The sequence below is a fragment of the Nicotiana tabacum genome, chromosome 19, assembly GCF_000715075.1.
Source record: "Nicotiana tabacum cultivar K326 chromosome 19, ASM71507v2, whole genome shotgun sequence".
NCBI lineage: Eukaryota > Viridiplantae > Streptophyta > Magnoliopsida > Solanales > Solanaceae > Nicotiana > Nicotiana tabacum.
The window spans coordinates 91,835,875-91,907,963 of record NC_134098.1 but is presented as its reverse complement, the minus strand read 5'-3'; the positions used below and the strand labels follow the sequence as shown (position 1 = coordinate 91,907,963).

General features: G+C 35.8%; 3 protein-coding genes, 1 long non-coding RNA gene and 3 other non-coding genes across 18 annotated transcripts; 1 reads left to right on the top strand and 6 right to left on the bottom strand.

Moving 5' to 3' along the window:
- Window positions 1-25,137: 25,137 nt before the first annotated feature.
- On the bottom strand, window positions 25,138-25,209 carry TRNAP-UGG (transfer RNA proline (anticodon UGG)). Its single transcript has one exon. It is a non-coding gene; the product is annotated as a tRNA-Pro (tRNA).
- An 8,691-nt stretch (window positions 25,210-33,900) lies between these two features.
- Window positions 33,901-33,972, bottom strand: TRNAP-CGG (transfer RNA proline (anticodon CGG)). Its single transcript has one exon. It is a non-coding gene; the product is annotated as a tRNA-Pro (tRNA).
- A 271-nt stretch (window positions 33,973-34,243) lies between these two features.
- Window positions 34,244-34,315, bottom strand: TRNAP-UGG (transfer RNA proline (anticodon UGG)). The gene has a single exon. It is a non-coding gene; the product is annotated as a tRNA-Pro (tRNA).
- A 2,223-nt stretch (window positions 34,316-36,538) lies between these two features.
- On the bottom strand, window positions 36,539-48,360 carry LOC107797717 (uncharacterized). Of its 7 annotated transcripts, none has more exons than XM_075238203.1 (19): window positions 48,109-48,360; window positions 46,997-47,043; window positions 46,137-46,199; window positions 44,928-45,018; window positions 44,553-44,656; window positions 44,425-44,463; window positions 44,006-44,089; window positions 43,596-43,657; window positions 42,285-42,387; window positions 41,716-41,865; window positions 40,457-40,525; window positions 40,276-40,332; window positions 39,939-40,202; window positions 39,104-39,187; window positions 38,911-39,021; window positions 38,655-38,725; window positions 37,712-37,933; window positions 37,473-37,566; window positions 36,539-37,185 (listed from the first exon to the last, which is right to left on the bottom strand). In XM_075238203.1, the coding sequence occupies exons 3-19, from the start codon at window positions 46,173-46,175 to the stop codon at window positions 36,898-36,900; spliced, it is 1,932 nt and encodes a 643-aa protein (XP_075094304.1). In that variant the 5' UTR covers window positions 46,176-46,199; window positions 46,997-47,043; window positions 48,109-48,360; the 3' UTR covers window positions 36,539-36,897. The 7 variants fall into 7 exon arrangements, with proteins under 7 accessions (XP_075094304.1, XP_075094303.1, XP_075094301.1 ...); XM_075238202.1 differs by lacking the exon at window positions 46,997-47,043 and adding an exon at window positions 46,273-46,421; XM_075238200.1 differs by having other exon boundaries at window positions 44,553-44,661; window positions 48,109-48,359.
- Window positions 48,361-50,977: 2,617 nt separating this feature from the next.
- On the bottom strand, window positions 50,978-56,001 carry LOC107797718 (telomere repeat-binding factor 1). Of its 6 annotated transcripts, none has more exons than XM_016620635.2 (8): window positions 55,842-56,000; window positions 54,925-55,056; window positions 54,537-54,718; window positions 54,164-54,381; window positions 53,770-53,854; window positions 52,561-52,644; window positions 52,053-52,406; window positions 50,978-51,245 (listed from the first exon to the last, which is right to left on the bottom strand). In XM_016620635.2, the coding sequence occupies exons 3-8, from the start codon at window positions 54,684-54,686 to the stop codon at window positions 51,231-51,233; spliced, it is 906 nt and encodes a 301-aa protein (XP_016476121.2). In that variant the 5' UTR covers window positions 54,687-54,718; window positions 54,925-55,056; window positions 55,842-56,000; the 3' UTR covers window positions 50,978-51,230. The 6 variants fall into 6 exon arrangements, with proteins under 6 accessions (XP_016476121.2, XP_016476122.2, XP_016476125.2 ...); XM_016620636.2 differs by lacking the exon at window positions 55,842-56,000 and adding an exon at window positions 55,696-55,827; XM_016620639.2 differs by lacking the exon at window positions 54,925-55,056 and having other exon boundaries at window positions 55,842-56,001.
- A 6,519-nt stretch (window positions 56,002-62,520) lies between these two features.
- On the bottom strand, window positions 62,521-64,488 carry LOC107797711 (uncharacterized). Its single transcript, XR_012703192.1, has 3 exons — window positions 64,226-64,488; window positions 63,961-64,123; window positions 62,521-62,764 (listed from the first exon to the last, which is right to left on the bottom strand). It is a non-coding gene; the product is annotated as an uncharacterized LOC107797711 (long non-coding RNA).
- A 1,150-nt stretch (window positions 64,489-65,638) lies between these two features.
- On the top strand, window positions 65,639-70,831 carry LOC107797710 (nucleobase-ascorbate transporter 4-like). The gene is made up of 14 exons (XM_016620622.2): window positions 65,639-65,917; window positions 66,458-66,555; window positions 66,801-66,977; window positions 67,080-67,180; window positions 67,278-67,353; window positions 67,514-67,573; window positions 67,959-68,143; window positions 68,691-68,787; window positions 69,049-69,135; window positions 69,238-69,296; window positions 69,541-69,632; window positions 69,815-69,892; window positions 70,036-70,196; window positions 70,318-70,831. Exons 1-14 carry the CDS (start codon window positions 65,824-65,826, stop codon window positions 70,534-70,536), a joined length of 1,584 nt encoding a protein of 527 aa, XP_016476108.1. The 5' UTR covers window positions 65,639-65,823; the 3' UTR covers window positions 70,537-70,831.
- Window positions 70,832-72,089: the final 1,258 nt, after the last annotated feature.

The window sequence follows — 72,089 nt, the reverse complement described above, 5'->3', positions numbered from 1 at the left end:
TTTAAAATCTCTAAATAACTCCAATTAACTGTTCAAATATTCTCTGCCTCTGCTCCGAACATTCTCCGACTCCGAAATCCAATACATCTGTTCAATTCTCAGCGATTTTTCACTTTTCAGGTTTGTGCATCTTCTTCAATATCCCCAAGTCGTCTGTCAAATCCAAACTACTCCGGTATATCCATATTATTTGTTAATTTTACTTTTTATCTATATAAGTTCGAAATTGCAGCTACTTAGGACCCGTTTGGACATAAAATTTGGTTGAAGCTTTTTTCAAAAAAAAATCACTTTTCTTCGAAATCAGCGTTTGTTCATAAAATTTTCAATTTTCACTTCAATATGTATTTTGAAAATTTTCAAAAATTTAAAAAATTCCAAAAAACTGTTTTTCAAAATTTTTCACTCAAATCACTCACAAAATTTCAAAAACAACCCAAACTGAAATTTATGTCCAAACACAACTCTAAATTTCAAATACCATTTTCACTTGAAATTTGTTTTCACCATTTTTTCGAATTTTACAATTCTTATGTCCAAACGCCTATTTAGTCGTTGTTTACGGGGAAAATCAGATAAAGTTAAATTTGAATTTGGTCTAAAAGATATGTGATATAATTTGATACAAACCGTATAGAGAAATCGTAATATCTATGTTCTTGACTATGAGAATGAGAATAGTGAGCAAGAAAAAAGAGTAAGATAAAGTAAAATGAGCACAAGGGGATATCTTTCAATATAGGAAGTGATCTTTTGTTACCGTCTGTAAGATAGCCTTATGCTTACAAGGATTCCCCCTTTTATAGTAGAGAGATCCTACTTTATTCACAATAAAAAAATATATAGTGGAGAACCCATGATGAATTGTCTCTTCCTCGATTCCCGCCAAGATCCTCTCCCTTAGTGCGGTTGTAACGGCTCTTGTCTGCAAGCTCGATACTGGCTCGAACTCGTTATTGGGTCGAGCCCTCGGCTTTGGGTTGAGTTCGACCTTCGGGGTGGGTGTAGCGCATTTCCGACCACCCTCACGTTGCCTTGCGGATCGACTTGGTCGTGGGCTCGATAATAGTATCGAGCCGACTCCCCGATCAATCTTTGGAACTTGAGGCTCGTTTGTACTGTCTTCGGGACTCATCCCAAAATCCCACTCCGGTTGCTTACCATTCGGACTCGATCGAACGTAGAAAGGCGGAAATCTATTTTGACCGTATACAGATAGTCCCCTCGTTTCTCAAGAAGGATGTGGTGAGAATCGATATACTTTTCGACGGTTCGATCGGGTTATAAGCTGACGTTTTCACAGGGCTCGATCATGACGTATGTGATATTTATCCCATCGATTTAGTCTTTCAAGGTATTTAATGTATGTCAGATGGTGGTCGGCCACCGCTGATACTGAACCGTCACGATGTAAGCCTATAAATAACCTCTCCATCTAACATTTACCACTTTTACGCCTTCACTCTTCCAAATTTTCTTACCCTCTCTCTCTATTTCACCGCTTGCAGAGCCACCTACACCAGCGTTTGGTATCATCAACTTTACATCTTTCTTTGCCTTTCTTTCTCTCATATCAATGGCCAAAACTTCGAAAATTGTACCTCAGAATGAGAAAGCTTCTTCTTCACGGCCGTCCGGCGATAAGGCGCCGGTGGAGCCGCCTACCTATGAGTATGTTCCCGGCCCGTGTACTCTGAAGATCAATTTTAAGGTCGAGAATCCTTCATCTGTTCCGGGTCGATGTGAGCATGTGTCGATGTACATGTGCTCGATAACGGAGGGTCATCTCGAAGCTGTAAGGAAAGACTGCATCTGGGGTTCCAAGGTTGTGTTGCAGATTCCCTCTCCCGAAGAGAGCGTCATCACTCATGTAAGGGGGTTTTAAGTGTTTACACTTACCCCTTTAAGTTGGGTCCCGTCGACCTGGTGATCATTGATTTTTGCAAAAGATATTAGGTCACCCTTGGTAAAATTCATTCCTCTCTATGGCGTATAGTAACCTTACTTTGTTTCTTCTCCAACAAGGTCGGGGGGCTGGAATTTTCACTGAATCACCTCATACGATTGTATCGGCCTCAAATCTTTCGAGGACTAATCAAGCTTCATCGTCGGGCATCGAAGGCTTTGATGTCGAGCATCAATAAAGACAAGGATCGGGTTGGATGGGCCGTTACATCCGAGTGAGGACCCGTGACCTCATTTCGGAAGAGAAGATGTCGTTCCCCGAGGAATGAAATTTCGACCGTAAGTGATTTTCATAAGAGGTTGCTTTTCGTATCTTTTTTCGATTTTATCTGATGTCTTTCTCCGATATATAACTGCCCATTGGATGCCACAAGCGGTACCCGACCTCGAGGATTGTGTTCGGAAGTTAGCCTCGACTTCTTCTTATGCTGAACACGCTTGGCGTGATTTGGCGAAAGGTAGATGAGAGGCCAAGAATCATGGTAAGGGTTACTTCTTGTGTTCTTAGAAATGTTTTTTATGCTCCATTCGTTATCGATTTCCTTTTATGCAGGTGTAACCAAGAATGCCGTTTTAAGGCCTTTGAGTGATGAGGAAGGAACCAAGTCCCTGATCCCGGAACTGGGGAAAGATAAGAAGCGAAAAACTGTCTCTCGGTTAGAGGACCCCAAGCCCAAAACTCGAAGGGTGAGGAGGAAGGCAATCGCTCTTCCGATGGACTCGGTCCAACGACTCAGAGAAGAAGAAGAAGAAGAAAAAAATGACGTTTTGGCTTTGGTGATCCGATCTGCGAAAGCTATCGAGGTCGTGAGAGCTTCTTAGCCGATGGCGGCTATACCAGTCGGGGTCGGTTCCGGTACCCCGAGTCTCAATCAGAGCGTCCTGAACGATTCGCTTGGGAATATGACAGTGGGTCATTTGCCTTCTCTTCCAACCTTTTCAGAGGAGGCGTTAAAGAAAGCTCGAGAATTGAAGACCCCCGATATAGGCGCAGGCTCTAGTGTAGGGGACCCTTTTTGGGATTGCTTTACTGAAGTCGATAATGCCTCCGACATTGGTGACGCTTCTCTTCTCCTAGAAGAGGCCCAATGTTTCATTTCTTGGGTAATGATTTTACTGTACTTGGTTTATTCGTTCTTTTCCAAACTTGACTTGTGTGTTTTCCCTACTGTGCAGGCCATTAGCATGTTTCGAGTCGACCTCAGCCAGTGTGAGGTCGAGCTTCAGAAGGTCCCAGGGGAGAGAGATGCCCTGCGGCTTCTTTGCAGCCAAAAGGACGAGGCTATAAAGGACCTCCAAGCAGATTTGGCTAAGGCTCATGAAGAAGAGGCCGAACTAGATAAGCAGGTGAGCCTCGTTCTGTTAGAGTATGGGTTTGACTCAACTGTGGGAGTTAACCCTTCGTTATCTCAGTTGCAGCAAAAGGTTGAAAAGATCGAGTTACTTCGGGAAGAAGTCGATCAAATCAAGGCTGAATGTAACCGGTGGAAGGAGACTATCGACCGCCTGGCTGCGAAAAAAGAAACCATCTTGGCCAAATTATTATCGGTCGATGTTCAGCTTCGAAGCATCAAGAAAAAGGGTTCGGCTCAGGCTAAGATGATCGAAGAGCTTGAAACAGGCTTGCTGAGGCCAATGCGAAGGTGAGTCATCGAAAGTCATGGAGGACAAGTCTATTGCCGTGTATCGGGCTGATGCCGAGGCTACTCAGATAGAGGCAAGAGAGGTGGCGGATACTGCCGACACTCGAGCACATTGGATTGCCGAACTTGCTAAGTGTCGGTCTCGGAGGAAGACCTTCGAGGAGATACACGCTCGAGGTTTTGACCTTGCTGAAGAGATAAAAAAGGCTAAAGAGCTCGAAGCTGAAGCTGAAGCCTTAGCTTCTGATAGCGATGATGGTGATGATGATGGTAGCAAGAGCGGGTCCGAAGATGGGGGGGCTTGGTAGAGAAGAGACCGCTCTCGATGATAACCCAAAAGCTTAGCCCTTAGCTTCTTCTATGTTGCATCTATTTATGCAAACCACCTATGTATATATATCTATACAAATATCATTTTCTTTTACTGCCTTGCTTCGTGAAGATTTCATTTATGCCTTGTGAATGCTTTTATATGCGATTTCATCGAATTCAGTTTTTGTAGCTTTTATGGCCGAGTGAGAGATTGTTTCGAACTCGAACTCAAAATATCTTAGCCCGTAGACCTTTTATGATCGAGTGAGTGATTGTTCGAACTAGAAGTAAGATAGCCCTTAGGCTTTAATAATTGAGTGAGTGATTGTTTCGAACTCGAACTCAAAATATCTTAGCTCGTAGGCTTTTTATGATCAAGTGAATGATTGCTCGAACTCGAGGTAGGATAGCCCTTAGGATTTAATAATCGAGTGAGTGATTGTTTCGAACTCGAAATATCTTAGCCCGTAGGCTTTTTATGATCGAGTGAGTGGTTTCTCGAACTCGAAGCAAGATAGCCCTTAGGCTTTAATAATTGAGTGAGTGATTGTTTCGAACTCGAACTCAAAATATCTTAGCCCGTAGGATTTTTATGATCGAGTAAGTGATTGCTCGAACTCGAGGTAGGATAGCCCTTAGGCTTTAATAATTGAGTGAGTAATTGTTTCGAACTCGAACTCAAAATATCTTAGCCCGTAGGATTTTTAATCGGGAAAGGGTCTTATAAACTTGGGGTAATGGATGGAAAACCACTACCAAACAATTGGAACATATCACTTCTCAAATGATATTACTGTTAAGGTATACTTTTCTCCTCTCTATCATCTATATACGTTCATTGGACGCTAACTCATTGCAGGAATTCGACGAAAAACATCAAGACCTCCGGTTTCAAAGTGCACGTTGTACTCTCTTTCCCCTTAGTTCGGTTTTTATCCCAAATGGGTTTTTTCCGGCAAGGTTTTTAACGAGGCAATAATTATGTGCTACCCGAGGACAAAATCAGCAGTATCTGAGGCTCCTTCATAATCAACCTCAAATACTAGGGGGGCTGCCAATCGAGTAAATCAAGTTCGCCACTAGTAAGTTGTTTTCATAGCTAATTCTTGTCGAACAGGGTCTTGATAGAGAAAAGTGTAAGGGCCAAATGGTCAAAACGAATCATGCCCACGTAGTTTTGTTCGAACCCTAGTAAAAGATACAAATACATGTATAATGACATAAAGGAGAGCTTCTAATTTCAGATATCTCACACTTTGAAAAGATTTTCCAGCTTCATGATTCAAACAGGTTACAAAGCCTACGGGCTAAGATATTCTGAGTTCGAGTTCAAAACAATCACTCACTCAATTATTAAAGCCTAAGGGCTATCCTACCTCGAGTTCGAGCAATCACTCACTCGATCATAAAAAGCCTACGGGCTAAGATATTTTTAGTTCGAGTTCGAAACAATCACTCACTAAATTATTAAAGCCTAAGGGCTATCTTGCTTCGAGTTCGAGCAACCACTCACTCTATTATAAAAAGCCTACGGGCTAAGATATTTTAAGTTCGAGTTCGAAACAATTACTCACTCAATTATTAAAGCCTAAGGGCTATCCTACCTCGAGTTCGAGCAATCACTCACTCGATCATAAAAATCCTACGGGCTAAGATATTTTGAGTTCGAGTTCGAAACAATCACTCACTCAATTATTAAAGCCTAAGGGCTATCTTGCTTCGAGTTCGAGAAACCACTCACTCGATCATAAAAAGCCTACGGGCTAAGATATTTCGAGTTCGAAACAATCACTCACTCGATTATTAAATCCTAAGGGCTATCCTACCTCGAGTTCGAGCAATCATTCACTCGATCTTAAAAAGCCTACGAGCTAAGATATTTTGAGTTCGAGTTCGAAACAATCACTCACTCAATTATTAAAGCCTAAGGGCTATCTTACTTCTAGTTCGAACAATCACTCACTCGATCATAAAAGGTCTACGAGCTAAGATATTTTGAGTTCGAGTTCGAAACAATCTCTTACTCGGCCATAAATGCTACAAAGACCGAATTCGATGAAATCACATATAAAAGCATTCACAAGGCATAAATAAAATCTGCACGAAGCAAGGCAGTAAAAGAAAAAGATATTTGTATAGATATATATACAAAGGTGGTTTACATAAATAGACGCAACATTGAAGAAGCTAAGGGCTAAGCTTCTGGGTTATCATCGAGAGCGGTCTCTTCTCCACCAACCCCCTTCCCCATCTCAATTGTCTGCACCAAGCCCTATTGTCTGCATTCCTCATTCCTGTGGCCATGCGTACCATGATACTTTCATATCGAATTCGGGTTCCTTTAGGAAGGGTCGGTTTGCATGGGTCTGGGCCACCTAGTATCTTTGATTTTTTCGATCGCCGATACAATGCCTGATGCGTCGATGCTGAAATTGTACTCCGATAGCCGAGGTGCCTCCATAGTATTGGCATATTTATCAAAGCCACTCTTGCTCATAAGCCCCCGAGAATTTTGCCCTCGATCACTCCTTCGATTGTTCTGAGCGATATTGCGTGTTGAACAGTTGTTCATCCATTCCACGACGTACGGTTGATATCGGTCTTTGTTCGACCTTTGTTCTCTGTTGATCTCCCTTTGGTTTTTAATAGCTGTCCTGTTCTGATGCATGGATCCAGACGGAGCTCCCAACTAGTCATCTTCGACCCTAATTTTTGACTGATATCGGTTGTGTATATCCGCCCAAGTTATTGCTGGATACTCGATCAAATTTTACTTCAGCCGACTTGATGCTATTGAACTTTGCTCGTTCAACCCTTGGGTGAAAGCTTGCACGGCCCAATCGTCTGTGACCGGTGGCAGTTCCATGGGTTCCATCTGAAATCAGGATAAGAATTCCCTTAGCATTTCATTACCCCTTTGCTTTATTTTGAAGAGATCTGATTTCCTTGTTGCAACCTTTATGGCACTAGCATGTGCATTTACGAACGAATCTGCTAACATGGTAAAAGAATCAATGGAATTTGGTGGCAGATTGTGATACCAAATCATCGCTCCCTTCGAGAGGGTCTCTCCGAACTTTTTCAACAATACGGATTCGATCTCATCTTTCTCCAAATCTTTACCCTTGATGGCACATATGTAAGAGGTGACATGTTCGTTGGGATCGGTCGTACCGTTATATTTGAGAATTTCGGGCATACGAAATTTTTTGGGGATTGGTTTTGGGGCCGCACTCGAGGGAAAAGGCTTTTGTATGAATTTTTTCGAATCTAGCCCTTTTTATCATTGGTGGATCTCCCGGGATCTGATCGACCCTGTCATTGTATGTTTCCACTCTCTTATCATTGGCTTCAACTTATTTTGTAAGTTCCTCGAGCAATTTAGTAATTTCGGGAGTGGTCCCTGATTCTTGCTCATTTGACTTCACTATGGCGGGCTTCGTTCTGGGGGTGATTTCTTGAAGCGGATTTGGATCTGGCCTTCTTTGTATATGAGTTTGGCTCTGCAACTGAGCTATCGCTACTTGTTGGGCTTGTAACATCTCAAAGATCATACGTAAGGTGACTCCGATTTCCTCCACATTATGGGTGTCTCGAGCTACGGATTGAGTACCGCCTTGAATGCTTTTTTTCGGTTCGGAACGTTAGTTTGCCTCAAGAGCCACTTGCGAATTGACATCTAGCGGCACTTTGGTTTGAATTCCAGGTACTTCGATTCGAGCTTCAATGCCATAGACAAGTGGCCTTCCGGTCCCGAGTACCAAGTTGTTGGTTTCATCTTGAAGTCCGACTTCGTGGTCGATAGATAAAGCCATTGCTGATTCAAAGTTGTAAACTGGTGTGTATTGTAGATTTATATCAAACAATCACTATTATCCTTAGCCTCACGATTGGCGCCAAACTGTTTACCGGAAAAATCAGATAAAGTTAAATTTGAATATGGTTCTAAAGATATGTGATATAATTTGATACAAACCGTATAGAGAAATCGTAATATCTATGTTCTTGACTATGAGAATGAGAATAGTGAGCAAGAAAAATGAGTAAGATAAAGTAAAATGAGCACAAGGGGATATCTTTCAAAATAGGAAGTGATCTTTTGTTACCGTCTGTAAGATAGTCTTATGCTTACAGGGATTCCCCCTTTTATAGTAGAGGAAAATATATAGTGGAGAACCCATGATGAATTGTCTCTTCCTCGATTCCCGCCAAGATCCTCTCCCTTAGTGCGGTTGTAACGGCTCTTGTCTGCGAGCTCGATACTGGCTCGAACTCATTATTGGGTCAAGCCCTCGGTTTTGGCTTGAGTTCGACCTTCGGGGTGGGTGTAGCGCATTTCCGACCACCCTCACGTTGCCTTACGGATCGACTTGGTCGTGGGCTCGATAATAGTATTGAGCCGATTCCCCGATCAGTCTTTGGAACTTTAGGCTCGTTTGTACTGTCTTCGGGACTCATCCCAAAATCTCACTCTGGTTGCTTACCATTCGGACTCGATCGAACGTAGGAAGGCCGAAATCTATTTCGACCGTATACAGTCGTGCTTGAGTTTCTTAGCCGTAGCTATATTTTGCTTACAACTTTTTCCCCCGGGTAAATTAGTATTCCAGTACTTCCTTTGTCCCATTTTTTAGAGATGGAGTTGACCAGATATGGAGTTTAAGCTATTATTTTGATTTATCTGTTATAATAATATAGGTAGAAGAAAAAGCTGAGGGACTTGTGATTTAGGTCACAAGTTCGAGGCCCAGACCATGTGAACTAAGCCTGCTATTTAAGTGGAGAAGGGTAGAGAAGCAGGCTCATTATCGCTGAGCATTTAAGGCACCAGTTGGTCCTAAGGGTTGGCTCCACATATATTTCTTGGTTAAAAAAGAAAATTAGGTTGAAGAAAAGTACTAAAGCAATAGTTGAAAAACTTGCTTGGTAGAGAAAATCACTTTAAAGTTCAAATTTTAATAGATTAATGAATTTTAACTTTTTGAAAGATATAAGTTATATGGAGTGATTATTAGTGGTGGAATTGTGTCAAATATTCCTGGACGTCCCAAACAGAAAAGAGTGTTTATAAATTGGATCGGATGGAGTAGCATATATTGAGGTATAATTTCCAAATATTTCTATTCATTCTGTTTGGGTATAGCTCTTTGCATATTTGTGAAATTAAATTTGGCCTTTTCACCATCACAGGTCTGAGTTCCCCAAGGTATATCACTTTCTGTCAACTTGAGTTGAAAAGGTAGCTACATGCACATTACACATTTACTAGCTAGGTTTTGTATTATTTATATTGACACCTAAATATCCCAGTTGAGGGATTTGTAGTATTGCAATTACTAAGAGTTCTTCTAGCTATTATTGAATTTATTCACCGCTGGGACTTCTAAAAGTTTTGGTTAGATCAAAATCCAATATTTTCCTGGTCAGCTGCTTGTTAGATAGAATTTGTTTGGTTTGTGCTAAAGATATATGCCATTTGCCATGGGGGAAGAATAGTGTAGTTTTTTGCTAGATACATATGCCATTCCTTTAGGGGTGACAAATGGGCGGGTTGGGCTGAATTTGGACGGGTCAAAATGGATTGTATCAATAAATGAGTTAGTGTCCAATCCAGTCCAAAGTTAACTTGGGCTAAAATGAATTGGGTTAAGATGGGCTAAACAATAGGTCATAGCCCAACCCACCAAACTAAAGTTTGATAATAAATATTCATGCTAATCCTATTGAATGTCATCAGCCAAATCGAAGTGGTGTAAAACAGTTTGAATTTTGTTTGTCTAGTATTGTTCCCATTTTGTAGTTTAAAGAAAAATAATCATTTTTTTTTTGTTGTAAATCAAGACTGAACGTGCCCTATAGATTAATTAAGTTTTAGTTCCATGTATCTAAATTTCACATCAGTTTGTACTAACATTTTACGTACTTATTGTTTTATCAAACATAGTTATTGTTTATTTTTTAGTTTTATAAAATTGATCTTTTTCAAAGATATTACTCTACAATTAAGAATATAAGATCATGCACTTTTTTAGTATGTATTTCCTATTTAAGTGTCATGATCCAAAATTTCGCCACAGGCGTCGTGATGGCACTTAGTCTCTAAGACTAAGTAAATCGATTATTAATAACAATTCAAGCCATTATATATATATATATATATATATATATAGTATTACCAGTCTTGGGAGGTTGTTATATTTATAATTATTTCCATTGGTGTATATATATATATATATATATATATATATATATATATATAACAACCTCCCAATAATAGTAATAATATATATATATATATATATATATATATATATATATATATATATATATATATATATATATATATATATATATATACACACACACACACACAAAATATTTAAACAACCTCCCAAGACTGGTAATACTGAGTTACGAACTCTAACTGAATATATGAAATGATCTCAAGGATCGAATACTCAATATTGTTTGATTAATAATTAACAGTACAATAAAATGAAAAGACTTCAAGGGATTGCGTGGACCAAGCAGTCCTACCTTGAATCCATGCGATGACACTCTAATCTCTGTCCGAATTCGATATTTCCAATACCTGGCTCTGCACAAAAATATGCAGAATTATAGTATGAGTACACCACAGTCGGTACCCAGTAAGTATCAAGACTAACCTCAGTGGAGTAGTGACGAGGTATAGTCGAGACACTCACTAATCTAATAACCTGTGCAATATAGTATACAAAAATAATAGGAAACAAATAGCAATGCTGACAACAATAATCAACCAGTGATATACACATCAGGGCAACAAAACACCATAAATATTGCGTAACAAATAATGAATACAAGTACAACCAATTAATCAAGTCCTTCCAATATAAATCTTTCGCCTATATGTTTTTCAAATAGAAATCTTCAGGATATAATACTTTCAAATAAATCTCTTTCAAATATAATTCCTTCAAATAAATATCTTTCAAATAAAATTCTTTCAAATAAATCTCTTTCGAATAAAAGTCACCCTGTGACACAGCATTTCAAAATCATAAAATATGGGTCTCAGCCCATTTTCATATTTCCACGGCACCTCATGCCAATTTATCTATCAAAACCGCACAGACAACTCACGTGCCAAATATAATCATCATTTAACTACGGCACCTTGTGCCCACATTTCATATCACAACTGCACGGACAACTCACGTGCCAATATCATCATTATTTTCCCCGACACCTCGTGCCCACATTTTATATCTGTTGTGGCATGCAACCCGATCCCATATAACATTAATCATACCTATTGCGGCGTGCAACCCGATCCCATATAACATAATCCGCCTGTCAATAGCCACATGCTCTCAATTTCAACATAGATCAAACTATTATCAAGTTTACCGAAACAACAAGATAATTTTCACAAGATATAAAAATAAACACAAGGAAAATCATAACATCACATGAAAATTACCAACGCAATAACCCCACATCATCACACAAAAATTACCAACACAATAACTCCACATCATCACATATCATCCCTGACAATAGCCACCCTTATCTCTCATATAGCCACCCTTATCTCTCCTATAATAGCCTCCCTTGTCCCTCCACCCTGACAATATCAGTAGCCACCCTTATCGCTCTTATAGCCACCCTTATCGCTCCTATAGTCACTCTTATCTCTCCTATAGCTACCCTTATCGCTCCGCCCATACAATATCCCAATACACATAACAACAGTGAAATGCCACCCGTATACCCACATAATATCAACAGTGAAATGCCACCCTTATATCCTCAAATAAATAACTCAGATAACACAATAATTTACACGGAATATTATCACGACAACATACCAAAATCAATTTATATCACAATTTGCCAAATGGCCACAACCAATTCCAAAGATATAACAAAATCAATTAATTTCACAACTAATAGCCCAAGACTCCACACAATGTATATAACATCTCAAAATAACAACAAAGATGAAAAATACTCAGTATAGGGCAACACCTTCATTAATCCAAATTCTTAATAATTATATAACACCTCGGTTTAAACTTATTTCATTAATTATTTGCAGATAAAAAATTCATAATATAATTATTTTTAGGAAATATCAAATCACCAAACTCACGGAATTTACATAAATATTTAAATAACAATCACATCAAATTGTCATATAAAAATAAATTTAACAAATAAGGATTGAGGCATGGCAAATAGATGATTTAATAAATGCCAATAATTATTCAATTTACTACACAATAATGCCTAAGACTTTAACCCAATAAAATTTGCACATATAAGTCCGAGTACATACTCATCATCTTGCGTACACGGCTTTTCACATTTCACAAATGGCACATAAGACTCGATGCCTAAGGGATAATTCCCTCACTCAAGGTAAGGCAAGATACTTACTTTTTTTTGAAGTTAGGCTGCTTGAATTGACCTCCGTACAGCTACAATCTATCCAACTTAATTCAATACAGTCAATACTAATTATAGGAATTAATTCCATATGAAAATACTAATTTTCCAACAAAATCTGAAATTTAACTCAAAAATCGCTCGTTTGGCCTACGTCTCAAAATCTGACGAAACTTACAAAATCTGATAACTCATTCAATTACGAGTCCACCCATACTAATTTTATCAAATTCCGATAACAACTCGGCCTCCAAATCTAAAATTTTTATTTTTGAAAGATTTTGCAAAAATCCCAATTTCTTCTATTTAAATCCGAATTAAATGATGAATATAACCATGGATTTATGAAATATAATCACTTTTGGATATAGAACACTTATCCAAGTTGAAGTCTTGAAGAAATCCTCAAAATCGCCCAAGAACCGTGCTCCAAAAATTCAAAACGAAATGAAAGAAATGACCATTTTCGGTCCTCAAGTTTCTGCCCAAAAAACACTATTCTTGTCGCTACAAGTCCAATCCCGTCGCTAAAAGTGTCAAATCTGGTCGCTAAAGGTGCGCAACAGAACTGTTTACAGCAACAGTTTTGGTTTTACTAAAAAGGCTCTAACTCCATCATACGAACTCAGAATTCAACAATTCTTGTTCCTATGACTCACAAATAATAATACGAACCTACTCGTTCAATCGAAACTCAATTCGGAGCTCATTTTCTCAATGCGATACCAATTTTGCTCGTTAAGCAAGTAACTCATGTTTCGCGCTAAAATCCCAACCGCGACTTGATGGAATTAGACCAAACTTTTCAGATCACTCCTATAATTCATTATCAAAATCTTGAAAGTCTCAAAATCAAATTTCGATCTCTAAAACTAAAAATGAACCTTTGGATCATTACATGCTTATGCTGAAAATATCAAATTCTTCCAAAACTCTTCCTCGACAGTCTGTAGTATATCAATCATAACTTCTTGTACTCAACCCCAACTACCAAACGGTTTAAATTTCTGTAAACTAAATACAAAGGGCTACAACTTTCATGTTTTGCTCATCATCCAACTCATTATAGATTGCGAGATATAAGCTCCCAAAATCAGCAATGTGCAGCAGAAATTTCTAGCGATGCATACTATTGTAGCCAAAATCTGCAGTACTAGCTTCATTCAATCGATCATAACTTTTTGTACAAATGTCCGAATGATGAATGATTTATCATTCTGGAAACTAGAATTAAAGGGCTACAACTTTCATGTTTTGATAATTTCTAGATTCCTTATAGATTTCGATTTATAAGCTTCCAAATTCAGCTTTACGCATCAGAAATTTCGCACATTGCTGTAAAACAAATCAGCAGTTAAAATTGATCCGAAACCACTCCGAAACTCACCCGAGGCCCTCGGTGTTACACCCTATATTTTCGTACATAAACTGCGTCGTGAGCATACTAATGTAGAACCAAAAATGAGATCATCTTTGAAAATATATAAAGTAAGTTAATCATGTTACCTCAGAGGTTACAAATATTGAAGATCATGAACAATAAGTACAAAGAGGGTTGGAAGGTTCAGAAGCTAAAGGAATTGAAGAAAATAATATTTCGTTGAAAGTCGACAAATTGGGAATGTTATAGCATGTACTTTTGGGGTGAAACCAGGGTGTTTAACATGATAAGGAGGTTATGTTATGAGTTATATTAGTCGTATGGTAGTCGTGTGTTATGTTTTGAAGTCAAGCGAGTGGTGGAACAAAAGTCGATGAAAGTCATCCCAAGTTACGTTCATAAATTTTACTGAAACATTGGGTCAAATGTAACTGCGATTTTCTCCCAATATACTTAGAGTTATGGGGTGTTCCACCATCAAATTAAATATCTATGACTCTATGTTCTAACGTATTAAACCGTTTGTCAATACAATATCGGAGTAGAGAGATATAGGTATTTTTGCAAGACGGTGCAGACTATCACCTACTTGCTTAAACGAGAATCCAAAAATGGGCCAGTTCGGGTCGTCCAAAAATGGGCAAGTTCGGGTCGTCCAAAGAGGACTTTTTAAATGCCTATCCCCTTCATATATTATACTTATAATAGGGAAAAATAACCAGACATAAGCTCTGCAAAAATCCTCCCAAAAATTTCTCACAAACCCCAATTGATTTTCTCTCCCTTTAAAGTTCTAATTAGAGGTAAAAACTTAGAGTTTGAAGAACCAAGATAGGAGCTGAGTTATCCAACAAATAATGTAAGTTTACTGCTCTCTTTCATCCATTTTTTTCTGCTTTAAATGCATAGTAAGTCGTTCTATATTTGTAAGAACTCACAGGACGGTAATCGGAAGCCGTGAGTTCGAGTTATTCACTTGTAGCGGACTGTTTTGTGTTATTGTTGGGCTGCGTGTTTTACTACTATTTTGTGGAGTTTTGGAGGAAAAAGGGTGTGGAGAAACACCACATAAATTCAAGTTGGTGGGTTGGTCATTCGTCGTAATATTTTTGGGTTGTTTGACACTACTACGGTGGTCGTTTTGTGTATGAAGAGATTGGGGTGTGTTGAGTTATTTTGTAGTATTTTATGGTGTATATAAGGTTGGAAAATGTGTATATATGTTGTTATTGTTATTTTTTTGGTGTTTTTGGTGTTATCTTGAATTTGGAGGAAGTAAGGATTATAGGAGAGATACTGCCCGTTTTAATATAAAATAAGCTTGTCGTTCGTTGTGCGATAGTTGTACCTTTCGTAACTTAATGATAGTATTATTGTCGTTATTGTAGATTAAGGTGCGAAGAGGCGAGTTAAACTTGGTGATTGGAAATATTATGATAAGGTATGTTAAGGCTAAACCTTTCTGCATTTTGGCATGATCTCGTAACTACATGTGTTTGATAACGAAGCATAAAGAGAAGTTCATACTCCAGAATTTATATACATTATCCTAGTCTCATAAGTTACAATATTCTCCCTTATCGGGACTTTATATTCAATTGAGTACTGTCTTATTCCAGTCAAGATAGCAGAGGGTCTATATATATACAGTATTACAGTATTTTCACCACCATCGAGCTATAATCGGTGGGCAGGCCCCTATTGGGCAACCTCTGATCTGATGGTAAGTTATATACTGAGCCTACTATGGCCGAACGCCTATGAGCGAGCCCAGGATGGCCGAGATACAAATCCTAGTATGGCCGATTGCCTATGAGCGAGCCTACTACGGCCGAGCAGTTACATGTACTAAGCCTTACAGGGCCAGACATTTATTTTACTTACTATATTGAAGGAGTTGAGTCAGTATCAGCAGGTAAGTATATCTCCAGATCATCTTTGACTTCCAGTTACTTTCAGTTATTATATTATCAATTCAGTTTCAGTTTTCAGTTATGTTATTGCCTTACATACTCGGTACATTATTTCGTACTGACGTCCCTTTTTTCTGGGGATGCTACATTTCATGTGTGCAGATGCAGATAGACAGACGGGTAGACCTCCTCAGTAGGTGTTTCCCGAGTTCAGCCTGATCGGTAAGCTCTACGTCCTTCGGAGTTATCGGGTCTAGGGTTTCGTGTACATCTTTTGTATGTATGTATATATATTATGGGTAGGTCGGGGCCCTGTTCCGATCATAAAACATCCATCAAGAGACTTGTAGACATATCCTGTCAGTTAGTGCAGTATGTTGGGCTTGTAGGCCTGGTATGTATATTTTGGTGGTTTGTCAGCTATAGTAGTTATATCGGCCTTGTCGGTCTAGCTTTATATTGATGTTTAGTCAGCGTTAGTTTCCATTCAGTTATATATTTTGCTTTGCAAATTGTCTTGCAATGTGGCCCCATGGCTAAATTATGACATTATATGTTTAGAGTCCCTTAGTCGCAATTTGGTACGCTAGGTTAGGTGAGGCACCGGGTGCCGGTCTCGCTCCCAAGTTCGGGGCGTGACACTTGGGACCTCAACTAAATACACCAATAAGTCCTCAAACATCATACGAACTTAGTTGAAACCTCAAATCATATAAAACAATGCTAAAACCACGAATTCCAATTCAAGCTTAAGGAACTTAAGAATTTCCAACTTCTACATTCGATGCCGGGACCTATCAATTCAATTTCGATTGACCTCAAATTTTTCACACAAGTCATAAATAACATAACAGATCTATGAAAATTTTCAGAACTGAATTCCGAATCCGATATCAAAAAGTCAACTCCCTGGTCAAACTTACCAAAAAATCAACTTTCGCTGTTTCAATCAAAATTTCACTACGGACTAAAAAAAATTCCGGACACGCTCCTAAGTCCAAAATCACCATACGAAGTTATTGAAATCATCAAAACTTTATTTCGGGGTCGTTTACATATAATTCACCATCCGGTCAATTATTTTAACTTAAGCTTCCAAAACAAGAATTGTTCTTTCAATTAAATCCTGAATCATCCGAAAATCAAACTTGACCACCCTCGCAAGTCATAATACACATTTCAAAGCAGCTTGAGGCCTTAAGCCACCGAACGGAACGTAAATTCTTAAAACGACAAGTCGGGTCGTTACATCCTCCCCCTCTTAAAATATACATTTGTCCTCGAACATGCCAAGAATTATTCTGACATTAAATTTCTGAGTGTATTATTACACACATACTCGAGGGTGATTCTACATAACCACAATTTAGCATGGGTCCGACAATACCATCTCAATTGAGATTATTTCTTTTATCCTCATTAATAAACTTTAAAGCCAACTTCTTACACTCCAATTAATTTCAAAAGGCCTTATTATCACATCAACACACGGTATTAGTTTCAACCAACTATAGTAACTCGTGCCTACGCACACATTCATAATAGCTGTTTATAATTAATTCTAGCATCCTCAATTAATCTCATATTAACTAAAATCTTATTTCAAAATTTCGCAATACAGACAACAACACGCGAGGCAGGAAGACCTCATAATTATTTATCCGAATCAACGAGTCGCATTTAACACCACCTAGGCACTCACCATATAGGCTAAAATGCAATGTTTACAGCACAAATATGGCTAAATATGCACATAAACATATAAAAGAATTATCAAATAAGCCTAACAGGCATGACTCCCCATTAATACTATAGTTCAAATTTAATTTCACAAAGGAAGAATTTAAACTCATAAATTTTTTACCACTACGACCTCGTCTTTATATAACTTTTACTGTGGCTTGTAGCCCAGTTTAAATATTTCACATCATATAAAAATGTGAGGATCTCGTCCTTAACTCTGAATTACAAGTATTTTGCACATTGTGCCAGCTGAAATTTTTGCATTTCCTTTCTTTCTTCTTTTTAATCAATTCTGTAAATAATTTTCACAACACATAATGAACACCCATACCAATAGGGCATGTAATTCATAAAATTGAACTCAATTATTCCGAAATCACATCAAACCCCACTATAGTGAGTAATAGAAAGTCATTTTTGGACTCATAGCTCTCAGTAGTGTACAAAACAAAATGATAGATACGGGCTAACACCATCAAATCTCCCAACAGGGATAAACATATTTATAGGTTTCGGAATTACGAAGCCCACCCATAAGAGGAGCATAATATGAGGACTTGCCTCGATACTCAAAACCAAATCAAACTAAGGAAAATATTCCTTTATAACAAATCGGTATCGTACTTGTAACGACACCATGTAGTGTAGAAGCCTGAGCCATATCATATTAATTATATCAACGGGTCGAGCCTCCTCATCTAGGGTTCCCTCTACCCGCCTGTCCTCTACCCCTAACTGACTGTGCATGTGGGGTAATAACTGGAATAGAGCTTTAGCCTGAGTATTCTGATGAAATCTGCCTCTCCCAAGTCTGGGACAATCTCTCATGATGTGCCTAGTATCACCATACTGATAACAACCCCTATGCATATTTGGCTGCTCATACTGAGTCTATGCCAGATAACTAGAATAACCATAATAGGAACCGTGTGTCGGTGGTTCATTAAAAGAACTTACTGGAGCACTCCGAGTATTCTGAAATTGTTTCCATGACCCCGCTGATACTGAAATGTAGAATTATTAAGGATGCAGGAATACCGCAAGTCCCAGCATTATCCCATATAAATCTCAACTCTTAATCATATACAAGTTTCGAAGAACCTTTCAATACCACATAAATACATCTCAGGCCAAAATTGATATAACACATGACCCCGCAATCTAATCGTTGATAGTTGACTCCCCTCATTTGGCGCAAAGCCATAGGACACATTCCGATGATCCATAATACTAACCTTGATCGCTCGTACGACATTGGTCATAAGGCACCTCAAGCCATTTATTTGGCGCATCTCATCCTCGTGACAGTTAAACTCGCTTCCTCCAGTGGCTTGGCTACTAGTATGTACCCTTCGCTAAATAGAAATCCCATACAAACCACATAGTCTCTAATACCACCAACTATCTTCAGATATACATTCACCTCGTGACCCTACCACGATTGTGATGATTAGGCAACTAATTAAACCTTTTTAAGATCGTACTTATCAACCAGATGTCAGAACCTACTTCACCCCCATGTGAACAACTGAATGATCTCACAATACTTCTGCATCCTCGATCTGGACGACATGTGGTAACAATGGTTGAGCAACCCTGGCTCCCTTATAACCCCTATGTAGTATCACGAACCGTTGGCGCATAGTTGATATCGAGTGCGCAATTTCATACACGAGTGGATGCAAAAGAACATAAGATATATGCTTCAAGCTGAATAAATGCCGCACGATAAGGAATGAAAGAAGTAAAAAATTTCCTACTAGCTTTGTAGCCTCTCAAAGATAAGTACAGACGTCTCTGTACCGATCCGCAATACTCGACTAAACTCATTCATGAATCGTAGAACCTATGACCCTAGAGCTTTGAGACTACTTGTCACGACCCAAGATCCCGCCACAGGCGTAGTGATGACACTTAGTCTCTAAGACTAGGTAAGCCGATTTTATAACAATCCAAGCCATTTTTTTTATATATAAACTAACAGCGGAAATAATTACAAATATAACAACCTCCCAAGACTGGTAATACTGAGTCACGAACTCTAACTGAATATATGAAATGATCTCAAGGATCGAATACTCAATACTGTTTGATTAATAATTAACAGTACAATAAAATGAAAAGACTTCAAGGGACTGCGACGACCAAGCAGCTCTACCTTGAATCCTTGCGATCACACTTTAACTTTGTCTGAGTCTGATAGCTCCAATACCTGGCTCTGCACAAAAATATGCAGAAGTGTAGTATGAGTACACCACGGTCGGTACCCAGTAAGTATCAAGACTAACTTCAGTGGAGTAGTGACGAGGTACAGTCGAGACACTCACTAGTCTAACAACATGTGCAATATAGTATACAAAAATAATAGAAAATAAATAACAATGATGGCAACAATAATCAACCAGTGATATACACAGCAGGGCGACAAAACGCCATAAATATTGCGCAATAAATAATGAATACAAGTACAACCAATTAATCAAGTCCTTCCAATATAAATCTTTCGCTTATATGTTTTTCAAATAGAAATCTTCAGGATATAATACTTTCAAATAAATCTCTTTCAAATATAATTCCTTCAAATAAAATTCTTTCAAATAAATCTCTTTCGAATAAAAGTCACCATGTGACACAGCATTTCAAAATCATAAAATACGGATCTCAGCCCACTTTCATATTTCTACGGCACCTCATGCCAATTTCTCTATCAAAACTGCACGGACAACTCACGTGCCAATATCATCATTATTTTCCCTGGCACCTCGTACCCACATTTCATATCTGTTGCGGCGTGCAACCCGATCCCATATAACATTAATCATACCTGTTGCGGCGTGCAACCCAATCCCATATAACATAATCAGCCTTGCAATAACCACATGCTTTTAATTTCAACATAGATCAGACTATTATCAAGTTTACCGAAACAACAAGATAAGTTGCACAAGATATAAAAATAAACACAAGGAAAATCACAACATCATATGAAAATTACCAACACAATAACCCCACATCATCACATAAAAATTACTAACACAATAACTCCACATCATCACATATGATCCCTGATAATAGCCACCCTTATCTCTCCTATAGTCACCCTTATCACTCCTATAATAGCCTCACTTATCCCTCCGCCCTGACAATATCAATAGCCACCCTTATCGCTCCAATAGCCATCCTTATCTCTCATATAGCCACCCTTATCGTTCCGCCTATACAATATCCCAACACACATAACAACAGTGAAATGCCACCCTTATACCCACATGATATCAACAGTGAAATGCCAGCCTTATATCCTCAAAATAATAACTCAAATAACATAACAATTTACACGGAATATTATCACGGCAACATAACAAAATCAATTCATGTCACAATTTGCCCAATGGCCACAACCAATTCCAAAGATATAACAAAATCAATTAATTTCACAACAAATGGCCCAAGACTCCACACAATGTGTATAATATCTCAAAATAACAATAGAGATGGAAATTACTCAGTATAGGGCAACACCTTCATTAATCCAAATTTTTTATAATTATATAACGCCTCGGTTTAAACTTATTTCATTAATTATTTGCATATGAAAAATCAATAATATAATTATTTTCAAGAAATATCAAATCACCAAACTCACGAAATTTACATAAATATTTAAGTAACAATCACATCAAATTGTCATATAAAAATAAATTCAACAAACAAGGATTGAGGCATGGCAAATAGATGATTTAATAAATGCCAAAAATTATCCAATTTACTATACAATAATGCCTAAGACTTTAACCCAATAAAATTTGGACATATAAGCCCGAGTACGTACTCGTCACCTTGCGTACACGGCTTTTCACATTTCACAAATGGCACATAAGACTAGATGCCTAAGGGGTAATTCCCTCACTCAAGGTTAGGCAAGATACTTACTTTTTTTTTAAGTTAGGTCGATATTCCAAAATTTCCTTCTTGCTTGAATTGACCTCCGGACAGATCAAATCTATCCAAATTAATTCAATTCAGTCAATACTAATCATAGGAATTAATTTTATATGAAAATACTAATTTTCCAACAAAATCCGAAATTTAACTCAAAAATTGCCTGTGGGGCCCACATCTAGGAATTCGATGAAACTCACAAAATCCGATAACCCATTCAATTACGAGTCCACCCGTACCAATTTTATCAAATTCCGATAACAACTCGGCCTCCAAATCCAAAATTTTTATTTTTGAAAGATTTTGCAAAAATCTCAATTTCTTCCATTTAAATCTGAATTAAATGATGAATATAACCATGGATTTGTGAAATATAATCACTTTTGGATATAGGACAGTTACTCAAGTTGAAGTCTTGAAAAAATCCTCAAAATCGCCCAAGAACCGTACTCCAAAAATCCAAAACGAAATGAAGGAAATGACCATTTTCGGTCCTCAAGTTTCTGCCCAAAAACACTATTCTGGTCGCTACAAGTCTAATCCCGTCGCTAAAAGTGTCAAATCTGGTCGCTAAAGATGCGCACCAGAACTGTTTATACCAGCAGTTTTGTTTTTACTAAAAAGGCTCTAACTCCATCATACGAACTCGGAATTCGACGATTCTTATTCATATGACTCACAAATAATAATACGAACCTACTTATTCAATCGAAACTTAATTCGGAGCTCATTTGCTCAATGCGATATCAATTTCGCTCGTTAAGCAATTAACTCATGTTTCGCGCTACAAACCCAACCGCGACTTGATGGAATTAGACCAAACTTTCTAGATCACTCCTATAATTCATTATCCAAATCTCGGAAGTCTCAAAATCAAATTTCGATCTCTAGAACTAAAAATGGACCTTTGGATCATTATATGCTTATGCTGAAAACATCAAACTCTTCCAAAACTCTTCCCCGACAGTTTGTAGTATATCAACCATAAGTTCTTGTACTCAACCCCAACTACCAAACAGTTTAAATTTCTAAAAACTAGATACAAAGAGATACAACTTTCATGTTTTGGTCATCGCCCAACTCCTTATAGATTGCGTGATATAAGCTCCCAAAGTCAGCCCTGTGCAACAGATATTTCTGGCGATGCACACTACTATAGCCAAAATCTGCAGTACTAGCTTCATCCAATCGATTGTAACTTTTTGTATAAAGGTCTGAATGATAAATGGTTTATCATTCTGGAAACTAGAATCAAAGGGCTACAACTTTCATGTTTTGATAATTTTCAGATTCTGTATAGATTTTGATATATAAGCTTCCAAATTTAGCTTTACGCATCAGAATTTTGCACATTGCTGTAAAACAAATCAGCAGTTAAAATTGATCCGAAATCACTCTGAAACTCACCCGATGCCCTCGGGACCTCAACTCAATACACCAACAAGTCCTCAATTATCATACGAACTTAATTGAAACCTCAAATCACATAAAACAATGCTAAAATCACGAATCATACCCCAATTCAAGCTTAAGGAACTTAAGAATTTCCAACTTCTACATTCGATGCTGAAACCTATCAATTCAATTCTGATTGACCTCAAATTTTGCACACAAGTCATAAATAACATAACAGATCTATGAAAATTTTCAGAATTGGATTCCGACTCCGATATCAAAAAGTCAACTCCTCGGTCAAACTTCCCAAAAAATCAACTTTCGCTATTTCAAGCAAAATTTTACTACGGACTTCCAAAAAGTTTTTCGGACACGCTCCTAAGTCCAAAATCACCATACAGAGCTATTGGAATCATCAAAACTCCATTTCAGGGTCATTTACACATAATTCACTATCCGGTCAATTATTTCAACTTAAGCTTTCAAAACAAGAATTGTTCTTTCAATTAAATCCTGAATCATCCGAAAACCAAACTTGACCATCCTCGCAAGTCATAATATACATTTTAAAACTGCTCGAGACCTTAAGTCACCTAACAGAACGTAAATTCTTAAAACGACAAGTCGAGTCGTTACATTAAGTCACATTTACCTCCTATAAATAATATTGAAAGTATGAAAATCATGACCATAATGAGTCTTAATGTGCTATATCATATCAATTTCAATGCATTATTATATATCAAAAATCAAAAGTAGAAAATAAAAAATTATTACTGTTTAAAAATTAAGGGTTTTAACGTGAATGGACATTTGATCATTCATTATGGCTATATAACTAATGAACTGTGACGTGAGAGTTAGTGGGTCAATGGTTTGGAATCTCACGGGTCAGAGATGGGCACTTACATGGGTCAATATGGGCTGACATTTTTTTATGGGTCACTTTGGGCATAGCCCAAATCAGCCCAACCAGCAAAATACATGTTGCCCAACCCATTAAGACTTGGACGGGTTGGGCGGGTCAATAGAAGCAACATGGTTGGTGGTGGACAAGGTGGAGGATTGTTTTTGAGGAATCAAATGGACGAGTTAGGACCTGCCTCATGGCATTAGTATGCTGTCAAAATTGTCGAAATGGGAGCAGGTGCATAAGGAATTAAAGTTGCAACCTCTGGATAATTTTTTTGGAAAGTATTTGATTTTATCCCAAAGCGAGAATCATACCACTAAACCAAATGCCCTCTTTGATGTTGATTGCAACACTTTTTTCTTCTGATAAGTATTAAAGCTCATGGATATAATTTGGAGAATGTGTTGTTGCATGAGTTTCAGGTAGATGATTTGCACTTACTTGTATCTACCAATCTTACTCATAATTTTACCAAATCCTCTTGATTTATTTAATCATATGAAGTAAAAATGACAAAAATAAACACGAGGAAAATCGAACAATAATTATCAATAATAATAACTAACATAGTAATAATGGAAAATGAACCAGATGGAAAACTCTGAAAGATTGACCTTTGAGCACTTATGTTCTTGTACATGTGTTCTGGGTAATGTTGTGCATTGAGCTTGTACTTCCTTGCAGTCAACCAGTTGTTTGCATTTGAAAGTTCTTTCCTGCTTCCGTATTTTCTTGTGCATATGTAAGTATTTGAAGTTTGGTGTTTCGTATATCTTAAGTGGTACAAATGCTTATGAGCAGCTGAATTTGTCTTTACTGACATGGTACTGTATTCATCTGTTATGAGGTTTTTCTTATATCAATCCAGACTAAAAGGGTATGTTTTCACCCTAAAAGGTTCAGTCCTCAACGAATGTTACAGTGCGAAACAGTTACGGTTTGCTGGCTTTGTCAATATATATACTGCCACTTCGTACCCCTAGTATTTTGTGATTGTGTTACTATCTGCTCTGAAAGTTCTAGTCTCATAACTAATTTGGTTGATTGATTTGCATATGCGGACTTTGGATGACATCCATTGCCATTACTGGCTTACAGTCATCAGCATGGTTCTGGAATTAAAATGAGTTGATGTATACTTTTGTGTATCATGCTAATATTAGTACCAGAGTATCTTAGATAAATTTTGGATCAGATTTTTTATACTATCTATTCAAGTAGTCTTACTTAGCCTCTCCAGTACCGTAAACCATATATAAAAGTGTACTCAAACATTTTATGTGGCTTCTGTACCTTTAGAAGCAATAATGCATGTTAGGAAGACTACACAACAAGTTTAAGGCATTGAGTAGGAATTTCTTTCTTTAAGATAAATGGTATCTTACCTTGTATCTGCATGTGCTGAAATAAGGAAGAGTCATATTCTAATATTAAATTATCTACTAAAGAAAACATTAAATACTTGATCTTGTCTGTATTTTGAATTGAAAAAAAGATGGGGCATTCCGAGAATCGAACTCGGGACCTCTCGCACCCAAAGCGAGAATCATACTACTAGACCAAATGCCCAGTTGTGGATTATTGTCATTTTTGGCTCTAGATCAATGTCCTTTCCTTATTGTCTGCAAAATCAATCATAAAAGGTTTGCGTAGTTGCAAATTTAGAATCTTTAGACATCTTAATTCAGCCCCGTTGATATTTTTTGTACTTCTGCTGTATCCTAAGTTACTGGAAAAAGACAAGTGCTTTATTGCTTCTGCTTTGGCAGCCTCTCTTCTGATCTTCACTTTTCCTGACTTCTACAGATGCTACAAGCCTTTTTTGTACTGGTCCAATTCTCTTTGAAATCCTCTTACTAGATTCAACCCAGTGGTTGTATGTTATCCAAGAACATGAAATTTGACTTTACATGAAGCTAGATCTCTGGTATAAACCGGTTTGCTTCATGTTCTAGCACCGCTGTTTTGAGGTGAATTCACTGCATAAATTGAGGCACCAAATCTAGGAATAACATATACTGAAGAAACATGGCTTTCCTGCTAATTTTATGTTGCTCCCAGATTTTTTTGTTACTTGAATAATATAGGATGATATTCTTGTTTATTGTTGGTGTTATTTATACTTTATAATTCAAAGTCAAAGATTTTTTTATAATCCCTTTTTTCCTTCTTTACTTTTTTGAAGTGTACCTCATTGTTGGTGGAAAGTCTTTTTCTTCATTTTATAATGAATTACTTTTTGTTGGGCTTGTAAAGAGCTAGTAAAAGAGAGTGGTCTCGCGTACATGACATGAGAAGTTGGTCCTGAAGGCAAAACGGGTCGATTTAGCCATGATTTAACTCTTGTAACGGCTCCATTTTAATTTCTGTAACATCTACAGATTAATTTCTTCATCTATAACTGTTCATCAGCTTTGCCTACAAAAGCCAGTCTTCTTTGTGAATAATCTAACATAGAAAAACACATTCATCTTCTTTTCTACTTCAAGCGAATTCTGGGCAATTGTTTTGTGGCAGTTTTCTTTGTGAATAATCTAACATAGAAAAAGCCCTTCATCTTCTTTTCTACTTTAACTGAATTCTGGACAATTATTTTGTGCAAATTTCAAACTTCCAGCCACAAGTGCACGTGTTTGGAGGTGTTGTGGAACCTTGGGGAGCGACCGGTCTTAACGATTTGCACCCAGTCTGGCCGAAATCGCTTTTAAGGCATTGGCTTGCCACGACACAGTATTTTTCGACAACTTGTTCTTGTTTCCGTTTTGCTCTTAGTCAATACTATTTTTTGATTTTTCTAACAATTTAAAAGCGATTTTTCATATAATATTGACTAATGGCTACCACTTTGAACAAAACACTTCCTGATTTGTCAAAGCTTGAACCTTTAGACGGAAACAATTATAAGTGTTGGTCCCAGAAACTTTTAATTTTCTTAGAACAGTTAGAAGTTGATTATGTTTTGTTTAATAAACCACATGCTGATGTTGTTGCTGGTAGTTCTAATGCTGCTATTACTGTTATTGCTGATGATGCTGCTAAGAAGAAATTTGAAAAGGATAATAAAATTGCTCGACGGTATCTGCTTAACCATATGACTAACCCTCGCTTTGATTTGTTTATAAATTATAAATCTGCTAAAGTCATATGGGACAATTTAGAGAAGAAATATGGTGCAGATGACGCGAAAAAAGAAGAAGTATATGGTTGGAAAGTGGATCAAGTTTTAGATGGTTGATGATAAGCCAATCATGGAGCAGGTTCATGAGTATGAGAACTTGGCTGCTGATGTTTTGAACGAAGGTATGGAGATGTGTGAGATTCTTCATGCTAATGTCCAGCTTGAAAAGTTTTCACCTTCCTGGAGTATTTACAGGAATCAACTGAAACACAAGAAGAAAAACTTAACTCTTCAAGAACTAATCAGTCACATGAGGACTGAGGAAGCAAACCGTCTCAAGGATGAGGAGTCTGAACGGCTTAAGGATAAGATGAAATCTCTCTCTCTTAATTCTTCTAAAGCTAACCTTGTGGAATCTTCTAGTACTTTTGTGAAAGGCAGGTTTAAAGGAAAACAGAAGAAAGGTCAGAAAAAAGGACGTGTGAAGAAGCAAAATTACTTCAATAAGCCGGAGGACCATATACAAAAGTCGAAAGGACCTTGCTATGTCTGCGGCAAAATTGGTCACAAGGCCTTTCAGTGCAACCAGAGACAAGGACAAAGCTCTAAGCAGGGAGGAAAAGCTCCAGTCCAAGCTAACCTTACTGAGGGTGATGATATCATTGCTGTTGTGGTCGTTCAGGCGAACATGGTGGCTAACAAGACTGACTGGATACTGGACGTGGGCGCTTTAAGGCACATTTGCGCCAACAAGGAGTTGTTTCACGACTTTGAGTAATCTGCTGATGGCGAGTGTGTCTATATGGGTAACTCCACTACAGTTGGAGGTATGGGTAAAGGAAAAATTCTCCTTAAGTTAACTTCTGAAAAAACCTTAGCTTTGAACAATGTTCTGTATGTACCCTCCCTTCGTAGAAACTTAGTTTCTGGTGCGCTTCTCAACAAAGCAGGTCTTAAACTTATTTTTGAATATGATAAAGTTGTTATTTCTCGTGGGAGACTTTGTTGGGAAGGGTTACCTTAGTGGGGGTTTATTTGTACTGAACATCGCTCAAGAGATTACTAATAATGCTAGTATTTTTAATTCTGCTTATATTACTGAGTCTAATAATTTGTGGCATAGTAGACTAGGTTATATTAATATTGCTTCTATTAAAAGACTTAGAAAAATAGAATTAATTCATGCATTTAATGTTGATAATTTTTCTAAGTGTCCTGTTTGTATAGAAGCAAAACATACCAAAAATGCTTTTAAGAATGTAACTAGTAGAAAGACAAAATTGATTGAACTAGTATATTCAGACTTAGCAGATTTCAAGAACACTGTTAGTAAGGGTGAATAAATACTACATCACCTTTGTAGATGACTTTTCTAGATACACTAAGGTATATCTTCTTAAGTTAAAAGATGAGGATGAAAGCATGTTTTTGAAATACAAGGCAGAAGTAAAGAATCAATTAAACAGAAAAATCAAGAGACTTAGGTCTGACAGTGGTGGTGAATATAGTACTAATACTCTAGAAGCATTTTGTGAGAAAAATGGTATTATACATGAGGTTAGTGCTCCCTATACTCCCCAACAAAATGGTGTAGCCGATCGGAAAAATAGAACCCTTAAGGAAATGATAAATTCTATACTTTTGAGTTCGGGTTTATCTGATAATATGTGGGGGGAAGTTATTTTATCTGCATGCTATGTTCTTAATAAAGTCCCTCATAAGAAGTTAGATAAAACTCTGTATGAGTTATAGAAAGGGTTTGTCCCTAACTTGAAAATTCTGAAAGAGTGGGGGTGTTTGGGTTTAGCTAAGGTTGATCTACCTGAGTTTAAACAAGTAACTGTTGGACCCAAGACTTTTGATGCTATTTTTATTGGTTATGCTCAAAATAGTGTTGCGTATAGATTTATGTCTTTGAATGATAGTTCTATTTGTGAATCTAGAGATGCAGAATATTTTGAGCATGTTTTTCCATTGAAAAATAATGTGCCTAGTGATGTGCTTAATAATGCTTCTACATCTATGCCTGTTAATTCTCATATTGTACCTTCTTCTCGTATTACTGCTAATGAGCATGAAAATAAACTTAAAAGGAGTAAGAGGCGTAGAATTGAAGCTAGCTTTGGTCCTGACTTTATCACTACTTTCTTGACTAAAAATATTGATCTTGATGTTTTGAGTGATGAATTAGTGTCAATCTTTTTAATAGAAGAAGACCCTAAGACTTATAATGAAACAATGAGGTCAATAGATGCTAGTTTTTGGAAAGAGGCCATTAAAAGTGAATTAAACTCTATAGTTTCTAATCATACTTAAGACTTGTCTGATTTTTCTAAAGGTTGTAAATCCATACGTAGCAAGTGGATATTTAAGAAGAAATTGAGACTTGATGGTACAATTGAGAAATATAAGGCTAGACTTGTTATTAGGGGTTTTAACCAAAAGAAAGACATTGATTACTTTGACACGTATTCTCATGTGACTAAGATAGCGACTATTAGAACTCTTGTTGCTTTAGCCGCTATTCATAATTTAGTGATACATCAAATGGGTGTTAAAACGACTTTCCTAAATGGTGATTTAGAGGAAGAGATCTATATGTCTCAACTTGAGGGATTTGTGATCCAAGGACAAGAGAATAAAGTATGCAAATTGAGAAAGTCTCTATATGGTCTAAAGCAGGAACCTAAGCAATGGTATGAAAAGTTTAATAGCACATTAGTGGGTAATGATTTTGTTGTCAATGCATCTGATACTTGTGCTTATTCCAAGATGATAGGATCAGATTGTGTTATTATATGTCTGTATGAGGATGACATGTTAATCTTTGGCCTTAATGTGAAATGTTGTTAATGAGACTAAGAATTTTTTATCTTCTAAATTTGAAATGAAAGATCTTGGAGAAGCGTATGTGATTTTAGGGATTAAAATCAAAAGAACTTCTAATGGTTTTTCATTATCTCAGTCTCATTATATTGAGAAAATATTGAAAAGGTTTAATTGTTTTGATGTAGCACCTGTGAGAACTCCTTGTGATCCTAGAATACACTTAAAAAAGAATAAGGAATCTAGTATTTCTCAAACTGAGTATGCTAAGATAATTAGTAGTGTAATGTTTATCATGAATTATATACGACCTGGCATTGCTTATGTTGTTAGTAGATTGAGTAGATATACTCACAACCCTAGTAGTGAATACTGGAATGCCCTTCATCATTTGCTAAGGTATTTGAGAGGTACTATGGATTGGTGTTTGCATTTTAATAAATTTTCTACTGTTTTAGAAGGTTTTTGTGATGCAAACTAGGTTACTGATAATGATTAAGTTAGCTCCACTAGTGGATATGTGTTTACTTTGGGTGCAGGTGCTATTTTATGGAAGTCTTCAAAACAGACTTACATAGCACGATATACTATGGAGTCTGAATTCATTGCTCTTGAGTTGGCAGGGCAAGAAGCCAAGTGGTTGAGAAACTTATTGGCAGATGTGCCTTTGTGGGAAAGACAAGCTTCACCAATTTCTCTACATTGGGACTCACATGCGGCACTGAAATTGCCAAAAATAGTGTGTACAATGGAAAAAGAAGACATATCCGCATTAGGCATGGTGCGGTAAAACAATTGTTGAAACATGGTGTTATTTTCTTAGAATATGTAAGATCCGAAAGAAATTTAGCGGATCCTTTAACCAAGGGTTTGGCGAGGAGAGTTATCCTTGAAACGTCGAGGGGGATGGGGCTAAAGCCCATGGATTGAGGAAGTATGGTGGATACCCGTTTATGGTCAAACGAAGCCATATAAGACCTCAATATGCACTACATTTCCTATCCCTAAGGCATGTGGTAGTGCTTTAAAGGGTTGAGCTCATTTTGCTCTTAACGATTCCATAGCCTTAAGGTGGTCTATGTGTAGATAGACTTGATGGAATAACCTACGTGAGTGTAAAGGTGCGGTCACCTTTTATGAAAGACTTGGGATGTCTTTCTAGATCACTCATGAGACCCAAGGTATATGCATGACCATAAAAGCACTTTGTTAGTATTGCGGAGTTTGCTTAAAATTAAGGATATAATATGTGTTGTGGGGGTCTCAACTAATATCCATTCAGTTCAAGAGTACTTCACTTTGTGGATGTTAGTTGTTGCCTCATTTCACTACGTGTCAATTCAAATTGAAAGATATTGACACTTAAGTACACGTTCCTTCTTTTGCCCAGAATTGTTCTTATTTGATTTTTGTCTTTGCATTAGTGGGGGATTGTTGGTGTTATTTATACTTTATAATGCAAAGTCAAAGATTTCTTTGTAGTCCCTTTTTTCCTTCTTTACTTCTTTGTCTTTTGTGAAAGACAAAGTGTCCCTCATTGGTTGTGGAAAGTCTGTTTCTTTACTTTATAATGAATTACTCTTTGTTGGGCTTGTAAAGAGCTAGTAAAAGGGAGTGGTCTCGCGCACATAAGAAGTTGGTCCTGAAGGCAAAACGGGTCGATTTGCCCCCACCCCCTGCGCGCGAGATATACGTGAGGCCTAATCCAAATTTGGTTTTGCTAAAATTATGTCCAAATTCTTTCTCTTTGAATAGGATTTTGTAACGTATACATGCTTACCAGAATATGTCCAAATTCTTTCTCTTTGAATTGGATTTTGTAACGTCCAATTTAACTCTTGTAACAGCCATGATTTAACTCTTGTAACAATCATGATTTAATTCTTGTAATGGCTCCATTTTAATTTCTGTAACAGCTACAGATTAATTTCTTCATCTGTAACTGTTCAGCAGCTTTGCCTACAAAAGGCAGTCTTCTTTGTGAATAATCTAACATAGAAAAACAGCTTCATCTTCTTTTCTACTTCAACTGAATTCTGGGCTAACATAGAAAAACACCTTCATCTTCTTTTCTACTTCAACCGAATTCTGGGCAATTGCTTTGCGCAAATTTCAAACTTCCAGCCACGAGTGCACATGTTTGGAGGTGCTGTGGAACCTTGGGGAGCGACCGGTCTTCACAATTTGCACCCAGTCGGCCGAAATTACTTTCAAGGCAGTGGCTTGCCACGACACAGTATTTTTCGATAATTTGTTCTTGTTTCCGTCTTGCTCTTAGTCAATACTATCTTCTGATTGATCTAACATTTATATGTAACTCCATGTATTCAAGCTTGTTCGTATTGCGGGTCTCGTAGAACATGACTTTTGGCCGACTGTCTTGGTTGTCTTATGATCAGAATGTGCACAGAACAGGAGAACAAAAAGAGTGGTGAAAGTTAAACATTAAGTATGGTTTACAAAAATACACTAGAAAGAAGAATTTAATACAGTAAATACATTTTATTGTCCATGCATGACGTAAAGTGAATTCCGTTCATCATTGGAATCCCAACATCTTAAGAACAGGAATCTCAATGTTAATTGTTCAGCAAAGTGTTAAATAAAAATCCTATATTTTTTCTTCTGATCCTTTATAACCCACAGGTGTACTGTACAGGCTTGAAAAAGGGTGGTCAAAATTTTGCGGGGCATTCCGAGAATCGAACTCGGGACCTCTCGCACCCAAAGCGAGAATCATACCACTAGATTGACAATTGCCATCTTTGAGTTTTAATCAAATGTAGTTTCCCCTTTGTGAATTATTTGTTTGTGAATGTCCTTGCTTATCTGCAATTTAGACTTCAGATGCTCCATATTCCACACTCATTTGCTTACCAACTATTCTTTGGTACTTTTGCTGACTCCCATTTGGATATGGGAGATACTCAGAGGGAGTGCTTAGCTTCCTCTGATTTGCGCTGCTCTCGATCCTTAAAGATGTTATCAGCTTTAGTTGTTACTGGTGCTTGTCTATGTATCATCCTTTTCTATCATACTCAACCTTTTTGAGCATCTGGAATTAAAAAAAAGGCACTAAATTTGTCTAATGATCGAGAACTGTGTTAATATTGCATGTTTGAGCATCATAGTAAGGAAAACCTACTCAAGTATCACATTTATAGTTAAACATGGGCTTTCTGTTGGGTTCTGTTCTTACCAGTTCTCTTTTGGGCACCTTCTCTTTTAAGCTATATCGTTTTCACTTGTCTTCATGAAATTGTGCAGCTCACTCTATGTAAATTGGTATAGAACAACACGGTACAATGATGTTCATGCATTGTTTTGTTTACTAATGGAAATGAAAATTGCTCATGAACTATGAGTATACATTCAGCCCTCATTTTGATGTGAAATTCAGTTGTTACTGTTGACTTCCTTGACCCCTATATGAGTTTGTTTTTTTTTTCTTTGAGAAAGTAAATGACCTGATTAAACATTATGAATCTCTGATTTAGACAAACCCAGGTACTAACTTAACTTTTAAGAAACAGATGGTAAAACTGGAAAGCATGTGTGAAATGATGGCTTAAGATAGTTGAGATACTTGAGCTTACCCATTCAGTATTTATATATATATATATTCAGGATCTGTTTGGATATTGACATTGAACTTTGGAGTTTTAGATCTGCTTATCAGTAAACTGAACAGGTAGCCCCAACACTGCACTATTGCAGTAATAATTTTTAGTTCATAGTCTAGTTATACATACGTTATTCAGCTTCATCTAACTCATGCCATTTGGTTGCCCATTAATGAGAGTTCAAAGAATCTTTGCCTGCAAATTATGATGTATAAAGACATTTGGCTTGGTATTTTAGTTCTTGAGCCGAGTGTCTTTCGGAAACAACTTCTCTACTCCCTCGGGATTGGGGTAAGTCTGCTTGCGTAATCACTATCCTCCCCAGACCCCATTTATGAGATTACACTGTATTGTTGTTGGTTTGGTATCTTAGTTGACTTGGGATCAGAATGCTCACCGAAAGAGAAATAATAAAGAGCTCCTGAAGTTCAAAGAATCAGAATGCTCACGTTAGGTAAGGTTTAGCGCAGCATTATGTCTGGACTGTAGAAATGTTTTGGATTAATAGACTAGCTAAATTTTATTGTCCGTAAATGCCGATATTTTAAATGCTTGATGAGCTTACTGCAGTTTCCTGAACAGAATCTCACTGTAGATTGTCCAGCAAAGTAATAAAAGTAATTCCACATTTGCTTTCAAATCCTTTTGTAAAAAGCAGGAGACAGGCTTTAAAAAAGGGCACTAAATATTTTTGGGGCATTCCGAGAATCGAACTCGGGACCTCTCGCACCCGAAGCGAGAATCATACCACTAGACCAAATGCCCAGCTTTTCTTGGTCCCTCTGTCTAAACATTATGTCGAAGTTGAATGTACAGTTATCTGGAGCCTATACCATTTCTATGAAATGATTTTCTAGGAGTACCAGCATTCTCCAGTGTCTCAGGGATCTTCCATTGTTAAAATAATGTAAAAGTGTTTTAGTTGGCTGTATCTGGTTGTAATATCTGAACATATTCAACTGTAAAATCATTTAGAGATGAAGGAACACTTGGAGATTAAATTAACTTAGAGTAAATTAAACTTCTACAAAATGAAGGGGCATTCCGAGAATCGAACTCGGGACCTCTCGCACCCAAAGCGAGAATCATACCATTAGACCAAATGCCCATTCGTTGACACTAACTTTTAGTCAAATATATATTGCATCTTCTGAATTATTTGATCACAATATCATTGCTTATCTGCAACATAGAATTATACTCCTTATTGCCTGCTGATCTTCGTTTGCTTAAAAAAATGTTCTTCAGTACTTATGGTGACTCGCACATGGATTAGTGAGATGTAAAGAGGAGTTGATTAAAATATTATGCTTTTGCTCTCTGATTTGTGCTGACTATGGTAATTTCTGTCACTTGTACCTTGTAATCAACAAGTGTTGGATGCTATTGGTTCATACTCTAAGCTAAAAAAAACAATTCGGGTTATTAGTTCCAACTTGCATCCAAATTATTGTCTTCCTTTAAGAACCATTGTCCAAGGCCGACTCAATAAAATTAACGGTCAAAAACTAAATTTAAAGAGCCCTTTCTTTTTTCTTCATACTTTTTGTTTATAGTGTAATATTATTACAAGATTTTTAAGTTCACAATAAACATTTAATAGTAATATTAATTTTTTATATTGGCAAGGATTAGTTCAGTTTAATAAGATGTTAGCTATATGTTCGTAAATCGTAACATATTATTTTGGACATTGTTATAAAAAAACTCTGTTTAATAGTTTGAAGATTTGAGTAGTTTAATTCAAAACTCAAGTATTTCTACTATTAAAAAGTAGGTAATTTTTCTCCTTTTTTTTCATAAAGATTTTGTATTTTTTTTCTACAAATTTCAATATTGTCTGGGCAAAAATAACATCAAAATATCAACAATTCTAAAAAAAATCTAATAATTAAAAAATCTTTGGACCAAAAGCACAAGTTTTACTAACATCCGCTTGAGCAAGCCCTTGTCATTGTCCAGTGATGAGTAAGTAGTTTTGGCTCATTCTTTCCCTTCTTCTTACTACTTACAACTCAGAATGCTCTTTACTCGTTCCAAATTTAATCAAGAAAGATGCTTACTTTTCTTATATAAGAAGAATTTACATGGAATAAGATATAGGGAAAGGCCAACGCGTCAAAGTAAATTCAGGTTCAGCAATCGACGTAACTGGTTCAAATACCAGAAGCTAGGTCATAGAAGGTAGATTAGATTCGACAATCTTAAGTAGTGGAGTCGGCCCTTAGCCGAGATACGATACTGTCAGCTAATCACTAGCTTTTGCTAGCTTATCCAAACTCCCAGCATCAATGATTATCTTTGCACTGGCCAATTCCGACATAGATTTTGAATACAGCCTTCCGTCTTCTCCTCCTTTCTGCTAACGTTGCCACACAATCTAACGACAATGAAAATGTCTCCTCTGAAAATTACATATAATATAACTTATTTTAAAATCTTACCTTTTTAATTAAATTATACATAACTTTTCATCTCTAATATATACCAATTAAAGCATATCGCTACATTAAATTTAAAATTACATATTTTCTCTCTCATCAAAATAATGTCACAAGTCTCTCCAGTTTCTTCGGAAACGGAATTGAATTGGAATCATTCACAACTTGTCTTCTCCCCCACAATGTTATATACTGTATGTAGGATAATAATACTTATTTATGTGTATACACTAATAAATTAAAGGTAGATTATATTAAAATTGTTCTATGTATTTTTGCAAAGTGTTAATTAACTATATATATATTGTGTGTGTGTGTATATATATATATATATATATATATATATATATATATATATATATATATATATTGTATATTGTATACTAACATATAGTATTTGTATTATAGATGATAAGGATGAAAGAATGGAGAAATTTTCATCCGAAATTATGCAACTATTTTTATGAAGTCCCTATTTTTATGGAGGATGTAGTGTGTAAGAGATAGTGTTATAATGGTAACCTAATGTATTTACAGTATTAATCAATAATTAATAAATTGAAGAATTTTTATGAGCTAATTATGGGATATGTTTCAAAATAGAATTCCCTTTATTAGGAAATTTACCTTTTTTAGAGTATATGTTTTATACATTTGTTGTAGAATATGTTATTCTATTACAAGTTGTAGATGATTTACTTTATCATCAAAAAATAAAATTCGACGTTTTTTTTTTTTTCAAATCTAGATTCTAGACGAAGTATAACAAATAAATTTGCATTCCCGGAGCAAAATGTATCTCAATTACTAATTTACAATCTTTAACTACCCCCACCCCCCCCCCCCCCCACCCCCAAAAAAAAAAAAACAGTAAAAAAAACAAACGGAAGAGAAAGGAACAACCAACGAATATCCTTATGTGCAACGAGTAAGACTTGACAACAAACTGAGTTACAGTTAAAAGTTAACCAACGAAAACACATAGTATCTTGTAATTTTTCGTACGCCAATTCTTCTGGTTGCTTCTTCGATGTTACAGGAGCTTGGAGAACAACGGAACTTGCTGCAAAGTTTAAACTCATGGAATCCATTTCTGACCCGTTGGTTATCTTTTTTTTTATAATGGGTTATATGGATATGATCCATATTTGATCCGCTAAATGAGTCAATTATCCAACCCCTTTTTAATTGGGCGGGTTGGACGGATATGAGCCAGCACTACTCCAATTCAGCCAATACATCCTTGGCGTCAACTACACTTGTCCTCTTTCAATAGCTGCGCAATTAACACCAAAAGCTCAACCATCTCAAATCCAGCAGCAGAAACAAAGTCCATGTTTTCACCGGTAGAGTGTCCATTAACATCTATCTCCTCCTCAACACGTTCGCTGAGTGATCCTGAATCTGCCTCTGCTGACCAACTAAGAGGGAGGGAGCTTCCTAGTGCAGTTTTTAACTGATTTGCCTCATTAATGATGGTGTCCAACGACTCCGAGGAGCAGTACTCCGTTCCTTCAGATGCAGCTGACTCCTTAACCTATATCAAAGCAGCTTGCAAAGGTTAAAACGGGAGGAACTTCTTTACAGGACAGAGATTAAGCAAGACATAGTTTGTTCCTCTTCATCACCTCAACTTGACTAAAAAACCCATTAAGCTATGTAATGTAAACGATTAAGCCAGAACTTGCAATATCTTTTCTAATTGCTACTTTCAAGCGTTGTTTTTGTTATGTATTCATCTCTCCTATAGGCAGACCATATTAATGGTTGAATTATTGGCTTCTCTCTGAGTCCTCTGTGAAAACTAGGAGAAAAAAGTACTACCTTTAAAAGTGAAAGACGAAGCCTCCTAACTGCACGAATTAGATGATCCATACTTTCTAAGCTCTCTTTTAGAGTTGCATTCTCTATCTTCATCCTGGAAAAGGGTAACTCAGAAATGACGAGAAAATATGAGATACCAAAGAAGTATATTTCCTCAGTAGCAGTATTTCCTTTTAGGAGCACCAGTAGTCGAGCAGTTTTAAAATAAAACAGAAGCATCAGCAAAATTTCAACAATACCTAGCATAGTCCATGCTATTGGCAGGCCTCCTATCAGCATAAATCACCTCAGAATCTCGATGAATGTCAGCATCATTTCCATCTGCATCTTGTATGCCAGTCCAGCGTCTCAAATAAGAAGTTTTCAGCAGATTTTTCAATCTTCCATCTTTTTCCTGAACAGGCCTTTTTACTGTAATCTCACCAACAGATTTTCCTTGTCTAGAGACCTGATTAACTTTCCTACAACATTTAGCCATCTAGCAGTTACCATTTTGAACAAGCAACTTTAAATAAGTTGAGAAGTAGAGCAAGGAAGAAAGGACATAGCAGTCCAGATTTACATGCTGGTGGTGTTCATGAACTGAAGAACAGAGAAATGTAGGCCAACAACAACAACAACAAAAAACCCACTATATTCCCACAGGTGGGGTCTAGGGAGGGTAGTGTGTACGCAGACCTTACCCCTACCTATTGAAGGTAGAGAGGCGGTTTCCAATAGACCCTCGCTCAGAACAAAAGAATGTAGGCCAATGATATAGTCTGTTAGGTTAAAACTCTCATCACTGTTTCAAAACCATGTCTTATTGCTATCAATAGTGTCATCTCCATATACTCTCCCATGTTTTTCCTGTTCAAACCCATCACTATTGCTATAATGGATGTCATTCTATACCCTCCTGGCCTTCTTGTATTTTTCCCGTGCAAACCCATGCTTATTGCTATAGTAGATGTCATTTTACACCTGCCCAGCTTCATGTCAATCTTATGATTTCCATTCAGAAACTTAAAGATTGGTCAAGCCCACAAAGAATCTTTGAAGGAAAATTCCACAATAATACCTTTGTGAGAAGGCAGATTTTTAATATCCTCCTCTGACAGAGAAGTGTACCATGAAAAACAATGGAGACGAAAATGAAGTTCTTCCTAGCATACACAATGTTAACTGGAGATAGAAACATACTCTTGCAGTAATTGATGGTCCCGCTTCAACTGTGCCAACTCCATGAGAGCTTTGACCTTCTCATTTGTAACCTTAAAAAATTACGTACATATATCAGCCCAATTTACAGTTTGTCGCTCCAAGCCCCACAATATGATCACACATAGTGTATTAGCAGTGTTAGTGTGTTACTAAAAAAAAGTGATAAGAGTGATAGGTTAAAAGTGATAGATGGGGATTAAAGTAGATTAAAGGAAGCAAACACCCAGCAGAATACTTGTAGTAAGTTCCTCTGGAGCTCCTCAATTTTTTTCTGCATAGCTGCATTGACATTCCTCTCCAATAAGTGTCTTTCTTCTTGTTGTGAGAGAAGTAATAATGTTTCAACCTGAATTGGAAAGAAAAAGTGATTCAGTTATAACATATTTACAATTTGAAAGTGCTCAGTTTCACTGCACCAGTTATGAAACCTTCTCTTTTAGTGCCAGAGCAAGGGCTTTAGAAGCATCACTATTTCCAACAGTAGTGGTAGTTGTCAAGCAATGCTCGTTCCTCTGCAACAGGTAGAGATAGAGAAACTTCAGAAACATGTTGACAGCATATTTTATTCAGAAGCCTCTCACTTATATGGTTCATTCTCGCTAGATTAGATTGCAAAAGCAGATAAAGCTAATCCAAATAATAATAAACAAAGTAGCCCATCCTGCTCCAACGTGACTGCTGATATCAACAGAAGCATTTCATGATTGTAATATCGACTTTACAGAATCAAAAGGGAGAATCCACTAAGGGAACACGCTCTTAGTTTACACCATTTTAGGAAATAGAGAACCTACTCCAAGAAACACTTATAAAATCTCAGGAGACGAACTCAAAAATAATATTTATCCAATCTCTTTGACAGCAGAACACGCAAAATACCACACACTAAACATTTTCTTCAAACTACAAAAAACGAGTGGAAGTTTGTACAAGCCATCCCAATTATTAGTAGCGATACAAACTACTAACGCAAATACAGGTCTGAGAACACAAAATCTGTACAATCAACCGATACCATCTCAATGTCTAGTCCTTTTCTTTCTTTAATAGATATGTTATACATTTGTTATTATCACCATAACATTCTAAGAAAGACAATAGCTTTGGCTCCTTGAATCTTCATCATTATTATTGCATAACTGAGAAACTTGAGTGCAACAGAAACCTTCTTATGGAAGAAAACTCCTAGAAGAGAACACTACCAAAATAAAATGGAAGGGTGAAGATGTAGAAATGTCTAGAGCAAAAACAAGAACTAACTACCTTAAAGATCAAATCTGAACCATCATCATTGTTTATCCGAACATCTTGAAATTCAAGTTCATTGAACTTTAAATCATCTACTTGAGAAGAATTTAAGTCTCTCTCGCTCATGCTGCAGCCCTTGAGCTTTTCTTCCACCATGTTCATAGCTGATTTAATATGGGAAAATCCCTCATCAAGTAAGCTTGTAATATCAAGTCTATGCTGAGAATGATAATGGTGAAATGTCGATATTTGAGCCCTGAGCTTCTCTTCTGAAAGAATCTGCAGTCAGTCCTTTCAGTAATCTTAACAAAATTGGTACTTATATTCCATTTTAGAGTAACAATGTTCATACTTTCTGCTTTTCCAAGGCACGCACTTTCTTCTTCAAGTGATTTTCTATTTCAAGACCCTGAAAACACAAAAACAAGTAAAAATAAAAATAAACAGAGAAGAATACAATCAAATGATTAAGAAATGAGTAGAACCAGAAGTTTCGGCAAAATCGAACAAATCGAGGATGAGAAACTACATACCATTTGTAGCTTGTTCTGAAGATTATCCAAAGATTTTCGTAGTGTCTCCACTTGTTCTTCCAGAGCACTCTGTCTGAGGAACGTTAGTCAAGATCATATAATAAGTTTGAACATTTCTTTTTGACAAGTTTGAACAATTCTAAAGAAATAATCAGTCCAGTAGTCCACAATAAATTTTGTTAGTGACATGAAATTCCAAATTCCATGCATTTTATGATGCTTCCCACACTCAAATACGGGGTATTTCCATAGCCAGCCTTTGAAGTAATGCAAGTATTTGGCAAATATCTTTTTCAATACTCACACTTCTTCATCTCATGATTAAATGAAAGAGCAAGATACCCACCACAAGGAGTGTTACCTTCTTGGAAAAGAGCTCACGCTAATAATAAACATTTAATGGTAAGCTCCCAAGTAAAAATAGGGAAACAAAAGGAAAACTGACAAGGTAGACATCAGTGTTATCAAAGGCAAAAAGCGCAAAAAAGCTCTAAGGTCCGTTGGGGCTTTAAGCGCAAAGCGTAAATAATGTGTGGGCTATAATGAAAAAAGGCGCAACTGAAGAAAAAGTAAAAATATGTATATGTAGTCCAAGACTAATAATTATAAGCATGAATAGCAAATATATGGACAAAGAAATTGAAAAAACAAAATTACGATAAAGCGAAATATCAATTGTTTAATATCGTATTTTCAGGATTACACTCATTGGTAAGGAAAAGTACGCCTTAAAGCCTTGATGTGACACTAAAGTGCCCATAAAGCGAGGCGAAGCACTCAACATATTTTGAGCCTCGCTTTAGGGCTTAAGCGCGCTTTATGCGCCCCTTTGACAACACTGGTAGACATCAAACATAGAAGAATGCTCAGCGAACAGGTAACATCAAGTTAAATTAGACATCAAACGTAAAATGGATTCAGAATCAAAACAAACCCATTTTACGTAATCTCCTTAAGCAGAAAGTAATTGAGAGAGAAAGTTGAATGGAATATTAAAATTGGAGATAGTTAGAAATATGATTAACATAACAGTTGGATTTTGTGAACCGAGTAAGTCTGATGGAAATATGGCCTAAAAATAAGAAGGAGCATCAGTTTGTAGTTTGATTTTTGGCAGTGAAACTTTGTAATTACGGGGATGAATGAAGTAATTCGGGATAGACTAAAATGAAAGCGGCTCAAGTGATTTGAGATAAAGCAAGAATCAGTTATAATCAGTAACATCCAAGTTTTGAGACTGCTAACTTTCTGGAACTCACAATGTACTTCGAGGTGGATGTTTCCCCAGGATTTCTGAAAGTCCACATTTCAGACGAATCATGCAGGAGGCACCCACATTTGTCTTCCCAGGAGACATCTTCAATATCCTCCAATGATTGCTGTCTGATCTCATAGAACTTATGAACAACCTGTTGTACAAAATATTACATCTTCAAACTTGGAAAGGGTGGACAATTAGCATTAATGAAAGGGATCTAATACATAGTTTTCTTTCTTATTGTTGAGAAGTTCCTTGGTCCAAAAATCACATAAATGGAATGTTTCCAAAGAGTAAGTTTGGCCCATCCCGTGCCGTACGAAGTGCAGGGAAATATCAGCAAAATCTATTTTTTCATATTTGGGAGAAGATTGAGATTGTTGTATTGTGTGATCATCTCATCCGAAAGCTTAAGCTTAAGGAGCTCTACTTACTCTGATACCATGTTGATTAGTGAGAACCACCTCATCAAAAACTTACTCAGAGAGAAATGAACACTTCTGTTTATATGTTTTAGTTTTGTAACAATTATGCATATGGATTCACACGGAGGGCATTAGAACTAAGTACCTCCTTGAAAGCCTCATCCAACCTCTCTTCCCTGTCCAAATCACTCTGTAAAGTAGCCGTCAATATTTTCTCTTCAAGTAATTCACAGTTTAGCTCTTCAATCCTGCGTCAAAGATGGAACATAAGGACAATATTATGCTACACTACATATATTCCCAGAAAAACTTTTTAGATAGTTTTGTATATTTGGCATTTTTGTGGAGACTACAAATAAACCATATTCATCTTCATGAAGGAAACATAAAATTTACAAAAATAGGCTATGACCTCTTTTTTAGTAGTCAGGTTCTGCAGACAACAACAACAACAAACCCAGTATAATCCCACAAGTGCATATACTTCACCAAACTACAAACCCAGTAGTCAGGTTCTGCAAAAAGTTCAAAAATTCTATACTTCACCAAACTGCAACTTTTATGGATAACAAGAGCAGCACATTATCGAAGTGTCCAGCGGAAAAGAAGTTGCTTCTTAGAAACATCAACTGTTCAGATCCTTTTAGAAGTTACTTCCTTTGCACGCAATTGCCAATGGGAGGAGTGGCAAAATGCAAGAATAAAGAAGAATAAAAGAAGAGCAAGAGTTCCGAAGCCTTGAAATTATGGAATACGCCAGCTTCACACCCAAAGACTACTCACGACCAAATTAAATCACTAAACTAAAAGAAAATTGCTAAGTTCATAACTCCATTGCTTCTCTACTACAGTAGGAGGTCAAAAACACCAGTATCCACATCTTTTCTATTCTACATTGTCCAATCTAGTCTGCAGCCAATAATGAACTTTCATGGTAACACCTAAGAATGTTAGTTTGTGTGCTATCGCAGCTATTCAACGAGCCTTCTTGCGCTTTGCTTTGGCTGTTCCAAAGGTGAGGTGATAAAGCTGACATATCCATTATTAGAAAAAGGTTTTTTGAAGATAAGACCCTTGATGGTATTGGCAGGTCCTTGGAGTGAAATGGGAAATAGAACATTTGACAGCATGATAAATGTTAATTAGAAGCAAATCCTTAGAACCGCATATCTTGTGGGGATAGTAGGCCTTAGAATAGATATTTTGAAACCCCCGGGGGTAGCTACAAGCATAAACTGGTTTAATAAATTACGTAGAGTGAATCATATTTATATAATTTCAAAACCCCAATGGATCTATGATAGGATCGTTTATTTACAATTCTGTTCCTGGTGTGACTTTGGTGCTTATTTGTAAAATAATATTTACTTAGTTTATCTTCTGGAGAAATAGATCATTTCGAACTAATGAACAAGACAAATCAAATGACTATTAACATGTAAAAATTAAATAAAACCTTTGCTGAAGTTCATGAAATCCTCTTGACACAAGCTCCTCCTTTTCCTTAGCCTTTTCAGCCTGCAACAGTTACAGAGCATGTTCAAAAGCTTTCCAAGAATTAGACATGTGAGGGATGAGATGTAGATGTAATCTCACACTCACAAGTTCTTTAGTAGTGAATAAATTTATTTTAAACAGTTTGTGAGCAAACGCAACCTCTCTGCATCAATTGCATAAATCTGGTTCTCCCATAACATTTAAATCCAGATTCTTCAACAGTGCCAAGCAGTAATAGACATGTAAAGGGTATTAATTACACCTACCGTTTCTCTTTTTCTTTATTTTTCTTTTTTTTTGAGTGCAGCCGGGGGGGGGGGGGTGGCCAAGGGGAAATGAGTATTCAGAAGGAAAAGAAATCTTGACAACCTCCATTACGGCATGGTCCCGCTCAGCAAATGCAGCAGCAACACAACCTTGGAAAAATTTAAGCTGCTTTTCTGCTTCTATATTCTGAAGTAAAATAGAAAAAGGACCAAGTTAAAATATCTTATGGACTATGATGCACTTCCTGATACTTAGTTAACTCCAAATCCACCAAAAATGAACATCTAAAACATCTGATTTGCAAGCTCTTAGCTTTCCAAGAATCAGAAATTATAGTGAGATTTGAGTCATCCCCCGAACAGAAGCCGTTTTAACAGTCAAAATGAGAGAAAGGATAGCTTCAATGCAATATAACACACAAAATTATATTAACAAGCACATGATGCACCTCCAGACCCAAATACTTATGCTTTCTGTTTCCTTTCCTGGGGATAGGGAAGGGAGAAGAGCAAAGAGAAGACCTTGGAAACTTCTGCACTGTGTAGATCAGCCAGTTGACTCTAGCAAAGAGAAGATGGAAAAAGTGCATCTGTCAGAATGCTAGTAGAGCGCTCCTGTGATGACATAAAGAAATAGTTGGAAATCTTACTTTGATGCGATAAGCTTCTGACAGCTCTTCTTGAAGATTCTGATTTTCTCGTGTGCAAGCAGCTAGTTTCTTTTTCAAGTTTTCAGTCTCCTGCTCCAACCCAGCTATCCTAATTGGTTAAGAAAAGACCATTTTAAAATTTCATAAAAAAAATATTCCACACTTCCACCCACCCGAAAAGGAAAGGAAACAACAACAAGAAGTGGGGTCTGGGGAGGGTAGAGTGTACGCAGACGGCAGACCTTACCCCTATCCCGGAGGGGTAAAGAGGCTGTTTCCGAAAAGAAAAGGAAAGAGAACATAAAAAGGAAAACAACCTAAATATACAAATGACTAGCTCCCACCCACCACACCCAAAAGAAAAAATAATTATACCTATGAAGAGGACGAGTAGGCACCCCAATATAGCTAGGTCCAGCTTGTTGCATGCATAGTTGTTCAATATCTTTATGCAATTCATCACGCTCTAAGCAATAAACCATAATACATCAGATTACACACAATTTTCCAACTTATAATCACTTACAGCCTACAGCACTGCGAAGAAGCTAGAAAGGTTCTGAACACAAATACGACATACTTGAAGAAGAACACGCATGAATGAAGAAGAATGAATAGATAAAACTGTTCTTTGTTCATTCTTAACAACAGAACCATTCTGGAGTCATCAAAATCAGCTCAACAATGAATAATACTATGCTGGTATAATCTAATCAAAGTAGCAAGCGTATAATGTCTGTTGAGAAATTGCAAACTTTTTTTTGATCAAGTAAGCTTCAAATTATTCTAAACATCTTTTTGATTATTAAGTAATCCATACATCTATACATTTTAGCAGGAGTGTAAGTCCCTTCTATTTTCTTAGGAGGGCCTGGAGTGGGGTTCAACTCTTCTTTTGGGCACTCAATTACTCAACAGAGTTCGTCACCTATTCAATATTGAGCAATTCAGGCTTAGCACCGTATGTGACAGCTGCAAGGCGTTATCTGAAGTGTCCGGCTCATACTAATAACATAGTACATCCACAATAGCTAGTTGCTTCATCCCTGTGTAAACTTATAATATCTCATTCTTGAAAACAATTACATACAAGATTTGATGGATCTCTCAACTTCCTCCCCCACCGCCACCTCCTCTTTCCCAAACTCTCAGTCCGCCTTTGTCCTTATATATCCTAAAACTTGTACTACTGCCGCAAAGAGTACTTGTGTCCTCATAGATGATTCACCTTTATAACCTATTATCTACAAGCAATGAATAAACATTGAATAGTTTTAACAAGTGAAACAAGCAAGTAATTGGTGCACATCATTAGAACAATCTCTTTTATTTCATTTGTATCTTTCGCTGCAAGGAGAAACTACCGTGTTGTATAGATAGCAACTTGTACTCTTTTTCACTTAGTGAGTTGGTGTTTAATAATGAAATTTCATATTTTATCAACAAAGAACACTTGAGACTATATTAGTCTAATCTGGCCATAACACAGACAAACACGCATACACACAGAAAAATACAAGAATTACATAAACTATAACTAACAAGTAACAAAGACGTCAAAAAGCAGAATGTGTAAAATCATACCGCGCTCCAATTCTTTGATCCTAGCACGTAAAGTTGCATTATCGTTTAAATTACCATCCATGCCTGAAAACAAAGGTCAATTTTGACATCCACAACAACGTATATCTTAACAAACTGTATAAAAAGGTTGCCTAACCATTATAATTTATTGCTTTTGCAATTAACACAAGAAGCAAAGAGCAACACCAAACCACCAATACTGGCTTGAATAATAACCAAATGATAATCAAAAGGCTTCGGAAGAGCTCCAATAGGCGGGAAAAATGGAACTTCTATGTGTAATAACTGTAAAAAAAAAGGAAGTAAAAAGCTGCACAAAGTACTCGTCTAAGCCAGTGACTCATTTTACATGTCAAAGATAACAGAAACACTATGAAAATTTTTGGTGAACTTTACAATTTTTCTGTCTCTAACATCATATGGTAAAAGAAAAAATCCACATGCTTTTGACATTCATACCTCTGAGTTCTCTAACAAAATTCTAGATAGCACTATAACAAGTTTAACTTATTTGAGAACTTTTACATAATAAGGAGGTTGTTTACTATCCTTAGCACAGCTAAGAAACTCTAGTAAATCAAAAACAGTACATGCCAACATTAGGACAAAAGTGAAGTTCCTGACAAGCAGCAAGAATATGTCACACCTATATTTTATCAGCAGAAAAACTTAGATTTCCATCGTGCCATGAATAGTATTTTACTTAAAAATTTCTGGAGGTATGGGGTTAAGCAAGAATCAACTTGACAAAAAGAAGTTTCAGTAAGCACCAAGTTTTCTAATCACAACAACATCAACAAGCAAATGAACCTCATCCTCATGCATCTTAGGACCATTGTAGTCAAGCAAGATAGGCTTACCATTTGTCCTGTTATAAGCAAAGCCAATGTGTTACATTGAAAGCTTCCTGAAATTAGGACAAAGGGCAACAAGTATTTCTTGAAGCTATCTCTTTATAGAATTAATTCATTTCAAGATTCCTAAGTAAGTTCAAGTGGATTAGCTTAATCTCTTCGTAGCATAATGCTAAATTTGTCACGAATTGGTAGGGAACAGAGCAAGTTGTTCTTCCTCTTAGAAGTCTCATTCTTTAGTTAATTTTCCCTTTCATGTGAAGCAAAGGTTTCAATTTCTCCACAGTAGTACCTTCATTGACTTCGGCTTCACTAATGACTAAATTGGCCATGTATATAGCTAAATGTCTGTTACTTTACTGACCAAGCAGTCCATCCAAGGGAAGACAGGAAAAACGTAATCCATAATGATGTAAACCATTTGGAAAAGATAGTTCAATAAGAAGATCAGAAGATAATTAAGGCACCTGTGGAATACCAGTAACAACAAAATGTAATTCTTTTAATGAAAGCCAACTCTTCCCCTGGCCCTATTAGATTTGCTATTATGTTAACGTGTGTGAATGTGTAATAACCAACAAAAGTGTTCATCACAATAAGCCAATTTTCCCATTCAGTCTTGAAAATGATTGCATTCTAGAGCTTCATTATTTAAAACGTAGATTTAGAGGTTTGTCGAATGCAGTGCATTACCACTAAAGTTGAAAAGATTGTGCCAAAAATCAGAAATTGAAGCACACTGTATTGATGCAAATACCAGAAAATCTTCAAAACACAGAGTCGTAAGAGCGTAACTAACCCCCTAGCCGCCACAAAGAATAATAAAAATAATTTTCATATACCAATCTTCACAATAAAATTCCCGTAAAAATCCATTTTTCACAATAAATTCCCATGAAAATTCTAAAATTCAAATCAGGCACCGTTGTAAAATTTCCCCCTTTCTTCAGTTCCAAGGAAGCAGCAAAAACTCATAGACAGAATTCGAAAATTCGAAATAGGGCAAAGTCAGACAGAATTTTTCTCTAAAATGCAAACGCCTACCAAATCTAGAGCGGAGATGAAGCTTCGTAGCATAGACAGTCAAGTAAATTGATTCGAAGCATCGAAGCGATTACCTTGATGCAACAAAGTTGGAGCGGCGAAGAAGCCCAAACGCCAATTTATCTTGTGAAAAAGTTGGTAGAGCTTCCACAAACAGAAGTTGATTAATTTAAGCTATGAATGCAAAAGTAGCGCAAATTCCATGGAGGAACGGAGTTGTAACTTGTATCACAGGAGGGAGAATAAGTTGAGAATACCGAAGAGAGAGAAAATCACATTCCAATTTATGTGAAAATAATATTTTTGAAATTTGTAGGGCTAAACAAGCAAAAAAAAATGTGTATAGATTATAAAAAGTAATAGCGTTATCAGACATAAGGCCATAATAGAGAAATTCAATACATAATTAGACTGAAATGACTAAAGTAGCCCTTGATCGGCAAGCAAGGAAATCGACGGTCTCTTGTTTGCGTTAGGGCGCTTCTACATAAGTAGAAATTTATTGAAATCTAGGGGTATTTGTGTTTTCTATAATTTATTGAAATTTAGGGTATTATTGGAACGATCAAATTACAATGATGCTTAGCATTATTTGGAATTTTTACTTTGGGGCAAGGATGAAAGTATCAAGTGTGCTAATACAAAATTTAGTGTAAATGGCGAAACATAACCGGAATTAGTATATCAAAATATTTACCTATAGATGTCTATGTTTGCTTCTTTTTTTTGTGTGTGTACGTGTATGAATTTTGGATCCACTTATCCCCCAGGTTATTCCATTACGAAGGTTATTAAGAAAAGGTTATTCCATTATGAATTATCACATAGTTTTCATAGATAATTTAGAGCTTGCAAAGATTTCGTCACAACTTTTTAATCGAATGATCATTCACTCTTTTATTCTAACCTGTACATCTGATAGATCTACTCTGTAATAATTAACCTCATCGAAAGAAATATTTAATATTTATACTGGTTAAAGATAACATATATCGGATAAATAGTCGAGATGTACACAAATTAACTGTTATAAATAAATAAATAAATAAATAAATAAAAAGAATCATCAGATATTAATATTTAGAATAAATTAACAAAAAAAAGAATCATCCATTACATGTATCCATATTTAGTATATACTTCCTCTCTCCGGAAAACATTCTACTCCTGGGCAAACCTCCAAAACAATAAACATATAGTAAGAAATCCACCTTTTAGCATTAACTAAAAATAAAATTGACCATATTAAACTTAATTTATTCATTGAAAATATAACAAATACTCTTAGGCTCTTTACTCTAAGGGTAACCTTAGAAAAATAAGCTAATTCCTTCTTGATATCTGAAAAAAATCAAATATTATGACCACCAAAAAAAGGCCGAAAAAGCAATTAAAGTGGGACCGCATGTAGTAGTATTTGCATTTCGGATAATGGTCTGATTTGCCCCTCTACTATTATAAATAGGCCTTATTTACCCTCCGTTTAATTTTTCTATCAAAAATATCCTTACCGTTATACATTAGGTTCATATTTACCCCTTAAACGTTAAAAAGGGTTACATTTGCCCTTCGTTATACTTTAGGATCATATTTACCCCTCTCCCCCCTCCCTTACTCTTCAAAAAGGGTTACATTTGCCCTTCGTTATACTTTCTTGACATCTTTAGCCTTACAATTATTCCCTACATTTACCCTTATCCGGTAGATCGCCATGTCCCACTTTTGTTTTCCTACATGGGGCCTATGTAGATTTCTTTTTCTTCCAATTTAAATATGGTTACCTATTTAAGATAATTTAACCCGCCCACCCAATTTAAATAAGACACACTAAGATAAATGAAAATCATAATTCCCAATTCCCAATCCCCACCCACACCCCCACACACCCCACACACCCACACCCCACACCCCACACCCTCCCCCACTCGTCCATCTCTCTTTTCCGGATCAGCTCCATGTTTTTCAGAGAGCGAGAAAATTTTGGACAATGAGTGAACGAAACTATAGTGTTATCTCTAATTGATTTATTTAATTATTTCATCTTTGTATATGTTAATTTGTTTTCCTTTAATACTTAGGAGTTAGGAGACATGAATCACTCAAGGATGTTTTGAAGTATTTGTAGAGATACAACTCTGTAAAGTCTAAAGTGGGTCAATTGACCATGATTGATTCACGAAAAGCAATTTTCTGATACGGCATTTATGAAGATTGTGTGAAATACAATAGTTATAGCAGCGGCAACATATTGGCAAACAATAACTTTGAACTCAAAATCACTAATCTAATACAACTCACAATTATTGCAGTAACCAAAGTAAATTACAAGAAGTTGCACAACAATGGAGTTAATGAAGTCTTATTTAAATTGGATGGGCGGGTTAAATTATCTTAAATAGGTGACCATATTTAAATTGGAAGAAAAAGAAATCCACATAGGCGCCATGTAGGAAAACAAAGGTGGGACATGGCGATCTACCGAATGAGGGTAAATATAGGGTATAATTGTAAGAATAAATATTTCAAGAAAGTATAACGAAGGACAAATGTAACCCTTTTTGAAGAGTAAAGGAGTAAATATGATCTTAAAGTATAACTAAGGACAAATGTAACCCATTTTAACGTGTAAGGGTAAATATGAACCTAATGTATAACTGTAAGGATATTTTTGATAGAAAACGTAAACGGAGGGTAAATAAGGCCTATTTATGATAGTAGAGGGGCAAATCAGACCCTTATCCGTTTGCATTTCAACACACACTACCAGATACTGTTTCTGATTGTGACACTGATTTCAGAATTCAGGCTTCTTGACTCACTGGAACATGAAATTCATATATATTGTCAATTCTTGGTTTCATTAGTTCAGATCTTGTGGGAGGCCCTAAGACTAGAAAACTAGGTGAATTCAACCCTGTTTCCGTCCACTGAGTACAGTTCACAAATCACAAGTCTGAAACTATATAATTTCCCTGAAGGTTTCTCATGTTCTGCTGGTGAAGAGGGGGAATGAATATGTAATATGCTACATTTCGAAAGGCTTTACTATCACTAACACTGGATTATACATTTCCACAACTTTTTACCATATTTACAAGCCAACAAGCGAGTTGGCTACGATTTGAAAAATAAGAAACTGGAAGAGCATCCAACAAAGCTCTATGTGACATATCGAGCCTCGACTCTGGAAGATCCATCAAGCACGTATCATCTGCACATTTACAGAGACAGAAACAGTAAGAGCAGGATAGGGGATGCTTAGTGATAATGCCCTAACATATTAGCAAGAATATAACATTTTTGCATGGAGACAACTCAACTACCTTGCGAAAATTATGGATTTAAAAAAAAAAAAAAAAAAAAAAGAGAACAAGATAAGAAATCCAATATCGATCTCATATGGCAAAAGTAGGAATGCGCTCTCTTCCTCAAAAGATTAAAAAAAAACTCCACAAAGTGCAGACACATTCATTAGTTCCAAGCATCTCTCATGAAAAATAAGGACAAAACAATTCACTGTTTATATGTGCCTGTAGCTTCCTAATTCTTCATTAATATACAGGTTTGACTAGGTGCAGAGGCTCTCAACTACAGACTAGTTAAGATTTAATAGATGTTACATTATCAAAATGCATTGACTAAGAAACTGGGGTCATAGTCCTGGGGAATATAACACCAGTTCTTGTAGTAAGATAGTCTCAGATTCCTAGTTGTTCTGCAGAGATCAACTAAATGTTTTGTCTAAAATAGAGAGAATTCGGCAGCAACTTCTATTAATTAGATTAGAGAAATATCATAGTCGTAAAGCGGAAGGTCAACCAAAGAATACAAAAAGTTAATTAAAGTTCATTGAGGGGTCTCAAGCAGTGATCCTAGACATTGAATAAAATAACACCAAAGGATAAAGGATAAATTCTCTCACCTACAAGGAAAAGAAAGAAAAGAAAGGGGGACGGGGGGAATGGTAGATGCAATCAAGAAAAAACAAGTAACTGAACTGATACTACAAATATCGTACCATCCTTGGAATGCTTCTCCCTTGTAGTGTTTTCATTGCAGCTTTTGCAAAGGCTTGTGCAGCTTCGGCTTCAGCCTCAGCAGCCTCAGCCACTCTAGCAGCCTCCTCAGCTTCTTCTATGGCTGCTTCTGCTTCTGCAACAGCTTGTGCAGCAGAAGCTGCTGCCTCTTGAAGTGTCATACTCCTCATCGTAGCTAACTCTAAATCTACTTGAGCCTTAGTAGTACGCATGTTCATATCATCCCGATCAACCCTATTCGAGATCCTCTGCCCGCTTTCCAAGAGAGGAATGGAAGGCATTCTTCTTCTATCAGATAATGCTGACATCGGTGCTATTCTATACTTTCGCTTCACCTACAAAAAAATAAACATACTTACTATCATAATCAGAATGAATTGAACTACTGATCATCATTCATGAATTTGAATCCACGAGTTCGTACTGGCTTCACACTCTAAGAGGGCAAGATAAACAACAATTTAAGTGTGATGCAAAACTGAATATCACCTTGATAAGTCTCCCAGTTGCAGTTAAATACTTCAGTTTCGCTGAAAGTAGCCTTTTAAAGTTTGGAGGTGCCCAGTATTGATCCTACAAGATATCAAAAGTACTGAGTATAATAGACTGATAGATGTCGCGATAATTTATAACTTCTGCTAAGAATTGAGATTTCATGAAAGTTGACAGTTATGCATTATCTAAAGTTTATCACATGGCGCCTTACTTTGGAGCCAATCTCTTAACGTAGAGAAGTAAGATATAGAACCATCAGATTAATGTTACAATCATAGAAGGTAACATTCAGTTCATACTAAACAGGATGCTAAACCACGGCCCATCTATACTTTAAAATTATTTGACAAAATTAGACTCGTACAATTCTATGCAGTTGATCTACTGTTGTGAGTGCCAATAGTCATCAACAACAACAACAACAACAACAACAACCCAATAAAATCCCACTAATAGGGTCTGGGGAGGGTAGTGTGTACGCAGACCTTACCCCTACCCCGAAGGAGTAGAGAGGTTGTTTCCGAAAGACCCTCGGCTCAAAAAAAAGAAAAAGACAAAAGGACAAAAAGGAGACAATGTTAGTATCACAACAGCAATAATAGGAAAAATAGGAACACCATGAAATTCAGAAGAAAGATGTAAAGCAAAGGGAGACAATATTAGTATCACCACAACAATTATAAGAAAAATAGGAACACCATGAAATCTAGAAGAAAGATACAAAGCAAAAGCGATAGCTAGTAAATAGGACCTACACTGAAAAGCGAAATAGTAAGACACAACATTGCCACTAGCTATCTTAGACAAAAACCCTACATGGCTAGTCCCAATAGTCAGATGCTTAAAAAACTTGTGTCACGCCACACATAAAGAATAAACGACTGCACATGGAAAAAGCCAAATACTATAATTAATGAGTTTCAAGAAAAGCTCATACTTAGTAAGAACTAAGAAGCGCAAACCGCAAACACCATTCAGAACGTTATTGGTTGCACAACAAGCAAGATTTCAAAATTCCAAAACATGTTAGACGCCCTAAGTAAGAGCATTGTGCATTATAACTAGGCAATACTGCTCTAAATTCCGAAACATACAAATGTGGTTAATCCCGCCATAGCCCCAGTGCCCTTTATCGCTTAGCTAATAGTCCGTCGTGCGAGTGTCTTATTTTTCGCACATTAAACTCAACAAGAAGATGAGTACCTCTATGTATGTAGCTATAGTAGTCTTGTTGGAACCACCTGGCTCCTTCAAGTTGCTTATAGCCTCCATTATAAGATTATCCAACCTATAATAGTAGCAAAGCAGCACCACTTTAAGATGTCGTCTTTCCAGCAAGAAAAATAAGACCCAAAAAGATGGAACTTAACAAACTTATGAAAAGGCTAGGACAACTTTTAGCCATCTACCATCGTCGGAATGCTAAAAACTAAACAAGAATTGTTACTTGGACATAACATGTGTAGAATGTGAAAATAATTAAAACTACCAAAATTTGAGATCATGCAGAAGCCAAGATTTAACTATATTCGTTAGCACAAGCAAATGTAGAAGGCTACAATAGTCATGCTGTAACAGGTAATGAGCAAGGTTTGACCTTATGATAGATCTTTTTGACCCACCAATCTGTGGAGAACCACTAGAAGTAGTAGCTAGCCTTGCTTCAACAATTTCCTCATCACTTTGAGCCTCAATGATAAGAGCTAAAGAATTCTCATCCTGTTTACGAGTTTGATTCATTCCTTTGAGAGCCAGCCTTGCTTTCTCTCTAGAACCCCAGCCATTTGCCATCACACTCATGTTCCTCCACTTGTCCTGAACAGCATCAACAAAGACAAATTAACATTTCATGCATAAATAAATAGCTAAGAAAAAATTAAGTTATGTAACGTTCATCGACTCAAATGACACTAGAGCTTCCTCTCACCAAAAGAGAATTTTGTCCTAAAAGAAAAGGAGGGAAATTCGACCTTTAGATCTACATTTGAACGCAAGCACAACACTCCGCTAAATTCTGGGTCCTTTAGGATCGTCCGCCATTTTCCTGGTCCATGCTTCCGGACCCCTGCTTTAAGAGCAGCTTCTTCTTCTGGAGTCCACTTCTGTTTAGGAGCACCCATCCAAGTATTTAGAAATTAGCCTTCAGAACAACCTGATCAGAAAACCATAAAAATGTGTCAAAAACACAGAAGAAGATGATGGACAATAAGTAAGATGCAGAATGGAATTATATATCTGGACAAGCAACATAAACTCACATAAGCAAAACTAAGCTATTAACGACAGTCTAGTACAAAACATGGAAACTGCCTCAAAAGAAATATGTAATTGGTGCCGGAGAAGATACACCATACTCACTCATGCCTCTTATAACACATTTGCATTCAGATCACCTAATTCCATGCACAAAGCTATTGTTCCAGAGTCATGACCACTCCCAACAGGCATGAGCGGTAATCATTCAGCAAAGGCGTTAATATTATAAAATTCCTGAAATTGAAAAATGGAATTCAAGGAGCAAATAGCTTGTCTTCGAAAAGTTCTTCAAGTGTTTAACGTGAATCTTTCACTTTATGTTGTGCATTGCTCTGAATACCTCAAGCTAATTCCTTTTGCGCACGCTTAACAAATCCTATTATAGCTTTAAATACAGGCAAATCAATCATAAAAACAAACATGGCCTATACAATATTAGAATCATTCCAATAGAAAATTTCGAGTAAAACCAAGCATCTGCTTAATTACATTGCAGTCCCTTGTGAATCCTAAATTTCAACAGATTATTTTTTTGGCTGAAGAACAAACTTAACATGTACAAGCTTTAATCCCTAAGGTCTTGATCAAAAAAAAAAAATTCAAATAAATTTCAACAGAAATCTAGTTCATGAATATAAATTATGATCACAAGATGAACCACGTGTTCTAGCGAAATCAAATGATTGCAGAAACATTTGAACATAAAAATTCATAAAAGCATCATTTTTAGGCCAAATTATGGAAAATCACAAGCATAAAGAGGATAAATTTTCATAAAGATATCATCTTTTTACTGAATTTCGGAGAATCACAAACAGAAACCCTAGTTTTAGCCGATATATTCAGGAGGTTAAAATTTCACAAATATATTACCTTCAAGCTGAATTATGGAAAATCACAAATCGAAACCCTAGTTTAGCCAATAAACTAGGAATTGTCAAAAGAAAATTACAACTCAATTAGAAAAAAAAATGATCGAAAGAGAGGAAATTGAAGAACAGAATGAGATCGAGAATTACCAAAGAGGATCTGCAGAAAAGAATGATAAAAGCCTAAGAATTTGAATTTCCCTTTTTATATATTTTCTATAATAACTTTTCTCGTAGACGTAATGTTCTCTCTCTCTCTTTTGTTTTTTTGTTTTTCTTTTCTGTAATGTTACACTCCTTTTCTCTTTTTCTTTTTTCCTAATGACTACTACTTTTTTTTAAAAGCTTCATACATTACATTTTCCAAATTACATCATATTTGCCCCAGCGTATTTGATTTTATATCGGCATGTGCATAAGCTATTTGTATTTTCCTCTCTCGTCTTGTTTGATATATTCGTCCTGCTATTTTTTTGGACTTATTTCATTAGTGTTCTTTTTTTTAGTTATAAGGATTTATATATGAAAATTAAATATATATTATTTAGTCAAATCTTCCAAAAATATGTTGTCGGTCAATGATCATATATACAAGATGATAACACCGCAATAACAACAAAAAGTCAAGTGAAGTCACACAAGTGAGTTGCAAGGAAAGATGATAACATAAACAAAAGTATTTCATAATACAACGTTAGCCTTTCAAAAGAGTCCACGAACCCATACTTAGCTAAAGCGTATGTGACTTTGTTAGCTTCCTTATTTATATATATATATATATATAGTGTTGTGACACTGATGATGACCTTTATAATTTTTATTCCCAATATAAAGGTATGAATATCAAGAGTGGTTTGGTAAGAGGTATTAGAAAAAATAATGCAATCATTAGCTTTATGCATTACTAATACATTATTTGGTACATTTTTTCAACTTGTGTATAACAAATACTTGTATTAGTTATACATCATACTTGGTATTATCCTATGTATAAGTAATGCATAGAAAACCATGGCATTAGTAATACCAAGGCTACTAATGCACGCATTAGATTGGTTAAAGACAAAATTATACTTAAAATCCCTTAAAGCTTGAGAATATGGAGGGCATTTTTGTAAACAACTATTTTTCTTAAAAATTATGCAATGCATTATAATTTTAATGCACCACACCAAAAAGTAGATAAAGAATAATATCTGCATAACTAATACTTGCATTACTAACTCGTGTATTATTAATCCATGCATTACTAATACACCTTATTCCGCACTATTCTTATACACCCTACCAAACGACCCCCCAATGTCTTAACGAATGATAGTATTATAAAACTCCTAAGAGTTATCAAAGAGCCTGAATTAAGATCTCAAATATTAGACAAATTACCTACAACTTCATAAGTAGGTAACAAAATAGAAGAAATACCCTCTACAGAGATTCCAACTATTCTGTCTCGAAAAGGACCCTTTATAATGTTTGATATAAAGAAAATGATTAGAGAAAAATCATTACCTGATAGACTTACTACTGTCCAGGATTTAAATATTGAGATTAATAATATCAAAAGAGAAATCTCTGATTTAAAGGCTTCAAATGTAGCCTTAGACAAAAAGAGTTTTTAAATTAGAAAACTCTAATCTTGAAGAAGAATTCGATGTTGATATTACTGAAAAAGCAGACGATGAGAAAACGTCAGCAGATAAATTATTAGGAACCACTAATTATGCAGAAGATGAATTATTACAAAAACTCCATTATTTTACTACTCAAAAGCTTTTAATAAAAATATCTCTTTTAATTGACTATAATTTCAAAAAAGAATTTGTTGCTTTATTTTATAGTGGAGCAGACTTAAGTTGTATAAAAGAAGGAGTAATACCTTCTAGATATTTTCATAAAACCACACACAGATTAAAAAATGTTAGTGGTGGCCAAATGGGTATTTCTTATAAATTACCTAAAGCTTTTATATTTTAAGACAATGTTTGTATTCCTGAAAGCTTTGTTTTGGTAAAAGATATCCATTAGGATGATATATTAGGGGTAACATCCTTTCATAAAATAATGCATCCTATTCAAAGATTTTTGAATGAGATAATTTTCAAAAATATTTCTTCTAGAGTTCAACAAATTGATTTTTTAAAAAATAAAATTTGTTCTCTTACTATTGAACAGGATTTGAAAAATCCTAAGTTAATTAATAAAATTGATTTGTTACAAAATTAATTTTCATTACAAATATGTGGTGATTATTCGAACCAATTTTGGAATAGAAAAAAATATGTTGTGAGTCTTCCTTATGAAGAAGACTTCTCTGAGGGTAATATCCCTACAAAGGCTAGGCTTTGTCAAATGAATTCCAATTATTTAGAATTATGTAAAAAAGAAATAGATTCCTTACAACAAAAGGGTTTAATAAGACTCTCAAAGTCCAAATAGTCTTGTACTGTTTTTTATGTTAATAAACATGCGGAACAAGAGAGATGTGTTCCAAGATTAGTTATCAATTATAAACCCCTTAATAAAGTTTTAAAATAGATTAGATATCACATCCCTAATAAAAAGAATTTATTAGATAGATTACATGATGCAATTATATTTTTCAAATTTGATTTAAAATCTGGATATTGACAAATTCAAATATCTGATACTGATAAGTATAAAACTGCTTTTAATGTCCCTATGGGTCAATATGAGTGGAATGTTATGCCTTTTGGTTTAAAAGATGCCATTTCTGAATTTCAAAAAATTATGAATGATATTTTCATATCTTATACAAAATTTATAATTGTTTATATAGATGATATATGGGTATTTTCAAAAAATATTGAATTACATTTCAAGCATCTTGATTTATTTAGAAAAATTATAATTCAGAATGGATTAGTTATATCTAAACCAAAAATGGCTCTTTTTCAAATAAATATCAGATTTCTTGGACATAATATTGAAAAAGGAAGAATTATTCCTATTAATAGAAGTATTAAATTTGTTTCTAAATTTCCTGATATAATTACTGATAAAATTCAACTTCAAAGAATTTTAGGAAGTTTAAATTATATCTCCCCTTTTATATGTGATATTGCTAAAGATACTGCTATTCTTTATGATAGATTGAAAAAGAATCCAAAACCATGGACTGATAGTCATATAGAATCAGTCAAAAGAATTAAATAGAAGGTTAATAATCTTCCATGTTTAACTCTTGCCAACCCAAGTTAGGCAAAGATAGTAGAAACTAATGCGTCTAATATTGGTTATGGGAAAATATTAAAACAATACTCTCCAATTGATAAGAGAGAGTATCTTGTTCAATTTTATTCGGAAAATGGAATAACTCCCAAAAAAATTATGCTACTGTAGCTAAAGAAATACTTGCTATAGTAAAATGTGTTATGAAATTCGAGACTGATTTACATAATCAGAAGTTCTTAATAAGAACTGATTGCCAAGCAGCTAAATTTATCTTTAATAAAGATTTTAAACATGATGTGTCAAAATAAATGTTTGCAAGATGGCAAGCACTATTAGCTCCTTTTGATTTTGATATAATTTACAAAAAAGGATCAGATAATAGTCTTCCTGATTTTCTCACGAGAGAATATCTAACCTAGTCATTTTTTAAAAATAAATTATGCAGATAATGAGGCCACAGTTTAAGTCTTCCCGAGGAAGAGAAAGAGAAGCACCTTCATACGAAAGAGGAAAGATTATAGCCCAAATGGGAAATCAACAGTTAATAAATACTTATATTGCAAGTTCTTCAGGGATAAATACAAATCATCCCATGTATAAATAATTCATGGATTTTATGAAATCCAAGCAAGGTAATACCTCCAATCCTTCATATTCCTTAGCATTAATAGAGGATAGTCATGAAACAGTTGAGGTTTATAACCAGAATAAAAAGGAAGAGTTAATAACTCTACTCGAATATTCTAATCTAAAATGGAAAGAAAATCCTTGGCAACTTATGACAAGGTATTTTGATACAGCATCATATGCTACACTTTCATACAAGTATAGAATGCATTATGAACTTGCTTTAACTTCGGTAGGGTCAGTTGAAATTCAACACTTTTATCCGGCTAATACAAAAAGAGTTTATAACTTCTCAAAAATTATAGTGAAAAGAATTATAGTTCCAGAGGAATGAGGAATTAGCACTTTTAAATAAAGGGATTATATCCATCAAGAACAAAAAATGCGAATGAAGTTTAATTATTGGGACTATGTGAAAGGTTTTAATAAAATCCTTTTACACGAAAATACTAATAGAAAGCATTCTTGGTTTATCAAGCTTTGTTCAAATATATATGTACAACAAATCCCAAATTGGTTTTATAATTGGTGGATATTATATGGTCCATCTATAGAAGTACTGCCAGAACAATTCAAGAGTTTATATACTCAATGGGTAGAAATATCTCCTAAAATAATTAGTTTTCAAAAAGAAGATATCTTCTTCCCAGGAATGGCTACAATATATTTCTTTATAGAATTCTCTATCCCCTCGATAATGAAATGGGATATAAAAGTTAATAATACAGCAGAATGATTCTCTTGTCTGAACAGAGTTTTTTTTATACAAAATTCTGGACCAAATTACTCCAAAAGACCCCAAGGCAAATTATATGGCCAAGATATTTTGGATAATATTCAGCAAATATTGGATGGATACAATATCCAAAAGGAAGATAATACAAGAATTTTAGAAGATTTAAGTCCTTTTAAACAATTAGCCAGACAGCTACAAATGAAGAAAGGAACAATGACAAAATCAGGAATGGTGGCTTCTTATATGCATAGATCCCGCAAATATGCTGCTAATTCGTGGGTGCCTATTCTTCGATCCAAACTGGTGATTCACCGCATTCCCTTCTCTAGTCAGGAATGGAGTCAGGGATGCCCAACTCAAGATAAGTCCTAAGGTTCTGTTAAAGTATCCTTAATAGCATCTCTTTCTCTAGAATCCTGGCTTGTAGATCTTTGGCGAATCAACAGGGGTTCTTTCGTAATTAGGTTGTTCTCCGAACCTTGTTTGTTACTGAGCTGGGTAACTCAAACCCTATCCCCTTCCTTTCTTAATAGTAGATAGATGTAGAGCTGGAGACTCCCTCGATAGGGCATCTCAATCTGGCTCTCAATCTATCGTGTAAGGAACGAAGACCATAGGCATAGGGTAATAGCTCCTTACTTGTAATTGAGATAGGGGCTCGTTCGATACAAGTATTTCGTTTCGATCTCCTCCCTCTCTTCTTTCTATAAAGAATTCTCAAAAAAGGAGTCAACCTGTCTAAACTTCTCTACAAAAGTCTTCCCCTCGCTGCTGGTCTTTAAACTTGCAACTGCTATCTAAGTCTAAGACAAGAAATTTTTCTTACTCTTAAGTTTGATCTTTCGCTAGGAGCCTTAGCAAGAATGGTTGGAACCGGTCTGACCTATGAGACTACTCGAAAGGAGGCTTCCTACCAGCACTAGAGTGGGATAAGTAAACCTTGCCTTAGGTCAATCCCTTCCCCTACTCGGGCAAGCAACAGACCTTTTTTAACAACCTCTTATGATTGATTCACCGCGTTGAGAATTTCCTTGAGTATATATATATATGCTCGAGTTTCATTCTTACTTTTATCTCATAGAGAAGCGCGTTGAGAATTTCCTTGAGTATATATATATATGCTCGAGTTTCATTCTTACTTTTATCTCATAGAGAAGCGCGTTGAGAATTTCCTTGAGTCAATTTCATTATTTAAAGGTTTTGCAACTTTAATTCCTACTATGTACCAGCCTAACATTTCAGCCTGCATGTCAGTATTTAGTAGCTTTAGTTATGACAATTGTTTTTGGTTATGGCAAGTTTTAATACTATATAACACACACATATATAGATAGATAAAATGACATAATTGTTCTGAACTATAGCAATGTGTCATCTAGTCTAGTGCAAAAGGAAAAAAAAACAGTGTATTTTGATATAAAGGTATTACATCATAACCAATTATCGATCTCCATGTCAGAGAAGCTAAAAAAGATTGATTTTTCCAATCCGATTACTTCTATTAGTCCATGACCACTCTAATTCTTATGTCTGATAATAGGGGTATTCCGGTCAATTAAAAAACATTTAATTTTCTCTTGTTATATATTTCAGTACTAGCCACAAGTTCCTTGTATTCTAACAATATTGCTAACGGTGAATTTTGGAAGACTATAGATTTGGATAATGTGACTAGGGCGGAGCTGGAACATGAATTACGGGTTATGCCGAACCTCCAAACCGTATATTTGTTTTAAAAAATTCATCGAACAAGTACGATTTATTAATCTAGAACCTAGTAACTTGAAGATTAGATTCTCGAACCCATAAACTTCAAATCCTGGTTTCACCTCTTACGTAACTTGGGATGATAGAAAGAACAGAGTAGATGTCAAGAGTTCCAAGTTCCAACAACTCAAAAATGAAATTGAAATTCTTTACTAGAGATTCTAACATCTGTTCATAAGAACAAAAATACGCGATTTTACTTTACCAAAGTTAACTTTTTGCCAAGAAAGCGAGCAAATGACTATGTATCACCCACGAACAGATGAGCGCTGCTTACATTTTACGTATAACCATACCATATGATGCAAGAAATTGGCTGTATCCAAATTAGCTCAACATGATCAAAAAAATTAGTAGAGGAGCGTTTTCACATTCTCTACGCTAACTTCACCTTCCCATAATTTATTATACCACAACATTAGTGCATAAAAGTTAAACTCATGTCGATTCTATCACGCTCTATTGACCATGACAATAAGATCTCTTAAAATAACACATGACCTACAATTTGGTGAATAGACACACTTGCATTGAATGTCTTGAGCTATATGGAATTAACTCGATCATATATATTCTCAAATGGAGGTCCAAAATATTTATAAAGAACAAGGCACAAAAAGGAAAAGGCTAGATCCTGTGATCCACAGAGGACCATATATACTAGCTAGTGCATGTCATTTTGATTCACAACTCCGTAGGTTATCAAAAGCACGCATCTAAGAGGCAGCAACAGCACACAGCAGCCAGACTGCAAAAACAATATCAACAAAAAATCGATTAGTTTTCTCTGTCTTCTGAAAATAGAAAGAGTTACGAGGGAAATTAATGTGTTAGCCTGCTAGGTACACTGAATGGTAAAATTAATGAAGACACATGCAACAACGCTAAACATATATATTAAGATTACAATTTATTAGCTATTGTTAGACTAGAAACAACATATAGATCGATTCAGATACTGTAGTACTTTAGAATAATCCTATTAGCCAAAAAAATAAAAATACGTAGCAGATAAGTTCAAATCGTTCAATCTTCCACCATTGTCATTGGCAGAATTCCTCATCCACAGGCTAGACAGCAGCTCTCTTGCCCGGGGATTATATTCCATGCAAAGAGTGGAGTCAGGGGGATTTTAAGATAAAGAGATTTGAAAACTTGCAAGAATGCTAACATCTGAGATTTAAACTTATAACCTAAAGTAATTTTTTTACCATCTTTGTCACGAAACTAGAAACTTCCTAATATCAAGGGTCGTTTACCTATATATATATATATATATATATATATATATATATATATATAGATATATTTATACATAGTATAATTTTTGGACAAAGGATCTTCGATACATATATATAGCTCCACCCCTATTTATTGTTGGACGTCCAAGCGGTGGCAGATAAAGCTCCGAGGCAGTGGGTTCATCCGAACTTGGTATTTCGACGCATCATAGATATATATGTGAATTTTCACTATAACTTCAACAAATATTATATGAACCATATAATGTTACTATGAACCTTAAAAGTCGAACACATCAATTTTAATTCCTAGATATGTCTAACTTTCTTAGATCCAAATCCAGAAAAATGTAAGATCACACATATCCAGTCCATGCAAGCCAACGAACAAGATGACGCGGACACGCAAGACGACAACCGGCGCGGATGTAGTGTAGTATCAATAGGTTCAACTGAACTCATAACTTTTGACGCGGAGTAAAATTTTATATGTAAAAATTTATTAAAATTACAAAAATAATAGATATGAACCCATAACTTTAAAAATATAATGAGTTCAAACCTAAAAACTTTAAAAGTTGAACCCACAAGATTTAAATCCTAGATCCGCTTCTGACAATCGAGTTGCATCATGCATGCATGCACAAACGTAAGAATTAATATTCAGATAGGAGGGAGTATGGGGGGAGGGGCATATATGTACCAGCCAGTCATGACGCCGGTGGTGGCAGATGAGTTCTTTTGAGGGGGCGGAGCCGCGTACTGAGGGGCCCCGTACGGCGGAGGAGGATAACCTTGTGGTTGTGGAGGATAACCTTGTGGGTATCCCTGAGGAGGATACCCATATGCATCCTTTGGTGGATATCCTATTTATTTATTTTCACATCCATATATATTCCATTAGATGCAATATATTTCCGAGAATATCATAAAGAACACAACAAACAATATTAAAGAAAATTTGTTACCTTGAGGGGGAGGGACACCAACTGGAGGAGGTTGATTGTAATAACTCATGATCAATTTATTGGATATAGATCTGTTGTTCGAATTATATGGTTTCAATATTCAAAGATTTTCTGTTCTTTGAGAGATATATAATGCAAAACTATTTGCTCGATCTTAGTCTGATCTAGAATATGTCAACCGATCCCTGTGTAAGATTCAAGATTTCATATTTGATTAATTTTCCGTATGGTCAAAATCCTAACAGATAGAGAAACCCATCATGTTTGTTTATGAAAACTAATTAGTTAGTTGATCACTTAAACTGTCAGTTTTTCTTTTATAGAAAATCAATTCTTTAAGTTCGTGGATTTTTCAACCGAAATAAATGCAAAACTAATTATTTTTCATTTATTAAAAAATAAAGCTATTTCCCTATTCAAACGAAACCTAAGACCACATGATCCACTACTGTAGGGTCCCTTTCTTTAATTCTTTTAACATTCAAATCATTTCTGCAGTGTTATTTTATTTAATTAACTTCACTTAGGAGTATAGTAATGCATAGTAAGTTTCAAATTCAGATAAAAAGAAAATAATGATAGAATTTGACGGTAAGTAACAATGTAAGATATATATATCTAAGTAAGACTCACCAAAGAACAGCTTTTCAATTCCCCGTGTTTTCAAAACTATATTAAATGCAACGGCTGTTCTTTTTTCTTTAACAAGGACTTCTAATGTATTTTTATAAATTCTAATAACGTTTAGAAATTAGTCATGACAAAGCCACCAACGATTCATCAATAACAATTCAGTTGGATTAACAGTAATTAATTAATCATTAAACTGGAAACTCGTGATAACGTGGGTCGAATAATTACGTATGTCCGATTGGCCATTAATTTAAACGTATGCAAATCAGTTGCTTGAGAGTTTAAAACTACTTTTCTTATAATCCGTAGTCCAAAGAGATGTTAGGCATACGTTTTCTTAGCTAAAGAAAGGGATTTAAGCTACATAAGATAATTATGTAAATTCTTATTAAATGTAATTTATTCGGTGATAGAAATTAGTTACTACTATCAGTATCAATTAGTATTTCTCATTAAAATTTATTTTTATTTACCTTGCATATGACCTTAATAGTGTATTATATATATATATATATATATATATATATATATATATATTAATCCATTTTCTGGAGGTGGAGTGTTAGTTAGGCTTATGTTCTAACCTCTAACGACCCCTAACACAGAGTTTCTTGGGGTAGCTGATCACTTTTCAGAGAATAAACAGACAGAGGGTCTACATCAACTTCTAAAAGATGGTTGGCTTTTAGTCTCAACGATCGCTAACTAACCATATCTATCGTTTCCAATTCTTCGTTTTTTCCCCTTTTTTCTTCTTCCTCGTTCATTACTTAACGTTGTTTCTTCTTCCTAATCTTCGCCATGCAAATTAAGCCCTCTTCTTTTGCTTCAAGTTTTAAAGTTTCTCCTATAAATTTAGTACACTTAAAAAAGACATTATTACTAGCTTTACCCTTTAATTGCATGGTGTATATATTTATGTAAAAAGAAGAGTTGGATTGCAAGTCTTATAGAGTGGTGGAAAGATGACAGCAGGGAAAGGAGATGAATTAGTGCCTCATCCGGTGAAAGATCAACTTCCCGGAGTAGACTACTGTGTTAACAGCAATCCTTCTTGGGGTAAGTACTTTACACACACATTTCGTAATTAATTACTTAATCACATTCATATCAATTCACATTTCACTGGAGTGGTAAATATTTGGCTCTGCTTGCTGACGTGGAAAACCATCTTAGCATTTTAGCTGATTTGACATGCCTAATTGACTTTTCGGTCAAGTTAAGACTTAAGAATTCTCTAACAAAATTTATTTTCTGAGTAACCAGTTATAAGTTGTGTGATTTTAAAGCGACAAAAGTTAGCCTAGTGATTTTTGTAGGAAAAAAATGGAAGTTAGAAGATTTTGAAGTGACAAAAATTAGTTTAATGACTTCTGCGAAAAAAAAATCATAAGTTGAATGATCATTTGAGAAATTGATTCAGGAATGTTTAGTTGAGTTCTTTCTTATAATTCCCGAATTACCTCACCAAGTCTGGGGTTTCCTCCTCTGTTTGATCATATATTGCTAAATTAATTAAACAGTCGCCCCTATAAAATTAACTATTGACTGCTTGAAGTATGGAAGCTAAATTCTGAGTTCCTAGTTTAAATGATGCAGCTGAGGCAGTTATACTGGGTTTTCAACACTATTTAGTCATGCTTGGCACTACTGTCATCATCCCTACCATCATTGTCCCTCAAATGGGTGGTGGCAATGTAAGTATCTTTTTAAAAATTGTATCTTAAGTTTTATGATTGCTGTATAATCTTGGTTTGAGATGAGCTTTAAATAAAGCAACTGGTCAATGAGAATTCATATAGTTTTTTTTGGGATTGATGCATAGTAGTAGTACTTGTTGTTGTATCTTTGTTATCAATTGTAAGTGTTACGTGTCCTATTTTATTTGACTATTGAAAGTTCAGGGAATTAGTGTATACTTACAACAGTTTATGTCTTCTAGGTGGAGAAAGCTGAAGTGATACAAACTTTGCTATTTGTTGCTGGGTTGAATACTCTTTTGCAATCTTGGTTTGGAACCCGGCTTCCAGTGGTGATAGGTGGATCATTCAGATTCATAACTCCAGCCGTTTTTATTGCATTATCCAACAGATACAATACATACCTTGACCCTCGTGAGGTTGGAGTACTCGAATTGCTCGCTTCAGTTTTGTGTTTTGAGCATTAATTTTTGCCTCAAAAAATAAATTGCTTTGATCATAGCATCATTTGCTTTCTTCAGAGGTTTAAACAATCGATGAGAGGAATGCAGGGGGCTCTGATGATAGCGTCCGTTCTTCCCATATTAGCTGGCTTTTTTGGAGTTTGGAGAATTGTTACAAGGTGGTCATTTTGCAGAATTATTCTCTTTGCAGCATTGTATTACTAGTTATTCTGTTGAACAGAAGGTTTAATTCCAGTTGTTTGACAATATATGTAGGTTCCTGTCTCCGCTTTCCAAGGCTCCATTGGTGTTGCTTCTTGGCATTGGGCTATATCAACAAGGTTTTCCACTTGTAAGAACTCCGGTTGTTCCTTACTACTATCTTCTATCTCCTCTTCGAATGAGCTAGATAAACAAACCTGAAGTTGGCCGTGAACATATATATTTACTTCCATTCCTTTCAACATTGGTTTACTGAGTTATAATTTATTTATGTTGATCGGTGATGGCAGCTGGCACAATGTGTTGAAATTGGACTTCCAGAGTTAATTCTACTTATATTGTTGTCACAAGTAAGCCTTATTCTTAATATTTATTGGGTTTGGTCTTGAGATGCATGTATTATCTGCACCTATTAATGTTGGTAATCACTGAGACCTGATATAAATGCCTTTCACCCTTCGACGGGAAGCCTTGTTTTCTTTATTGTCTTCATTTGTGTTTTACTACTATCTTTTTTTTAGTGGGAAAGTTGCATAACAAGATAGGAGAATCATACGCTAAATGAACAAAGGAAATCAAATAAAAAGTGCTAGCAGGGTAACTTTTGATTCTCTGCTTAGATCCACTGTATAAGGATTAAGCAGCAGAAGAATGATATGGAGATCAATTTGTGCTGATATTGGTTTTTCCATTTTGGTCTTTTAATACTGTGTGTTTTAACAAATGTTTGTGCAGTTTATTCCTCATATGTGGAAATTGAAGCAACCCTTATTTGAGCGATTCGCTGTCCTGTTATCAGTTGGAATAGTGTGGGCATTTGCAGCCCTTCTCACAGTAGCAGGTGCATACAAGAACAGACCCCTACAGACTCAGTTCAGTTGCCGAGTTGATCGCTCAGGGCTCGTTAGTGGAGCTTCATGGTGTGTTCACACTAATATTTTCACTTATACGTAGTCACTTCTCTATTTATTCATTAAGCATGTTAAAAATGGAGCTCATGGATATTTTATGATCAAAATCTCTTATACTTGCCGTTAACAGTATCATTTTGGTACAAATTACACTTCAAAGTAATTATATTTCTATAGGAATTATCTGCTTCAGTTGAGATTGGCATTAGCAAGTCCACGCCTCTGGCCGCAGTACCTAACAAATAGTCCCCTTGTGGCAAGAATCATGCCAAAGCATAGCTTCATCTAATTAACTTCATTTTTATTTCACATCAGCCACTTGATACTGTAATAATTATGAGAGGAAATAGTAGTAGGCTTGACTGTAATACTGATATCGTCCGATATCAAACAATTTTTGGCAATCTGTTACTTTATTGTGAACGTCTGTCTCAAATTTTTTACACTGCTTCTCTATCATAAAGTGACAATGTCTGGCAGTTAAAGAATATCTGATCTAATTTCCAATGTTTATATAGGTTTTGCTCTCAAGAACTCTTGTTTTCTGGAAATGCAGGATAAGATTTCCTTACCCATTGCAATGGGGTACTCCCAATGTTGATGCTGGAGACGTCTTTCTGATGTTGGCTGCAGCTTTTGTTTCTCTCATTGAGGTGTATATCCAGTTGCAAATGTTTAGGCTAATATTTGATGTAGTTGCTGACTTGATTCGGTTTTTCCTCTCACAAGTAAAACTTATGAAAACCTAACATTTTATCCAGTAATTCAACTACTGATTTATTACTATGTTGTGAGATGCATGATTCTAGTTGAATTTATTAAGGTTTTGGGTATTGTAAATTTTTAAGGCTGAACATCGTCATGTATGTTGACATTGTCCTTCTGAAAAACAGTTTCCGTATCTCTTTTGACAGTCTACTGGAGGATTTATTGCTGCTGCAAGATATGGAAGTGCAACATATTGCCCAGCTTCAGTTCTGAGCCGTGGTGCTGGATGGCTGGTAGGTGAACTTACAACGATGATATTCTCACCAACGACGGGTTCTTTCTCTCAATCAATAATTCTATGTTGAAACTAAAATTTCTTTTTTGTTGGTGTCCAGGGGTTAGGTATGTTGCTCAATGGTTTATGGGGAACCGGCAGTGGAGCTACCGTATCAGTGTAATACATATATCTGCCTTAGAAATGCTTAAAGTAGGCTATTTAGTTTGTTCAATATCTCATGCTACTTTTAAAATCAAGGGCACAATCAAGGCTAAGATGTGAGGAGTATTATACTCTAAGTAGTTAATGTTTTCCAATAATGTAGTAGTCTCTGGATATCAAACTCCAAAAAATGCATCTGCAGATACCTTTTTGTAACCTGACTATGCGTTCTAATGCTTTTCTATTATGAACTGTGAAGTGAAAATGTAGGTCTTTTGGCATTGACACGAGTTGGAAGCAGAAGGGTAATTCAAATCTCTGCAGCATTTATGCTTTTCTTTTCTGTGTTAGGTGAGATATTCTCTACAAAGATCAAATTCATTGTATTATATAGCTGATCTTGGTACTTGCTTATATGTTCTATTGTTTTGAAATGTATAATTCTCTTTCTTCTTTTAAGTGATTGCCATCTTTTGACTATCGTAAATTTATCATAAATAAGTAATGGCTGCCCTCTCTTTGACCGAAAACAGGAAAATTTGGAGCTATTCTTGCTTCAATACCTCTACCGATCATTGGAGCTTTATATTGCGTCTTGTTTGCCCTCATGTGTATGTGATTTTCTCATTTTAAAAACACATACAATTTCTGCTACTAACTTTGAAATTGTCCGGTTCTCTTAACTGACAAAATGCTCCTATTCCCTATATAAAGTCTTTGATCACTTATGTTAGTGTTTGATTGGATGAGGCAGCTGCTGCTGGTTTTGATTTACTACAGTTCTGCAACCTGAACAGCTACAGGACTAAGTTCATATTAGGTTTCTCAATCTACATGGGCCTTTCTGTGCCACAGTACTTCAACGGTTATGTCATAACCACTGGTCGCGGTCCAGTTCAATCTGGCTCTGCCACGGTTAGTACATTTATCAAAGTCATTAATCTCTCCTTTATCAGCATTTCAATTTGATACAACAGGCATTTTTTGGCATTGAAGAATTGAATAAAAACTTATTTAGCCTTTATCCTATGTGCAGTTTGACCAAATTATGCAAGTGATCTTCACTTCCCCCGCTGCAGTGGCAGGAATTATAGCATACTTCTTAGACATCACTCTCGCGCGCAGGCATCCCTTAACTAGGAAAGACAGTGGAAGGCATTGGTGGGCTAAGTTCAAGTACTATGGCCGAGATCCGAGGAGTGAAGAGTTCTACTCTCTCCCTTATGGTCTCTCCAAGTACTTTCCTTCAGTATGACACACTGATATTTAGAAATTTGTCGAAATATATACTCGAACAAAGAAAGGAAAGGAAGTATGACCTTTGATTAATCTAATCCCCTACTGTTGTTGAGAACTATTCTGATTACTGAGAGCAGTTATTTTAGTAAAAGGGTAAAAGTTCAACAAGATATATATGCTATATTGCTTAATTCAACTTACTGATGAAATACGGGACTTGGTTGCTATTATTTGATGCCTTAGTTTGATGTACATTGTCTGGTGTTGTAATAAGATAATATGCTTCTATTTCAAGCAGAATAAATTATACATTATAGTTTTCAGCTGGTTTAACGACTGCATGCATGTCTTTTCAACTTTAATCGCTAAACTTTAAAAAAAAAAAATAGGGTCCAGAATCGGCTATATGTCACTTGCCTCTCATCATTGTTTATACATAAATTGCCAGCATTTTGGGCTTGAATACATAACAATGTGAATTCTTCTTGTTCAATTCAAATTCAACATTCTTGATTTCCCTTTCTTGTTGACTTTTCCAAAAGAAAGAGGTATCCTGCTAGATTGGTATAGGTGAAATCCTAAGATTTCAAATTTGTGATATTGAATTCAGAATTTAACATGTTTGACAATATACAGTAGACTACAACTCCAATCCCTGTTGATATTCGTAGACAATAATAATATTTATTATTATTATAGGAAAAAGTGGAGATGCAATTGCAAAATGATTAGGGAATTCCTTCAAATTTGACAATCACTAGTCAATTTGTCCGCGCTTCGCACGATCATGATAAATCTAAATAATCTTTTTTCAATATAAAAAATATTAAGAATATTTTACCCTTCAAATACTAAAGGATTAGGGTTTTTCATCTTCTAGAGAAACTTGATTTTGTATAATATATGGTTGAAACTATAACTTTTCTATTTTTTCTTAAAATCTTTTGTTTCTTTATCCACATTTGGCCTCCGCACTCGTATCGAAAGCTCTCACTAATTAGACTCACGCCACATAAAAATTTATTAAAGAAGAAAGGTGTTTTACCAGAATTTTGTTCCATTCTTAATGTTTAAACTTGTGATCTTTAATTAACAGTGAAAGTTTTTTTATTGATCTTACCAAGATCTTTGGTGATGACTTAGGACGTCTTGGTTGCATCACAAAGAAGACAAAAATATCAAGGGATTATTGACCCAAAAGAAAAGAGAAAAGAAAGGGGATGAGTTGACAAAATAGGGGGGGTGGGCTTCAGTGATTGCAAATCAAATAAGTAAGTAAATGGAATGAAAAGCTCAGAGGTGATGTTCGTACGGAGTACTTCGCTAAACGACAACTTTGTTATATATACACGGATCTTTTACGATCACATTTGAGTATACTGTTTTGGGTCCCCATTTTTCATACCACGTGGCATCAGCTAATCCTTGAATTCCTTTCTTACAGTATTATTATTCTCTCAGAATTTATGATCTAATTACTCCATACCACCGTCTTTTGTCAACAAGTTATTTATTTATTTTATTCAATAAATAGGATATTTTCTAATTGTATCATTTTTACATAACCAT

What these genes read in the sequence shown, in the direction of transcription:
- LOC107797717 (XM_075238200.1), bottom strand. Translation starts at nt 46,197, where the DNA reads ATGGATGGTAATTTAAACGATAATGCAACTTTACGTGCTAGGATCAAA. An exon ending in GTGCCTTGGAAAAGCAGAAA is followed by an intron (nt 40,203 to 40,275) that starts GTATGAACATTG and finishes GACTGACTGCAG; the next exon opens with ATTCTTTCAGAAGAGAAGCT. An exon ending in GTTCAGATTTGATCTTTAAG is followed by an intron (nt 39,188 to 39,938) that starts GTAGTTAGTTCT and finishes TACCTGTTGCAG; the next exon opens with AGGAACGAGCATTGCTTGAC.
- LOC107797718 (XM_016620639.2), bottom strand. Translation starts at nt 54,686, where the DNA reads ATGGGTGCTCCTAAACAGAAGTGGACTCCAGAAGAAGAAGCTGCTCTT. An exon ending in GTTCAAATGTAGATCTAAAG is followed by an intron (nt 54,382 to 54,536) that starts GTCGAATTTCCC and finishes GATGCTGTTCAG; the next exon opens with GACAAGTGGAGGAACATGAG. An exon ending in TCAAAAAGATCTATCATAAG is followed by an intron (nt 53,855 to 54,163) that starts GTCAAACCTTGC and finishes CTACTATTATAG; the next exon opens with GTTGGATAATCTTATAATGG.
- LOC107797710 (XM_016620622.2), top strand. Translation starts at nt 65,824, where the DNA reads ATGACAGCAGGGAAAGGAGATGAATTAGTGCCTCATCCGGTGAAAGAT. An exon ending in TAACAGCAATCCTTCTTGGG is followed by an intron (nt 65,918 to 66,457) that starts GTAAGTACTTTA and finishes TAAATGATGCAG; the next exon opens with CTGAGGCAGTTATACTGGGT. An exon ending in AGTGGAGCTACCGTATCAGT is followed by an intron (nt 69,297 to 69,540) that starts GTAATACATATA and finishes TGAACTGTGAAG; the next exon opens with TGAAAATGTAGGTCTTTTGG.